We start from the raw sequence: 72,089 nt of genomic DNA on the forward strand, positions 1-72,089 counted from the left end.
TCACATGGGCTACATACACCTAAAATGGGATAAGACTTTAGCTTTAGACATGAAAAAGACATGGAACATGCCTAACAGGATCATCTGTAATTGAAATTACAGGTTGAATATAGCTCACTTATTGAAAAATAGTGGTTTAATCATAATCAGGAATGAAATGAGTTTTTTATCAACTAATTAATAACAATTAATTGACTTTTTAGGCAAAGATGAAAGCAGGCTTGTTTATCATCCTATCTATTTATACTTATGTTCTATGATACCTTCTTCTTTTTCTGTGGGATACTGGTTTGTGAACATGGTTGATTAGATCTTACAAGATCTAAAATTCCCCATACAGGGCAAAAAGTGAAAATAGAACAGCCCACCCAGTGATTTATCATCACTTATCACTTTTTTCAGAACCATGAATTCTTTTTCCTAACCTGCATTGATACTCAGGGGACACACTGGTGAACCTGGGGTTCAAGAAACCTAAGCAAAACTTGTCAGTCTTTCAGTACCTAGTATTGTTAAACCCTTCTATAATATTAAGGTGAATGTCTTCCAAGTCAAGATTGGTCTCATGACCTTGGTACAGTGTGGAGGACTCACTTTATACCAGATCTTCCTACACTCTACTTTATCTGAGAATCCACAACTATATCATCCTACCTGACAAATGCCAAATAATCCTTGGCAAAATTACTAGTAAGCCTCTCTGCCTCTCTATGTAAATGAAGTATCCACAGAACTTAAAACTTCAGCCAATAAAAATTCAACCCAAGAGGAACCTCTTCTCAGTATCCAAGTATTATATAGTTCTTTTCAGCCGTGATAATATCTATGTGCATAAGCTGTTTTGGTGAATATCATCTGAAATAGCTGCATCACTGTCTGTCATCTAAAACACCTGGAACAATAAAGAGCTTTAACATTGAGATATGACTGAGTCTTACAATCCCAACATTCCATGTCTTTGTCTCTGTTTCCCATCTTTGTCTCTCTGTTACTGTCTCTCTGTCACTATCCCTGTCTCTATCTATCTCTCTGTTTCTCTATCTCTCTGTCTGTCTCTCTTTCTCTCTGCATTCACTGACTGATCCCACCTTGTGTGCTTCAGATTCTTGATACACCAAAGAATGGCATGGACTGAGGAACTAGGTCCTTTTCAATCCTTCCTTCTTCAGTATGCAGCAGAATCTAGACACACGGGAAACAGCAAAAAAGATATATGGAATCACAACCTAGACCTCGCAAACAATCAAAGAAATACTCAGGACCTCAGGAACTTCAGTAATATTGTTGTCCAAGTCATTTGATAGGCACACAAAATGCTCAGAGCCATAAAAGAAATCAGAGAGGTCTGAACTAGCTGTAGTCTTTTTCCCTAAAGTTTATTCAAGCTAACAGAGACTGACTTAAATTAGTTATACAATTAACTGTTATGTTTTGCGATGGTTTACTATACAATGACCAAAAAAATAAGTTATATGTCTCTCTATGGACAGTTTAATAAAAATTTTTTTAATACTAAAAGAGATTCAATTCAAGAATTATAATTTTAAAAGCTATACTTTACAGGGATAAGACTTTAAAATCCTAGTACTATAAAAGCTATTATATTATTGAAAATTATTAAAATTAATTAAGACAGCAGATTAATAGTCACTATAAAATGATCCAATTTTTAAAATATAATCCATTTACAAGTACAGGCTTTATTTACCCTCCTCTGTGTGTTTTCAAGGTTATAACTAATACAAGTAACTAAAAACAAGTAAATTATACTGAAAGTCATGTATAATTAACAGATAGCCATCAAATACTGTCTGATAATTTCTGAATATGACATGTAATATGTTTAATTGAAAATGATTCCTATGACCCACTGTCCATTTGATTTTTACTTACCGCTATCATTTATACTTTACAGATCTTTGATGGTGTCAATATCTAAATGTAACTTTAGAAGCAGGTGTTTGATCAATGCACTTTATATATAAAAACAAGGCTATACTTTTCAATAACTATCAGGTCTTATGATGAAAAAAGACAAACTCACAGAGATGCTTGATTTTTTAGAGGTTTGTTTTATATTAAACAATAAACAGGCTTCAGTTGTAATGTTTTCTGTTTTAAGAACCTGATTTGCAAAGACTGATCTCAGTAAACAACCACTCATATATGAGTAATGTTAAACATAAGTGTAATGCTAAAATGTAATGTTTACATAAAGTATAAAGTTTTAAAAATTCTTAGAATTTACAAATGCAAGTAACTGTATGCTAAGATTGCATATTTCAGGGTTTTAACATCCATCAATGGAACCCTGATAATTTACTAATCTAGCCCTGATAAACTATGGTGTTATTAGTTACACACTCAGTAGTTTACATTTCCTCTTGTAGGTGTTTAAATATAAATATATAGATTCTTTCAACATGCTAAAATAATCTCTGCCCAATTTATATGTCCATTCTCCTGGACAGAAACAAAAGAATGTTCAGTGTTTTTAAACAAAACCATAATTTTGCTATGCCTAAAATCTATATATCTACCCTAGCTAATTTACAGATACTACATGGAAGTTTCTTGTACATCAAGAAATTCAATGTGCTTTCCAAAACTTCATAAAACTTGGATTTGTCTCCCAGAGTTTGAATGGACTGCAGATTAGTACTTGGAAAATCAATGGCTTATACTATATTCTTGTGTGGAAAAACTCCGGTTATAAGAATTTGTCTTTAAGTTGGTTAACTTTAACTTTTGTCCCTAGTTTCAATTCCACACAGTAGATAGAAATCAGATAATTTCTCCAAAGATGCTCTGCACCATGCCAGCCCCAGTCAGGCTTCCTAAACCAGAAAACTCCAGAGTTGGTAAAAAAGATGATGTAATCCAGTCTAATTGTTGCAAATGTCCTCAGTCTCTTCAGATATTATAGCAAACCAAATGATTCTGATAAAAGCCACTTTTTTCTTATCACCTCCCCACCATTGGCAAATATTCTAGTATTCATGGAACCTTACAATGGCACCAAAATTCAGAAGGAGAATACATCCCCATTTATTCTCAACAAATAGCTAGAATATTATATACAAAACCAAACCAGACCAAACCAAACCAAACCAAACCAATATAAAATATAACCTCCATGGCAAATGGACAACATAGCTACTTATATTACCAAGATTAAAAAAAAACTTCTTATGATGCTATTGAAACCAGTATAATTTAATACATGCCTTCTTTTATGCATTATAAGTTTTTATCCCCTCACGTTTAAAGAATTCTAAGACTGTATCAAAAATTTTACAGAGACATATACAACAAACTAGGAATTCGAAATCACTCTACCTCCATCTTAGTCTTCAAAGACTAAGATGTAAAGACAATCCTAGTTTATTCTTCTTTATGATTGAACCTTATTCTTCTTTATGATTAAATGATTAAAATCATTTTCAAGGAATTGTCTGTCCCCCAACTTATAGCCTTAACTACAAATGTTTTTATTCTGCTTATTTCAGGAAATGATAACCATGTCTTTCTTTAAAATTTATAACCATCTTGCAACTCTAATTTTATTTCAAAAGTTTTTATGACTATTTTATGATAATCTTGCAATCATGTATTTATTTCAGGAGGTCATTATGAATAAACTTTTACATGTTCTCTTGTACTACCACCTATTATGCTAGCCAAAAATTTTAGTAAGCGTTTTTTATTCCTTCATGTTAGTGACTAAAAAAAGAAGCATTTATCTTCCACACAGAAAATGGTGATCATATTGTATACAACAGAAGGTATATAAAGTTCAATGACAATCATCCTACTTTCATGGTTCATGCATTTGACAATTATATGTTATTTATAGCTTATATCTTTAGACATTCCCATGTATTATTTAAGAGAACAGAGCCCCAGCTGATTCTCAGATGACAATGTACTCTGAAGTATTGTAAATGAAATACAAAAAGATGTATAACAAACAAATACAAAGAAAATATGAGTGTATATATTATTGTACTTGTACTTAGGAACAGTACATTATGAATCAGCAGTGATTGCATCATTTATGTGAATGCATGTCCCAATAATATAACATGCAATAATAGCTATTTTAGTGACATAATGCACAATTATGAAAAAGCTAATAAGAAAATTTTATATTTTATTTCTTTTGAAGGAGTTACTAAAGGCTCTTATTATATAATACTATTTGGACTATAACTTTCTATAATCCTGTTGTCTCATGTCGTCAATATGTTGGATGGATTCTTAGATATTACATGAAAAAACTAATATTTTATGGAAAATATAGCCTAGAAATTAATAGAGTTATAGTTATTAAAATTGTTAATTTGGTGAATTCCAAATTAACACACTTTTTTTTTCCACCAAAGCACTAGAGTAAAAACTAGAGAAGTACCACAGGTCTTTCTGAGAGGTTAGGTTAGAACATTCAGAGAGTTCCAGAAAGTTAAGGATTTTGTCTAAAGTATATTATATTGTAATAATATTATTGAAATATAACATCTGTCAGAAGAAAACGGCATTTGTCCTCTCAATACACACACAATACACACACACACACACACACACACACACGTGTGTGTGTGCTCATGATCAGTTTTATATCTGACCATATGCGGACACATAGACATACAGAAATATATTAGAAAAATTAAATTATTTTTAATTGCTATTTACCTGCTTACCTTTACTAAATTCCTTGATTAAATCAAACATATAATAAATCAGAATTTTGAAAAAAATAAAGTGCAAGCTACATCTAGAATATAAAGTCAAAGTTTACCCTGTATGTGTATCCAAATTCTGAATCAATTTCCATGTAAAATCTTTACTCCACATTTTTGTTCTTAGATGTATTGCTTCCCACAGCAAATATAAACTGCTCACCTGATTCATTCTCTGTGTCAAAACTTCAGCTCAGTGTACACTTCATGATATATTGAAATTTCTGAAAGCCAGCATTAGGAAGAGTGAGGTATCTCAACTGTGAGATATAGGTCAACATATGTGATCTCATCTCCCTAATGAGCTGCAGTTTTTATTACATTTGCAATGACACCATTTGTTTTGGGAGTTAACAACTTTTCAGTAACTTTTTGATCGCTAATTACTAAAGCTCATCATTAAATTCATGTTAGTGTCTACAAAAAGACGTTCCAAAGTGTTTGAAGAAGCTACAAACAATGGCATTTTCATGATCCCTGAAGTATAATCATCTCAAAGTATACTGTGCATATTAAGGTCTACTGTGTAAAAATTTTGCAAAGAAGTTTATGTGACTTATTTTACTCCATCCTTCTCTTACTTAACTCTTCTATAGAAAGTTCAGTCTATTATTAATTATTAGATACCAGCACAGCCCACTGTTATCACAATAGGTCAAATATAGTCAGTCAGAAATTCTAGAATATCTATTGAAGTATTTGTGGTAGTGATTTGCACCAAGTCTTTGTTATCGTCCTTTGAAACTGTTTACAAATTACATTGAATAATGATAAGGAAATATGCTTGCAAAACTTACAAATATCACCATGGCACTCACAAAATCTTTGAACATGATCCTACTCATCATAAACTTTACATGCAAATATCTAGCCTTCACAAAATAAATAAACTGTCTTCTTTAAACAGTAGATAAGCTGTGGCTGCAAGTTTAATATAAATCCTTTTGTGATCCTAGAATATTCACAATTAATCTTGATGAAAAATATATTGAATATTAATCTTTTACCATTTGTAAGAAAAAGGAAAAAGAAAGTGTAGCAAATTAATATTTGAATTCTGGCCAAGAAGAATATTTCTTAGAGGGTTTAATGTCATCAAAGATAATAAAGCAGTAGAGCTCACATCAGACATCTAGCCTTTTGATTCAACTGTATGATCAGTTCCAAGAATTCTCTGAATGTCAGTAATTCAATTTAATAAATTACAAACACAGAAAATTGTTCTGCCCTGGTCAATGTTGCAATGTCTCCTGAATGGATAATGTGTTGATTTGAATAAGCAATACCACCATTGACAAAACAAACAAACAAACATGCCTGAAGTGAAAACTTATGGGTTCTTTGGAAAGTTATTTGCGTTGTAAGGGGTTTTGTAGGGGTAAACATATGAATTAATATTTGGTTGAAGCAAACACAAGGGAAAGGCTAAGGAAGACTTGTGAAAGAATGCTTGGCTTAGGCAGAAACAGCTGAAAGAATGTTCTGTTTTAGCAAACATGCAAAAAGACAAGTGATGAAGGATTTTTCATGAATAACACACATATATTGGTCAGTTTTATATTGTATGATTGAGATTTATTTGTCAGGACTCTATAGAGAGAAAACAGCAAATATCTTCTGATGGTGTGTTGTGGCTTTTTGCTTCTTTTATTGACTCAGGCTTTTTTTTTTCAATGTTGGCAGGTGAGCAAACATACTTGTTGAGGAAGAACAGAAGGTGAGCAAGACCCATGAAGAACACCTGATGTTTAAAGGGGGTATAAGAAGGAAGAACTCCATGGACAACGACAGAGGCTAAACTTGGCTTGTTTATCTGTGTAAAGTTTATTGTTCATGTATCTTTGTTGATATTTGTTTCACTGGGAGACACAGCCAAGAATTTTTCTGAGTGTTCTCGTTGACCCTGGTCCTTCCTGTTGACTTGTGTCAAGGATGAGTCCTAGCTGACTCTGTCAGATAGTATTACTGATATTGATTTGTGTTTTTTGGTCTCAACTCTGCTGAACTGGAATATTGGAATACCTGTGAAATATTTGTAAGTGGATGGAGGTGTCTTTGGTGACATATGAACTGAACTGCTAATTTCTTAACAACACAGATGAGAGTTGCTCAAAAGAACAAATTTTAAATACCGTTATTTCTCTCATTTTTCACTACCTCTGGTGGTTGGTGGGATAAAAGGGGGGTTAAAGTATTTAAGGACCATAATTAAAAACAGGCTTTAAAAATATTAAAGTTAGAGTTGCCAAATTTTTAATGTTGTTTGGAAAGGATTGAATGGGTCCTCTTTGATGGAGAAAGGTTTGCATTAAGGAGGGTATTTATATTAACAGCTTTATATGTGAAAGCATGAATACTCAGAATAACATTTCTGATTCCATGCCTCCTTTTTTTTCTTCTACTTCCCAACCATGATAAACAGTCTATAAGGATATAAGTGTCCAAATGCTCTCTTCCTTCCTAAGGTTGTTTGTATTTTTGCTGTCCTAGTATAACAGCAGAAAAAGTATAGAATGTATAAATTGGTACCACAGAGAGGGACAGATGTGACTGACCATATTTGTTTTTGAAGGAATGTAGGAGAGTTAGAAACTTTGGACCAGAAACGTAGATGAATGTTTTAAGGATATTATAATGAGCTAATGTGCATGCAATCTGGAAAACTGTTATATTGACAGCAAAGTGAACTTTAATAGTTGACTCAAGAGTTTCAAAATTTTTCAGGGATTATAGCAACAACTGTGATAAAAGTCGTTTTGTCATGCTGAGTGAGATAGAAACTTAGCATCACTCTTCTCTGACAAGCTTTCCCCAGCAGCTAACAGAAACAGATGCAGATAATGAGGGCTAAACATTAGACAAAATTCTGGGGCTCTTATGAAATAGTTGGTGAGTAGACTGAAGGTCCTAAAGAAGATAGGAAGTCCACAGGAAAAACAATTGAGTCAAATAACCTGTACACCTGGGAGCTATCAGAAACTGAGGCAAAAACTACTGCCCATACACCTGCTTCACCAAAGACACTTGCACATATGTATTGGATCAAAAGCTTAGTTTCAATGCAGGTTCCACCACCACTTTGGAATGGGCTATCTCTAAAGCTGTAGCCTGACTGTAGAATCAGTGTTCCAACAGGACTGCCTTACATAGATTTAGTGGAAGAGTATTGCCATAATCTTACATAGAATTGACATGATAGACCATAAGAAGCCTAGTAGGGTATCCACACTCGCAAAAGAGAGCAGGAGTGGGAATGAGAAGGGGGAACCTATAAGGGGGTACTTGGAGGGGGCATTATGTGGGATGTAGACAAAAATAGAAGAAAGAAAGAAAGAAAGAAAGAAAGAAAGAAAGAAAGAAAGAAAGAAAGAAGAAAGAAAGAAAGAAAGAAAGAAAGAAAGAAAGAAAGAAAGAAAGAGTAAGAAGAAAATATTAGGAGTCATAGTATGGTTAAGCTATTGAGCATAGGACATATATCTCAATGAAGAAATGAAGAATAAAATAATCAACCCAGCCAGAAACCCGTGATCCTTCTGGTTTGTACCTGTTCCTGGAGCAAAGTCGCTGCTCTGGATGCCCACCTACTCAGCCAAGACCCAAGCTGCAGCTCAAACCTACAGGTATTCTGACAAATCCAGGATAACAAGTGAGACCCCAAACACTGTTCCAATACCTGGCATAACTGGGACCCCTGGACACAGGGACACAGGTACCGAGCCAAGGCACAGACCCATGTTCCTTCTGGTTTACACCTGTGCCTGGAGCAGAGCATTTGCTCTGGATACCCACTCAAATGAACCACCACCAGATGCAGCGTGACAACCAGAAGTTCTGACATAACAAAGAACACGGGAGCAGATGATCACAGAACCACAGGCTCACAGTTACACAGGAGGGACAAGCTTCAAATACAAGCTCCAATTAGAGACAGCTAGACCAGTTAATAACAGAGATAACCAGATGGTGAGAGGCATGCACAAGAGCATAAGTGCATGGCCATGGATTTTGGTAGAAGCACTGGTGGGAAGTAGCCCAGAGACCCTACAAGGGAAGGGTATCTATTCTGCCATGCTCCCAGAATAAAAGCCCCTAACATGTGGCATGGTACTCCATTACCCTGCAATGTTCAGTAACATAGGACATTGCAGGCCCTCTCAGAAAGGTTTACATCAACCTACACAGGTAGAGGGTGTGACTACAGCTTCAGCCCCAAAAGATTTCCATATTCATGAGTTACCTAAAGGCCAGAGGGCATAGCTAATTAAGTGACCCTCTTCTTTCTCTCCCTCCTTATTTAAGTCAGGTCCCCCCTGGCTTAAGTGGAGGGTGCACATCCAGACCATCTATCATCCACCATGTATTCTATAGGACCACCATGGAGTAAGGCTGTTTTTAAATAACAACAAAACAATAGAAAAAAACACATACACATGGTAGCTGATCAACTATTTACTCAATGGTAACTTGGTCAGGGGAGAAATAAAGAAACAAATTAAAGTCATTTTAAAATTTAATGAAAATGAAGGAACAACATATCCAAACTTATGGGACAGAACGAAAACAGTGCTAAGAGGAAAATTCATAGCCCCAAGTGCCTCCATAAAGAAATTGGACAGATAATACACCAGCAGCTTATCAGCACATCTGAAAGCTCTAGAACAAAAAGAAGCAAAAATACCTAAAAGGAGGAGAGGGCAGAAAATAATCTAACTCAGGGCTAAAATTAACGAAGTAGAAATAAAGAAAACTGTACAAAGAACCAAGAATCCTAGGAGCTGGTTCTTTGAGAAAATCAACAAGATACATAAACCCTTAGTCAATCTAACAAGAGGGTACAGAGGCAATATAAAAACCTAACAAAATCAGGAACGAAATTGGAGACATAACAACACAAACTGAGGAAATTCTAAAAATAATCAAACGCTACTAATACAGTTTGTTTATATTCAACAAAACTGGAAAAAAGAATGCAAATTAATTCCTTTTTATGTGTTTATTCAAAGCTCAAGTCAAAATGGATCAAGGACCTCCACATAAACCAGATAAGATGAATCTAATAGAGCAGAAAGTGGGAAAGTGTCAAACAGATAGAGTCACAGGGGAAATTTTCATGAACAGAATGCTCTAAGATAATAACCAACAAATTGGACCTCATAAAATTGAAAAGCTTCTGTAACACAAAGTACACTCTAAATAGGACAAAATGGCAACCCACAAATTGGAAGAAAATCTTTAACAACTCTACATTTGATAGAGGGATATATATATATATATGTATATATATGTATATATATATATATATATTAAAAATTAGGTACAGAGCTAAACAAAGAATTCTCAACTGAGGAATCTCTAATGGTTGAGAAGCACTTAAAGAAAAGTGTAACATCCTTATTCATCAGAAAAATGCAAATTAAAACAACCCTGAAATTTCACCTCACACTAATCAGAATTGCTAAGTTAAAAATTGCAGGTAACATCTGATTCTGGTGAGGTTGTGGAGAAAGAGGAACTCTTCTCCATTGCTGGTGGGACTGCAAGCTGGTAAAACCTCTTTAAAATCAATCTGGCCTTTCCTGAGTAAATCGGAAATAGTTCTTCCTAAAGAACCAGTTATACCACTATTGGGCATATAACCAAAAGATTCTCCTACATATTAAAAGGACACATGCTCCACAATGTTTATGGTAGCCTTATTTATAATATCCAGAAGCTGAAAACAACTCAAATGTTCCTCAATAAAAAATAGATACAAAAAATGTGGTACATTCACACAATAATGTACTATTCAGCTATTAAAAACAATGACTTCATAAAATTATTAGGCAAATGAATGGACCTATAAAATATCACCCTGTGTGAGGTAACCCAGACAGAGAAGAATACACATTGTATGTACTCACTGATAAGTGAATATTAGCCCAAAAGGTCACAACATAATAGAAGAATTTGTAAAGCCAAGATTTAAATTCCAGCAGATTTGGTATTCAGAAAAATTGATTCCTGATTTGCTTATACCAACAATCAATTTTTGGAAAGGCTTTTCTAACTTAGCTACAGGTGTAAGGTAACTTATTTGTGCACATCAAGACAGCCTTTGAAACCAACTTAAACTAGATCAGGGGGTGGATGCTTAGCAACTTTAACCGTTTTTGTCTTTTGAACATGAAACAGAACACCATTCATTCAGACAATGAAACAAAAAACAGACAATTGACACATATGGACACTGGCATGCCAAGGACAAACAATAAACAAGGAAGGCAGAATTATGGGGTTTTCCTCTAAAAGCCAGAGAAAATTGCAAGACATCGCTTGAATTTTCTCCTGTTCCTAGGAGAGCTCTGAAACAGCCTTTTCATTCTTTTTTGCCTACACAGCCCAGAAAGGACAACTGCTTTTCTGAAGCCCTTTCTCTCTCTCATATTCAAGATCTAACTTTTCATCTCTTTCCAATTCTTTCTAACCCTGCTCCTCTTGCCTAAGAGAGCTCTTGGGCTATGGATGGATGCCTATTAGAATACTCCCATCCCAAACTTCACTGACACCTCCTAGATGAGCTTGCATTGGGTCAACACTTACTCAACCTAGACCGTATCCCTGCACTTCCTGCAAACACAGCCATAACCTAACTAGCATCAATGCTGTTTGTTGCTCACTTAGTGCTTGGGATACTCTTCTTCTTCCATTTTCCATGGAGCTCCACCCAAAATAACGTTCCTCAGCTGGTTTTCCATATTCAGGCCCCAAGTTTCAAGTGCCAATCTGTAGCCACCAGCAGCTTCAGTCAACCGGGTTCACCTGAAAGGAAGGCTGGCAATGAAAGGGGAGTGGAGAGCAAGAGAAAACATGGGGCCAAGACAAAGTATTCTGATCAAAGCCTGAAGTTTAATATTCTACTTTCAAATATAAAGGGGAAACCACACCCCCACTATCAGAACTTTTTCTTGCTTCAGCCTGTGTAGGTGAGGGGATAAGGTAACTAAATGCAAGCTCAGCAGGCAGTCTATTCCTCTTAGCTAAGGTAGCAAACTGCAGGTGGCCAAGGTAGGTAGTGCCTCCTGGGTCCTATTGTTTTGGTCTACTGTGGTCCTGCTCAAGGCTGGGGGGAGGGGACACTTATGCCACCACTTGGATCATTTTTATTCAGAAATACTAACAATGCTATATACTAATGAAGACCCCATACTCGGGAGACCCTTCCTCAAGTCTCAGGAAATCATGACCACTCAAAAATCACAAGAAACCATACCTGGATGCAATCAGCAGAGGCTTTATTAGGGAAGTTGGCTGGCCAAGATCAAACCACGAGCTCTCTCAAGAGCAGAGTTTGACCTTGAGTGGCAGGCTAAGGGGTCTTTTAAAGAGGAAAACCCGCAAACCAGGGGAGTGAGGAGGGGGTGAGGGGTTGCCAAGGATACATAACATAAGAATAGCGAAACATTCCAGAGACACCCACCCTGAATGGTTAATAGTCATGGAAATTACTCAGTACACTCATTCTTCTCAAAAATGTGGTTTTACTATATCACTGCCCTACCCTGTCAACTATTTATTAACTAAACTATTTCTCACTAGCTCCAGCTGTAGAACCACAGCCCTGCCATTGTGTTTTTACCACCTGAATGACTTTCATTCTTTACAGCCAGTTCCTGAAACTGGCCTGGCTTGTTTCAGAGAAAAGTTTCCATGTCCCTAAAAGAACTTAAAAAGCATCTATATATGTATATATTCTATAAAAATGATTTTTATAATTTTTCATTCTTCACTACCAGTCAGAGATGTAGAAAATGTGCTCAGATTTCTCATTATTACTGTTATTATTATTATTATTATTATTATTATTATTATTATTATTATTTCTCTTAAAGATCTGAAGACTGGTTCTTAGAGACCCTCCAGATGTCTGACATGATCAAAAGACTCATGAGACAAGGCAACATGATTTTTTTCTTAACATGATATTTTTCCCAGAATCAACTCATGGCTTAACCTAGTAACTTGGTTTGCCTTTTCCCACTTTCTTCCAGTTCTGACCTACTTTGGATTCTGTAAAAGATACTATGTATTCCAGAAAGAATTGTACTTTCTGTAAGTGATATGGTCCCACTTCTTCTAAATTGCTAAGTTTAGCTTGGCCATTGCATTGATGGAATGACATGGTTTTACCCATGGATGTAATATGAATTGTATAAGGAGCTTCAAATATCTAAAGGAAAAAAGAAACTGCACTGTGAGCCATCATGCCAGAAAAGAGGTGACTGCAGGGAATGATCCTACCCAGGTAATGTCTTTGTTTGTGCTTACAAAAGCAGGCAGATTTCTGAGTTTAAGATTAGCTTTAGACAGAAAAAATTTAGATCCAGAACCAGGAATGACAGCAGTTGGAATTTCAGACGGTCCCATCCAACTAGATTATTGTCTGCAGTTAACAAAGGCAGTCAGATCTCTGAATAAATTTGCAGTGTTAAAAATGTGCTTGCTGTCACCTAAGAATCAAGTGGGTGGAGTTATGAGATACTGATTCAGGGAATAATCAAAAGGGAACCTGAGACAATGACTGAATTTATATGTAAATAAAAGGCTGGGATTTTGATCTGGAAGAGATGAGCTATCCAGACAGTTATTAGAATAGCAAAAGAAAGGTCTACACAGAAGAGAGAAATATATATGCAAGAGGAAGGTGTTTTCAGCATCTTCATATGCATACATAATACATATGTATATAGGGGTGTGTGTGTGTGTGTGTGTGTGTGTGTGTGTGTAATAAAATTTTAAAAAGAGGTAAAAACCTTCAAAGCATCAACAAATGAGACTCCAGAAAGTTAGTTTCTGTACAGCAATTGAAATTTTTCTTATGGAGACTAAGAAGCATATAAATGTGAGAAAATCATTTCAATGTTTACCTCAGAGAATGTTTGGCATCTACAATATATAATGAAATATATAAACCAAATCTTAGAAAGACAACATTGCCAATAAATAAATTTTCTAGTTAAACAAACAGATAAGTCTCAAAATAAGACACACAAGGGCAATAATATTGTTTTCCAATATTCAACTTTCTTACATATCAGATAAAACTGAATTAAAACCACATAACTATTTTATTTCATCCCATTAGGAATTGTTAAGGGTAATAAAATGGCAGCACCCCATCTGGCTTGTTGTTACAGAGCCTCTATGTTCCTGACTAGGCTAGGCCTAAGGTCATGAGCAGCAGTGGCCTATTCTCTTTGTTGCTCAGCTCAGGCTGCTGGCTCAGGCAGCCAGAGACACTGGCCGTGCCACCCATGAGATACCAGCATTGGAGATGTCTCTGCAAATCTAGCATGCTGTCTCCACAATGCTGGGCTGAGCCCAGACCATTCTGCAATCCACATGGTACCCAGTAGAAATGTGACTCTAATGTTTAAAGATTATCTAAAGACTTTATACGTTTGATAATGTTCAATTAACAAGATCCTCACACAATTAGAGTTGTGTCCCAATATCTAACCTTATAAGGTTTTAACCAGGACTGCTCTTGATATATGTGTGGTCTTCCATGGCTCCTACATCTCTCTTCCTAGCTCCTCCTCTTCTTTTTCTTCTTTCTCTCCTCTCCTCCCACATTAGCTCCTCCCAAGTTACCGACTTTATTGTAAAATGTAGCCAGCTGGGGGGATATTCTGCTACATATCACCCTTCTTGTTAGAATAAAAAACCTGTCTCTCAAAATATAATTAGAGCACAACTATATCAATTTGTAACAGTAACATACAAGATAGACCTAATACCCAGTCCAATATATTGTCAATAATGAGACTCTTGTCATCTATCTTAACTTAAAAGGCTATAGTTCTGTACCTAGCTTATGTCTTGGCTTTAGAATGAATGTCAGCTGAAAACCATCCTCTCAAATCTGTTCTCTCAAAGTAAATAGCCTGGGGTGGCTATAAGACTATAAGTCTTCAACCCCGTCAGAAATCCAGAATGTCGAATTAACTGAAAATATGGGAAACACAAAGAATAGCTTCCAAAACTTAGCCAATTTATAGAGACTGCTGAACACATATAGTTCCTATACTTCAAAACATTGGAGCATCTGGTCTTCAGCCTTCTGGCCCAGGATCATCTGACAGACCTAGCAATGCAGAATTTTTAGGGCTGATCACTCTGTCTTGGCAGATATAATCAGTTGACTATTCCACAAGTGTGTCCATTTTCTGGACAGTATATTGTCTGTAGGTAAAAAGAGGCAATTTACTTAGTGGCTATCTTGCCACTGCTGGAGTAATTCCAAAGATGCTCCATATCTTCTTAGAATCCAAAACAGGGAAGCTGTTAGGAGCAGACAGGTCTCTAAGCAAATGACTTTAATAAAGAAAAGTTTGTAACATCAATTCTGTGGATTTCTTACATTTTTGAAAACCAACTATTTATGTAAAGCAATCTGGACTGTTATCCATTTAACTCTTCTCAGCTATTTCTAATTAAAATATAGAAAACACCCTAACAATAAACTCAGAGCCATGAATTATGATAGGCCCTTAACTCACTCACAGGTTAACCATCTCAGATCAGTTAAAAGAAAATTAAGGAAGGACTGGGTCTAAGACCTGTACCCACCAATTTTGACTTAATAGAAAAAAATACCAATGAAACCCTTGAATTTGAAATCAAAATAAATTTTGTACCATTTAAAAAATTGTAACATCAGCTTAGCAACAATTATACAGATTTCTACTGATAGGTTATGGCTATGTATTCAATTTAAACTATTTCGCCCTGTTCCAATAAAACCATTACTTTTCCCTTAAAAGACAGCCTAATATTAACCACCTCAGTTCCCACACCCAGGGAATTGGAACACCAACTCTTCATTAACTTTTTAAAGCTGAATTTGGGCATTGAGATACTAGAAAAAAAGGTCAGGGGGAGCATAAATTGATAAGCCTCTGATGTCTGTGTCTTGACTCTATCCAGCTGGAATTCCAGGACATGAGAGGTTTGAGCAGGTCTGCTCAGCTTGCTTGATGAGTAGATACACCAAGGCTGTGTGTTCTGCAATATACAATTCTCAAAACAAATTTTAGAATTGAGATAACTTTTGATTGAATATCTGGAATCTAGTCTTCTGGCGGCCTGCCGCTGTCATGTCTAATCATATAATTCTGGGAGGTAGAAATACCTTAATCATCTCTTCTGAAAACAAACAGACAAAACCTTTTTCCCAAAACATAATATCCTTGGGCCAGTAACTAGAAAAACCTTTATCTTGACCTCTTTCCCAAAGGAAAAATATAACAAGTCTGAAAATCACATTTATCTTGAAAATAAAATCAATTTAAAACAAAAAAAAGTAACTAAATTACTGTATTGCCTATTATAGGCCTTTCATATTTTGCCAATCAGGAAATGAACCCAGAATTCCCATGGGGCCCATGTTAGACGGAGCCTGAGTCTCCTATGAGTCAATATAACTTTATATCATCTGAATACATCTGATTTACAGTATCTTTTTTTCAGCTCTGTGCTTAGAACAGCTTTTTATTTATATCATCTATCTCTTTGGCTTTCTACTCCAGAGCACCTTCTATTTATAAACTGTACTCTTTACTCTAGAGTCAGTGACAAGTTCCCTAGCTTAGTTCTGAACCCCAGGTGAAAATCCCCATGTGATTAGAACAAATCTATTTATAAATCTTTCATAAAAGGAAATAATCCTTATATTGTTACTTTATATTTAAATCAGTAACTGCTCCACAATGGAGGCTTATTTATTTAGGTCTCTTGGCTCAGAGCAGCTAATAATGTATATACCTGTCTGTCTGTGGCTCTGTGTCTAGAACAACAGACAAATTTCCCCTATCTATCTTTGTTCAGAGCCACAGGTGAGATTCCCCATGTGAATTAGACAAAACTGTTTCTAAATCTATCTTAAAAACAAACGCTCTCAATTTTAATTCATGGTTCAAATATCTTTGCCCTAAAAGTAAGCTACTTCCTTCTTTTCCTAACAAAAAGCAACCTATATTTCCCCACAGCAGGGGACCTCAGTGTACAAGCAGTTTCTTTGCTTACAGTTTCCACACTAGGGTTCACATGCTTGTCTCAGTGCTTACTCACTTTCTTTTAAAGAAAAATAAAAATACAAGTTTTACTTTCAGGTGAAATAAACTTAATTTTCTAGGTGAATTAGTGCCGGATGTTGGATGCCAGTTTGTTGAGAGTAATATTTATAATGATGGCACCTGATCTGCCTTGTTACAGGTCACCATGTTCCCAACTAGGCAAGGCCTGAGGCCAAGAGTGGTGATGGGAGCATGCCGATGCTCAACTTTTACTGCAGCTTGTGCCGGCCAAAAGCACTGGCCCTGCCACTCACGAAATGCCAGAGTGGGAAATGACTCTACCAACCTACCACACTCTCTCCACAATGCTTGACTGAGCCCAGACCATTCTGCCATCCACTCAGTACCCGATAGAAATGAGGCTCTAATGCTTAAAGATTATCCAATGGCTTTATATGTTAAGTAATGCTCAATTAACAAAATGCCCACACAATTAGAGGTGTTAACCAATTAACCGACCTAGATATAAGTTGTTGCCCAGGACTGTTCTTGATAAATGTGTGACTCTACATGGCTCCTACATCTCCCATCCTTCTAGCTCCTCCTTTTCCTCTCTTCTCCTCCCACATTAGCTCCTCCCAAGTTATTGAGTTTATTGTAAAATGTAATGGAGGGGGTAAATATTCTGCTACAAGGAATAAATACTTCAAAAAAATGAATGAGAGACAATTGAGAGTATGAAGTTGGAAAAAAAAAAAGGAACACTTATCTGTTCCCAGTAGCCTTAATTAGAAAGTCACTATGAAATACTCTGTAAAAGTTAACAAAAATAATACCAACATATCAGCAGCTTTATTATTTCTGATTATATAAAGAATGTAGTACTTATCCATATACAGAAGTACTTGCTCACTAATAATCCTTGCTAATATATTTCAATTCACAAGCTAGGATTTAGGGCCAGAGCAGATATCTATAAATAAGTGTGTAGATAGCAAAACTGTAGTATATTTATGTACTGGCTTTTATATGCTTGGCCCAGGTCTTGCAAGAGTAGGTGTGGCCTTGCTGGAGGAATAGTGTCACTGGGAGGGGGGTGGACATTGAGACCCTAAGAGTAGCCACTTAGAAAAGAATCTTCTTGTATTTTCCTTCAGAAGAAGATATAAAACTCTAAGCTCCTCCAGTGACATGCATGCCTAGATGCTACCATGCTCCTGTCTTGATGATAATGGACACAACCTCTGAACCTGTAAACTGGCCACATTTAAATATTGTCCAGTACAAAAGTTGCGTTGGTCATCATATCACTTCACAGCAATGAAACCCTAATTAAATAGAAGTTGGCATTAGGGACTGGAGTATTACTATCATAGGCCTAAGCAGGCTTTTTTTTTCTTTTTGAAATGTGGATTTGGAGACTTTGGATTTGCAGACATGCAATGCATAAAGTGGGACTTAATGGGCCATTTAAGTAGGAATAATGAAGACACTGGTGTCACAGTAATGTTAACCATTGAGATAATTCTTATGATATTTTGGTGAAGAATATTGCAGATTTTTATGCTTGACCAATGGTTTTGCAGAGGCACAAGTAAAGAGATTTTACTTCATTGCATCAATAAAAGAAGTGTTATATCAACAAATTTAGACTTTAGATTCACACTAAAGAGGAATGTTCTAATCATGTATAGTAAGCTTCAAAAGAAATTAAGTTCAAAAATGTATAGTTCAAGTAATATAAGAACAAAAAGAAGTAAAATGGAACTGAATTCTCTGTTCAAGGAGATCAATTGATTAAGAGAGTAGAAATCTCAGGACAAGATCCCACCTATCTAAGCCTGTTGTTTATAATTTGGAGTTGAATAAAGAATAGATTGGATTTTTTAATCTGGAACAAACTACAATTCAGAAATGGAGGATACACCTTTAATCCAGATTTTGAAACTAGAAGACAAAGGCTTTTGATCTGGACCTTGAGGCACAGTAGCTACGAAAAGCTTAAGACTGGGCACAGTGGTACACACATTTATCTCAGGAGACAGGGACAAACAAGTCCATGAGTTTAAGGTCTGTCTACAGAGCAAATACAATGACAGCCAACCTTAGAGAATAAAAGACTTAGAAAACTTAAAGCTGGTGATAACATAGTAGATCAAAGAGGAAATGCTCCAGTCCCAGCAAGCTGCAGAACTTAGCAGCATCAGCTATGTGGTTATGGATTTAGAGTCCAAAATGGACGTGAATCTTTGGGCAATTGATGGTGGTTAGCTGGAGCAAAGAAATTATCAGTGTCTAACAAGAGACCAGCATCAGAGAATTAAAATTTGTAAAGTGTGTTCTGAGAGCACAAAGAGGCTATGTTCCAGAAATAACCAATGTTATACCTCATGCTAATAGCTGTACTTGCTAATGTGTAAGAGTCACACAGGTGTTATTGGTTTTGAAGAGATGAAGAATCACGAGAGCAGCTGAAGCTTGGCACTGTGGGAGGACATAGAAAGCCATTGGTGTAGGTGTAGCCTCAGTTGCAGATGACAACCCATGACTGAAGAGGTCTTGGAAAGCATTTTAGTTGTGACACAATTAAGAGAGCCTATGAGGAGCTATAGGTGGAGCATAGTTGCTATAGAAGATCCCAAAGTACTATATTTGCCAGTACCATGGGATGACAACCAAGAACACTAGCAGTGGAGTAGAATCAATCATAGCCTAGAGTGTTACAGAATTCAGTGCTGCAGACTATTATGTATGGATTCCAGATACTAGAACAAGAAGCTGTGAAGTTGAAATAGCCTTGGATACTCCAAGATGTTAGAGATGCCAGATCTGTGGGATAGCTGCTGAAGAAAGCTGCTAACAGAGGATTGAAACAGCCAAAGAGAAAGAATTGGATTACAGTCAACAAAGAGGAAAGCAATTGGAGAGCTGAAGAGAGCTTTGACATCAAATGTGCATATGCTGAATTTGGAGTTTGTCCACCTGGTTTTTGCTCTAGTTTGGTTTAGTATTTCCTCACCATGTCATTTTGGAATGATGATGTATATTCTGTGATTTTTTTTAAAGGTATGTGATCTGCTTTTTGATTTTGACATTATAGGAGATTACAGTTAAATGATTAAAGGAACCTGAAAAGATTTAGAACATTGAACTTTCAACATTTTTGAGACTGCAATAAAATATGGGGACTTTTGAAGTAGGACTAAATGTAACTTGTATTATGATATGTTTATGTATAGTTACAATAGACTCATGTGTTTGAACAATCCTATGGGGCCCAGGAAGTGAATGTTGTGGTTTACATATGCTTGGCACAGGGATTTGCACTATTAGAAGGTATGGTCTTGTAGGAGTAGGTGTAGACTTATTGGAATATGTTTGTCACTGTGGGGGTAAAATTTGAGACCTTCCTACTATCCATATTTGAGAAAGTCTTTTGCTACTTGCCTTTGTAACAAAACATAGAACTCTTAGCTCCTGGACAAGAAGACTCATTGGCAGAGGACTCTGGCTCAATAGAAGAGGTAAAACAGAAACCAAGAGAACATCATACTAAAAATTCAAATCTATCAAAATAAAATCAGAAATCAGCAACTAAGCCTATAATAAACCCAAACCCATATGATTAGAGACCGCTTAAAGAATTGACAATATCTGGTGGAATATTTCACCAAAAAATGAAGAGATATCCTATTATAGCAAATGTAGATATCCCAACAAAATTAAATCACAGGAAAATCAATTTAAATTCAATTTTGTGAAGATGTGAGGGGACTTTAAAGAGGAAATACATGAAACCCTTGAAGAAATAATTCACAAAAATACAGTAGAACATGTGAAGGGAATGAATGACAATGTTAACTAAAAATGGGGATAGTAGAATTAAAGAAAGTGCAAACTGAGGAAATAGGGAAGATGCTAAATCTATGCATGTGAACAGCAACTTCAAATGAACCATCACCAACTAAATACAAAAATCATTTCAAGTATAGAAAATAAAAACCAAGAAATTGAAGCGTAAGTCAAAAAAATGTTAAATCTCTGAAGTTTCTGAAACAAAACAGCAACTAATTCTGGGACATTATGAAAACACATAACCTTAGAATAATAGGAATAGAAGAAGAGGAGGCTCATACATCTTGTCAAGAGAAAATACTTTCAACAAAATCGTAGAAAAAAATTTTCCTAACCTTAAGAAAGAGATGACTACAAAGATACAAGTAGATCACAAACACCAAATACATTGTACTAGGAAAAAAGTTTGATGAACAACAAAATAATTGAAACAAAAAAATGTACAGAAAAATGAAAGAATTTTAAAAGCTACAAAGGCATCCTTGTCTTGTCCCTGATTTTAGTTGGATTGCTTCAAGTATCTCTCCATTTTATTTGCAATTGGTTGTGGGATTACCACAATTAATTGCTTTAACTATGTTTAGGTATGGGCCTTGAATTTCTGATCTCTCCAATGCTTTTGACATGAATCGGTGTTGTATTTTGTTAAATGCTTTTTCTGCATCTAATAAGATGATCATGTGATTTTTTTTCTTGGAGTTTGTTTATATAATGGATGACATTAATGGATTTTTGTATTTTGAACCAATCTTGCATCCCTGGGATGAAGCCTACTTGATCGTAGTGAATGATGGTTTTGATGGACCTTAGATGAAATGCCTTAGACAACAGCCAGGAGAGGGAACTTATAGAGCCCATCTATAGTAGGAAGACAGGGCATCAAGTGAGGGAGGGGGTTGCCATTCCACAGTCAAACTCTGACCAATATTTTTTCCTGTCTAAAAGAACTGTAGGGATGAAAATAGAGAGGAGCCTAAGGAAAAGAAGGTCTAGCAACAGGCCCAAAGTGGGATCCAGCTCAAGGGTAGGTCCCAAGACCTGACACTATTACTGAGGATATAGAGCACTCACAAAAAGAGACCTATCATGACATAACTCCAGAAGACTTAACAAGCAGCTGAAAGAGTCTGATGCAGATATTTGCACCCAACCAATGGACAGAAGCTGCTGATCGCTGTGGTTAAAATGGGGAAAGACTGGAAGAAGATGAGTAGGAGGGCAACCTTGTAGGAGGACCAGCAGTCTCAATTAACATAGGTCCCCCAGATATCTCAAACATTGGACCACCAACCAGGCAGCGTACACTAGCTGATATGAAGCCCTCATCACATATACAGCAGAGGACTGCTGGGTCTGGGTTCAGTCAGTGAAATTTCAAATAAAACCCTCAAGAGACTGGGAGCACCAGAGAGTTTAGAATTCTGTTTGTGTGGGGGTTAGTGGGTGGGAAAATTCCCATGGAGACAGGGGTGTGGGGTAGAGGTATGAGATGTGGAATAGTTAAAGGGTGGACTGGGGAGCAGTGAATAAAATCTGTAGTGTAAACAAATAAATAAATAAATACATATATGTCATAAATACATATACATACATACACACACATACACACACTCACACTGACACAAAGTAAATTGAAGTAAAACTAACATAATATTAAGTTATTTAAAAATGAAACTACATGGTAAAATTACATTTGTAGGTGAAAAACATAAAGTCATAATCAAATACCCAAAGTCAAGTCCCCTTCAAACAAAATACATTAAACCAACTAAATCACAAACAAAAATTCAAGAGCATTTGAGGGAGACATCTAAAATTCATTTTCCCTTACTCATGTGCAAGCACAGTATTCATAAACATTCATAAACACAAAATAGCAATGAAATGAAACTGGGCTAACTTCATGTTTTATACTCAGACATACATTTAAGAAAATGGTTTGTTAATGTCTGAAAATTTGATAGTTAAATATTCATTAATTTTGTGTGCTTTCCAAACCACTCACTAACAACTTCTGTCACTTCTTTAAGAATAGTGTTTCTACTTATTTCTCTTGTGGTGACTCATTATATGCTTCTTTCCTTGTCTGTTATGAGGAGCACAGTATAAGTGAGTGTTGATAGATGATGTATCATGTGAGATTTTTGTGGTAAAGAGAACCCATCTTTTCAACTCTTATCTCAGATCAGCTTGATTATCTTGGTAGGGTGGTATTCTAGTTTCTGTTTCTGTGACAAACCATCCTATCAAAGTAACTTATGGGTGAAATTCTTTATTTGGTTTAGTGTTCCAGGTATAGTACAGCATGACATGAAGGGTAAAGAGCCAGGACCTTGAACACCAAATCCAGAGTAGTAAGCACAGAAACATAACCATCCTAAAAACTCCTGTGCTTTCTTGTTACTGGCAGTTTCCATATAATGTATAGTCTTTCTTCCTCTATTACTTATTACTCATTGTCCTACCCTGTTTGTTACCATGGACTTCGTAGCTGAGACACTTGTCTTGAGCAAGGCTAGGAAATTTCCTCTTCTACACTATTCAGGTTTTTTAAGGTAACTTTAACCTCATCGAGTCACATTAATTCAGGATATCTCGCACTATTCCCATAGAATTACCTTTCAACTTTCAGAAGAATGTATGTGCAGACCTAGTATCATAGGCAGAAGCAAAGAAGATACAGCTAGAAGCTGTCATCTTTTCTATGTGTCCCCTTTTTTTTTTTTTTACAATCTTGGGAAAATCAACACATATGTCATTATACTCTCATAGAATTTTGAAGTACTTGCTAAGACTTAGCTAAATAACATAAAGGTTAAGTCATTTCTCATGTCATGCGTATCCATTCCACAGAGTAAAAATGCCCTGCATCTTATGCACTTGGAAGCCATACTGTCTCTGCCCAAAAGACCATAGAGACAACGGGAACTGTTGGTTAGTGGACTCCTTCCTTTTTAAAATATATAACTGCTATATTATTGTTTACTCTTTCTCAGACTTCTGACTACATTAACAGCTAAACTTTCTCAGATATAATCTGCTACCTCATTACCTAAACTCAGTTTCCATCAATCAAATACTCCATCTTTTCTCTTCTTGCTATGTCACTATCCTAAATTATCTGAGTTCTTATAAATTTGCCTAACTCTAATAAAATATTCCACTATACAATCCATCAAAGGCTCATCTTATAAACTGCGCATGTTGTTATCTTATGTTGTAATCTCTTTTGTAAGATTATAACCCACAGGAAACTCACTTGGATCTACCTCTCATGGATCCAATAGACTCCATCCAGATAGGTACATCTGCCTAAAGTTCCCACTTACTACCTCGTCCAGAGGGTGGGATTCCTCTGAGTTTTAAATGTACTTCTTAAGAAAAAAATTTCTTTCTCCCAAACATGCTCAATCTTATTCTCTACATTTTGTCAAGTCCAGGCACATTCAAGGCAGCTCCAGAGAAGCAATCTCCAGATTCTCCATCTTTTTTCACAAATACAGATGCTTCTACTGGACCTGTTCCTTCTGACCTATCCTCAGATGTCCCCTCAGACCCTGGACAGCAGGAAACAGTCAGCTCTCCTAAGACTGGACAAACATCCCCCATACCCATTCTTCTAGGTTCCCTAGAGACACACTGCATCCAATGCTAGCAGGAAGTAGCCAGATATTATTGGGACCCTATTCCTGCTTTGTCATAACCTCTTTCTAACTTTTCATTTTAATTAAACCAAAACTGGGGAATGCTAGCATTCTGTCTAAAGTCCATCCCTACAGTTACCTGGCAACAGCCACATATGCTCCTCCCCACAGTCACATGGCAACAGCTAGGTAGGCCTTGCTGACTATAAAAGAGGCTGCTTGCCCCCTCCTCTTTCTCTTGCTCTCTTGATCTCCTGCTCTCTTGCCTTCTTGCTCCACCTCTGTCCCCTCATCCCTTTTCCCTTCCCTTCCCCCTGTCTCCATGTGCACATGATCAGTGCCTTTACACCTCTCTCTCTCTCTCTCTCTCTCTCTCTCTCACTCTTCTCTCTCCTCTCTCTCTCTCTCTCTCTCTCTCTCTCTCTCTCTCTCTCTCTCTCTCTGCCTCTCTCTGCCTCTACTACCCTCTTAACTTTCCTTCCCATGCCCTGAATAAACTTTATTTAGCATGGGCCTGCTGAGACATCCCCTTCCCGCTTCCCCATACCTCACCACACATTCATAGAACATATGCTATATCTCTTTTATCCTTTTATAAACACATTAACTATGGTGGATGAATCCCTCTAGGCAAAGCAGAAGGGATTACATTTGAGGAAAGATTCCTGTTATGGTTAAGTATATATAAGAATTGTTAGGTATTAGCCTACAGTTTTGAGCAGATTTCTACAGATTAGTAAAGATGTGCTATCTTGTAGTGATGCTATGTAAACAAACAGATGATTTCTTAGTTTTTAAACGATGATCCTATAAGAATGCTTAAATTGTTCTAGAAAAAAAACCCTTTATAATATGACTGTTATTAAAGCCCTTTGAGATGTGAAAACTGCAATGAGCACCCTGCCTGTCTTCAAATGCCATTGTAAAGATTAGATTAGATGAGCAGAACTCCCTCCCCACTTGAGAAAATGCCAGGTGGCTGAGACTTCCTGTTGAGCTCAGGGTCAGAGAATTTCAGAAACACCCTGTCCCAGATAATGACTCAGCCTAGGTAGGGGAGAGCCCCCTTACCTCCCCCTGTACATACCAAAGATATCTTCTCACCAGTGGCTTCCCATGAATGCAAAGGACAATGGGCTCCACCAATGAGGGATAACCAACTCATGCTGTTACCTAAAACCTATAGTCTGAAAAAGTATAAAAAAGTAATTGCCTTTGTTCTTCAGGGTTGCCTCTGCTCTGATTTGGGGACGGCCTCAGCACACTGGATAAATCAATAAACCTCTTGCACATTGCATCGATCTCTGTCTCTGTGTCGTTAGAGAAGGACATCCCAAACATAAGAACTGGTGATCCAGGGTCTTACACTAGGAGATAATTGCTTTTCTGCTAGAAAGCAGACATTTACAATTTAAAGCATATTCCAAGAGTTTGGAAAACCATTACCCAAAGTCTTAAAAGGAAACTAACAATTTATTGTGGGTACAAGGACAAAATATTGTCTGGGTTTATCTACATAAAACTTCAATGATAACTTAGTCACAAAATTTATGGTTGTTAACTTTACATATACATGTGAGGCTAGTGACAGAAAATTAATGTTTGGCTAGATAACTTGTTTTAATAAAAAACACTTGTTTTCTTTCTTAAGAAAAACATTCTCTGTTGTAACTTCTTATTCAATTTATGGTGGGAAGTTTTAAATAATGTCATGATGAAATTTTTTTTCTATGTGATTATGTATACTGAAAAATGAATAAGATGCCTAGGACAAAGAAAGTGGAGAGTGAATTATTGAAGAAGAAATTTTTTTTTGGGGGGGGAGAGAACTTTTAGAAAAGAAGAACTTAAAAATAAAGATTAAAATAATTTCTCAAAGTGTATCTTTTATTTTCTCTCTCTGAGTGACTTTCTGTAACAGACTGGGAGCTGTAGAAACAACAGGTGTGAACCATGAAATTCCTGTGGAGATAAGAACCAAAGATACTTTACTTAACCTCGGGGCTGTTTAACCATGAGTTGCTAAACAAAAGAAATTCTGCAGTATATGTCCTCACAGAAACAGAAAAGCAGGCCAGTGAGTTGCAAAGTTGGAATCCAGAACTTTCAACATCTCACTATTGAAAAACAACCCTAATTTTCCCAAGACCAATTTTTGCCACCAGAGACAATCTTTCTATTCAACTACCTTCATGAGAGAACACCAGAGCTGGCCTCCAGCACTTGGGCTCCTTTTCATTAACACAAGACTGGTGCTTATTAACTTGTCAAGGTCAACTCAACACTGTCCACTAGGACTTCTAATTGATTTCTTGGAAGACAGCCTTGGCAGACTAATGTTTTTTCCCCTGTTAACCCATGGAGTAGCTATTTGATTTTTTTACTGTGCCCAATTTTAGGGCCAATAAATTTGCCGTTTTTTTTTTTTTTTTTTTTTTTTTTTTTTTTTTTGTGGACTGAATTCATGATCAAAGTTTTATTTGATAGTAAATCAACTTTAATTTAAATTTATTATTTTCAATGCAAAACCTAAATTACTTGTCTTATAAAACCTACTTTTGTAAATTGTAAAAGATATTTAAGAAATATAAGTTGTTCGTCATTGCCTTACAAATTATCAAATCCTTTAATGCAGTCAGAACTAAATTACAGTAACAAGGTTTATTTTGTATCCTGTATATGTTTTCCAGATTAAGTTTAAGATGATTAACAAGAAACAAGCCAAGTTTGTTTACTTAGATATACTTTAGATAGATACGTGTTCATTAAACACTTCAAACATCTTTGAACGTGTCAATTAAGTGGTTTTAAAAACAATAAATTAAAAAAAAATCTTTTTGTGATAGATCAGGTCCTGGTAGCATTTTTTTTTCTCCTCCATTGATGATAATGAGCAAATAAGGAAGCTTCACTGTGTCTTTGCTCCAAATGTGCCAAAATTGTCCATTGTGCTACAAATTACCTGTTACCTTGACAGCTGACAGCACAACATCCAAGTTTTTAACAAGCAGAACTCTGGCTGATTCGTTGCCCTATGTTGATTCAAGATGGTAAGACATTCCTACCAAGTTCTTAATTCACAATTAAGACTGTCAGAACTTCTGGGCTCGGATGCCAAATGTATGTTCTCACTGACTGTCCAGGTAGCCAGTAAATCTTTGTCAATTTTATTAGATTCAGAAGCTGCTTGTTTCATACAATCTGCTTACTCAGATTAAACAGATGACTTTTAGTTCTTTGATCCTTTGAAAACTCAAAGAGTGGTAGACTTCAAAAAGGCTTAACATTAATCAATTGAGGTCAGATAATATTGTCATAGTCACACTGAAAATCTTAAATTTCTTTTGGTTGTTGCCTTAGTTGGTGTTTTATTGCTGTGAGCAGACTCTATGACTAAGACAATCTTTTTATAGACCAACATTTTACTGAGGCTGACTTATAAGTTCAGATGTTCAGTCCATTATCATCAAGGTGGTAGTATGACAGCATACTGGCAGGCTTAGGATGGCAGGAGCTTTATCTTGATCTGAAGGCAATTAGTAGAAGATTGACTTCCAGGCAGCTAGGATGGGGTCCTCAAAGCCCACACCTACTGTTTTACACTTTATTCTACAATGCCACAAGTACTCAAACAAGGCCACACATCCTAATAGGGACATTTCCTGTGCTAAGCATATTCAAACTAACACCATTGTCTTCTAAGTATGAACTTAAGTGGTTCTTTTCATTGTGGACCTTTGACATAAACCCTCTAAGAACATTGAACTCAACCAGATAGGACATATAGTAGTGTAGAGTGAAAAATTATATATACAGGCTTTTCCTTTATCCTATACCTGAACAAGAATGTTAAGTTCCGGAAAGAGGAACTGAATGTAAGATTTTCACTATCCCAGGACACTTGCTGGATAAATTACATTCCTAAAGCCTCAAGCAGTAGGTCCACCTATGGGTGGGAGAGGCCCAAGACAGGAAGGCATTCCTGACCACAGATAAAAGATGCAAGCCACCTAGGTGGGGCTATAGCAGGAAGAAGTAAAGATAGTTAATCTGAAATAGTTGGTAAATGGCAGGATAGGACACAATAGCATGGTAAAAACCACATTTTTGAGAAGAATGAGTGTGCAGAGTGATTTTCACATGACTCTAGATCATTTGGGCTAGATTCTCTGAAATGTTCCACTGTTCTTGGTTACCCCTCCCTTGGTCTTCCCAGTGCTATGTTCAAAATTTGTAAAACAATCAAACATGTGTAACCGCACGAAAATGCAACCATTCATGTGTAAGCGCGCGAAAATGCCTTCCTTCCCCCACCCCATGCTATAAAAGACCCTTTAAGCCACCACTCTGGGCCAAAACCTTGCTCTTGGAGCTAAAGAGCTTGTAGTTTTGACCACCGGCTAACTTCCCTAATAAAGCCTCTGCTGATTGCATCCAGGTATGGTTTCTTGTGATCTTTGGGTGGTCATGATCTCCTGAGACTTGAGGAAGGATCTCCCGAGTATGGGAGTCTTCAGTAGGAGAATGCTTTTGTTGTGTTCTTGGATTTGGTTTGTGAGAATTTCATTGAGCATTTTTGCATTTACTCATAAGTGAAATTGACCTGAAGTTCTCTCTATTGACTCTTTGTGAGGTTTCAGTATCAGTAACTATAGCTTTATAGAATAAATTCTGTTGTGTTCCTTCTGTCTATATGTTGTGGAATAATTTAAAGATTATTGGTTTTAGGATTTATATCAAACTCTGGTGTAATTCTGCACTAAATCTATCTGGCCCTGGGCATTTTGTTGGATGGAAAGTTTACAATGACTGTTTCTATTTTGTTGTGAGTTTTGGGACCACTTGATCTTTATTTAACTTTGGTATGTAGTATCAGTATAGAAAATTATTCATTTAAACTAGATTATCCAGTTCTGTCATATATGGGCTTTTTAGAAAGATCTGATTATTTGTTTTAATTTCTGCCATTTCTGTTGTTATCTCTCTCCTTTCTTTTTTTTTTTTTTTTTTTGTTTCCAAAACTGGTTTATTCACATGGCGAATTGTGGATGGATCTGGATGCATACCCCCTCAAACCCAGGATCGACCTGAGTTAAAAAAGGGGAGGGGAGAAGGGGGAGGGGCTGGGGAGGAATGTTTAATTGGCTCCACCTCTGGCTTTCAGGTATATAAATCTCTTTAGGGCCTGTTGGCGCCCTCCACCTGTGTACATGACTGAAGGGTGGAGGTGAAATGGAGATTAGACCTTGTGTTAGGCCAAACAGGTGGAGATACATGAACATCTGCTTCCCTGTCTCCCCCCTCTATCTCTCTTTCATCACCTAGCTTCTCCTCTCCTTCTTCTTCTCCTCTTCTTACTCCTTTTCTTCCTCTCAGTACTCCTCCCACCTTAGCTCCTCCTACACATCACCCTTCCTGTTAAAAGGAAACTTTTCTCTCAAAATACAATTAGAGCATAATTATGCCTATTTGTACCAGTGAGGTACAAGATAGTCCTAATACCCAGTCCATCCTTTTGTTGACTAACCAGCACCTCTGTCATCTATCCTACTAAAACACTTAGTTCTGAACCTGGCTTTTTCCTTGGCTTTAGGATGAATGTCAGCTGATGACCATACACTCAGATCTTTTCTCTCAAAGTAAATAGCTATAAGTTTTCAACCCCATCAGAAATCCAGAATGACTGAGTTGACTATAATTGTGGGAAGCACAAAGCATAGCTTCTAAAACTTAGCCAATTTATAGAGACCTCTGAACACCTGGACACTCGCTCTACTTCAAAACGTTGGAGCATCTGTTGTTCTGCCTTCTGGCCCAGGATCATCTGACAGACCTTAGTGCTGCAGAATTATTAAGGGCTGATTACTCTGTCTAGGCAGATATAATCAGTCGACTATTCTGCAAGTGTGTCCTTTTCTGGACAGTAATTTGTCTGTAGAAGGAAAGTGGCAATTCTTGCCTAGTGGCTGTCTCACCACAACTGGAGTAACTCCAAGGATGCTCAATTTCTTCTTAGAATTTAACATAGGAAGCTGTCCGGAGCAGACAGGTCTCTAATGAAAATGAACATTAATACTGAAATGTTTGTCATGTCAATTCTAAGGATTTCTGATGTTTTGAAAACCAGCTATCCATGTAAGGTAATCTGGACTGTTGCCTGTTAACTCCACTCAGCTATTTCTAAATAAAACATAGAGAACACCCTTATAATAAACTCCAAGTCATGAATTTGCTATAGTCCCTTAACTCACAGGCTGACCATCTCAAATCAGTTAAAAAAGTTAAAGAAGGACTAGGTCTAAGCTTTGTATTCCTATGTGTGTTATACTGGTACAATGCCTATGAGAGTAACAATATTCATCTCACTCTTATATCACTAAGAAGCTCATGCCAATGAAAACCTTAAAATTTGTAAACAAAGTAAATTGGTGCCATTTAAGAATTTATATCTTCATCTTGATATTAATTATACAGATTTCTACTAATAGGTTATGGCTATGCAATAAACCCTAGCTAATCCTCTCTATTCCGACAAAACCACTACTTTTCCCTAGAGAGACAGCCCAACATTTACCACCTTAGTCCCCATGCCCAGGGAATAGGGGCGCTGACTCATCATTAGCTTCTTCAAGCTGATTATGGGCGTTGAGATATTAGAAGAGGAGTGGGGGGGGAGAGCAAGTTGACAATCCTCTGATGCTGTGTCTTCGCTGCCTCCAGATGGAATTCACGGACCTCAGAGGTTTGAGCAGGTCTGCCCAGCTTGCTTGTTGAGTAGATACACCAAGGCTGATCATTCTGCAATATACAATTCTCAAAACAAATTTTAGTATCAAGACAGTTTTTTTTTTTTAAAGAGGGCTGACATTTTATTAAGAATGTTGGTTCTAACCGCTTTTCTATTTTTCCCCTCTTTTATTGGATATAATATTTACATTTCAAATTTTATCCCCTTACCATATTTCCCCCACCACCAGGAACCCCTTATCCCATCCCCCCTCCTCCTGCCTCTATGAAGGTGTTACCCACCTACCCCCAGCCTCCCTCCCCACCCTCAGATTCCCCCCCCTCAGTGCTCAGCCTTCAGGGTACCAATGATCTTGTCTCCCACCTATGCCCAACAGGGCCATCCTCCCCTACATATACAGCTGGAGTCATGTGTCTCTCCCTATGTGCACCTGGGCTGGTGGTTTAGACCCTGGGGAGCTCTGGCTGGTTGGTATTCTTGCTCTCCTCACAGGGCCACCAGCCCATATGGTTCACGGTTCCCTCAATTTACTCTCTAACTCCTCCATTGGGAACTTTGATCAGATTAATGGATAGCTGTGGGTATCTGTCTCTGGGTATGTCCGACTCTGAGAGACCTCTAAGGAGACAGCCTTATCAGGCTGCTGTCAGCTTTCCCATCCTGACATCCCTATCAGCGTCTATTTTTGGTGACTGCCTATGGAATGAATACCCAGACACAATGGTCTCCCTACAACCCCCCTTATGATTCTGACCCACACTTTGTCTCCATATTTGCTCCCTTGGTTATTTAGTTACTCCTTCTAAGAAAGACCTAGGCATCCTCACTTGTTCTTTCTTCTTCATGAGCTTCGTGTCTTCTGGTAGTTGAATCTTTGTTGTTTCAAACTTTTGGGCTAATCTCCGCTTATCAGTGAGTAAATACCATGTGTGTTCTTTTGTGATTGGGTTACCTCACTCAGGATGATATTTTGTAGATCCATCCACTTACCTAAGAATTTCTCGAATTCATTATTTTTAATAGCTGAGTAATATTCCATTGTGTAAATGTACCACATTTTTTGTATCCATTCCTCTGTTGAAGGGCATCTGGGTTCTTTCCAGCTTCTGGCTATTATAAATAGGGCTGCTATGAACATAGTGGAGCATATGTCTTTGTTATTTGTTGAGGCATTTTCTGGGTATATACCCAGAAGTGGTATAGCTGGGTCCTCAGGTAGTGCTATGTCCAATTTTCTGAGGAACCGCCAGACTGACTTCCAAAGTGGTTGTACCAGCTTGCAACCCCACCAACAATGCAGGAGTGTTCCTCTTTCTTCACATCCTCGCCAGCATCTACTATCACCTGAGTTTTTGATCTTAGCCATTCTGACTGGTGTGAGGTGGTATCTCAGTGTTGTTTTGATTTGCATTTCCCTGATGACTAAGGATGTTGAGCATTTCTTAAGGTGCTTCTCGGCCATTCGAGTTTCCTCAGTTGAGAATTCTTTGTTTAGCTCTGTACCCCATTTTTTAATGGGGTTATTTTGTTGTTTGGCGTCTAATTTCTTGAGTTCTTTGTAAATATTAGATATTAGCCCCCTATCAGATGTAGGATTGGTAATGATCTTTTCCCAATCTGTTGGTTGCCGTTTTGTCTTGTTGACAGTGTCCTTTGCCTTACAGAAGCTTTGCAATTTGATGAGGTCCCATTTGTCGATTCTTGATCTTAGAGCATAAGCCATTGGTGTTCTGTTCAGGAACTTTTCCCCTGTGCCTAGGTATTCGAGGGTCTTCCCCAACTTCTCTTCTAATATTTTCAGTGTACCTGGCTTTATGTGAAGGTCCTTTATCCACTTGGAGTTGAGCTTTGTGCAAGGAGATAAGAATGGATTAATTTGCATTCTTCTACATGTTGACCTCCAGTTGAGCCAGCACCACTTGTTGAAAATGCTGTCCTTTTTCCACTGGATGAATTTAGCTCCCTTGTCAAATATCAAGTGACCATAGGTATGCGGGTTCATTTCTGGGTCTTCAATTCTGTTCCATTGATCGTCCTTTCTGTCTCTGTACCAATACCAAGCAGTTTTTATCACTACTGCTCTGTAGTACAGTTTGAGGTCCGGAATGGTGATTCCCCCAGAGGTTCTTTTATTGTGGAGAATAGTTCTCGCTATCCTAGGTTTTTTGTTATTCCAAATGAATTTGTAAATTGCTTCTTCTATCTCTATGAAGAATTGATTTGGAATTTTGATGGGTATTGCATTGAATCTGTAGATTGCTTTTGGCAGGATAGCCATTTTTACTAAATTAATCTTGCCAATCCAGGAGCATGGGAGATCTTTCCATCTTCTGAGATGTTCTTCAATTTCTTTCTTGAGAGACTTGAAGTTCTTGTCATACAGATCTTTCACTTGCTTTGTTAGATTCACTCCAAGATAATTTATTTTATTCGTGGCTATTGTGAAGGGTGTCATTTCCCTGATTTCTTTCTCTGCCTGTTTATCCTTTGAGTAGAGGAAGGCTACTGATTTGTTTGAGTTGATTTTATATCCAGCCACATTGCTAAAGTTGTTTATCAGGTTTAGGAGTTCTCTGGTGGAAGTTTTAGGTTCACTTAAGTATACTATCATGTCATCCGCAAATAGTGAAATTTTGACTTCTTCCTTTCCTATTTGTATCCCTTTGACTTCCTTTTGTTGTCTAATTGCTCTAGCTAAGACTTCCAGTACTATATTGAATAGGTAAGGTGAGAGTGGGCAGCCTTGCCTAGTCCCTGATCTTAGTGGGATTGCTTCAAGTTTCTCTCCATTTAGTTTGATGTTGGCTACTGGCTTGCTGTATATTGCTTTTACTATGTTTAGATATGGGCCTTGTATTCCTGATCTTTCCAAGACTTTTAACATGAAGGGATGTTGAATTTTGTCAAATGCTTTCTCAGCATCTAGTGATATGACCATGTGGTTTTTCTCTCTGAGTTTATTTATGTAGTGGATTACATTGATGGATTTCCGAATATTGAACCATCCCTGCATTCCTGGGATAAAGCCTACTTGATCTTGATGGATAATTGTTTTGATGTGTTTTTGGATTCGGTTTGCGAGAATTTTATTGAATATTTTTGCATCAATATTCATAAGAGAGATTGGTCTGTAGTTCTCTTTCTTTGTTGGGTCTTTCTGTGGTTTAGGTATGAGTGTAATGGTAGCTTCATAGAATGAATTGGGTAGTGTTCCTTTTGTTTCTATTCGATGGAATAACTTGAAGAGGATTGGTATTAGGTCTTCCTTGAAGGTCTGAAAGAATTCTGCACTGAAACCATCTGGCCCCGGACATTTTTTGGAGGGAAGATTTTTAATGACTGTGTCTATTTCTTTAGGCGTTATGGGACTGTTTAGGTGGTTTATCTGCTCCTCGTTTAACTTTGGTACCTGGTATCTATCTAGAAAATTGTCCATTTCCTCCAGATTTTCCAATTTTGTTGAGTATAGGCCTTTGTAGTAGGATCTGATAATTTTTTTTAATTTCCTCTGTTTCTGTTGTTATGTCTCCCTTTTCACTTCTGATTTTATTAATTTGAATGCTGTCTCTGCGCCCTTTGGTTAGTCTGGCTAAGGGTTTGTCTATCTTGTTGATTTTCTCAAAGAACCAGCTCCTGGTTTTGTTGATATTTTGTATAGTTCTTTTTGTTTCGACTTGGTTGATTTCAGCCCTGAGTTTGATTATTTCCTGCCGTCTACTCCTCTTGGGTATACTAGCTTCTTTTTGTTCTAATGCTTTCAGGTTTGCTGTCAAGTTGTTGATGTATGCTCTTTCCACTTTCTTTTTGTGAGCACTTAGAGCTATGATTTTTCCTCTTAGTACTGCTTTCAATGAGTCCCACATGTTTTGATATGATGTGTCCTCATTTTCATTTAAATCTAAAAAGTCTTTAATTTCTTTCTTAATTTCTTCCTTGACCAAGTTGTCATTGAGTAGAGCATTGTTCAGTTGCCAAGTGTATGTCGGTTTTCTGATGTTTTTGTCCATGTCAAAGACAAGTCTTAATCCATGGTGGTCTGATAAGGTGCTGGGGATTATTTCAATCTTTTTGTATCTGTTGAGGCCTGTTTTGTGACCAATTATATGGTCTATTTTCGAGAAGGTACCATGAGGTGCTGAGAAGAAGGTGTATTCTTTTGTTTTAGGGTGAAATGTTCTATAGATGTCAGTTAAGTCCAATTGGTTCATAACTTCTGTTAGTTTCATTGTGTCTCGATTTAGTTTCTGTTTCCATGACCTGTCCATAGCTGAGAGTGGGGTGTTGAAATCTCCCACTATTATTGTGTAGGGTGCAATGTATGCTTTAAGTTTTAGTAAAGTGTCTTTTATGTATGTGGGTGCCCTTACATTTGGGGCATAGATGTTGAGAATTGCAAGTTCCTCTTGGTACATTTTTCCTTTCATGAATATGAAGTGTCCTTCTTTATCTTTTTTGATTACTTCTGGTTGAAAACTGATTTTATTTGATATTAGAATCGCTACTCCAGCTTGTTTCTTGGGACCATTTGCTTGGTAGACTGTTTTCCAACCTTTTACTCTGAGGTAGTGTCTGTCCTTTCCACAGAGGTGTGTTTCCTGAATGCAGCAAAATGTTGGGTCCTGTTTACGTATCCAGTCTGATAGTCTATGTCTTTTTACTGGAGAATTGAGTCCATTGATATTAAGAGATATTAAGGAAAAATGAGTGTTGTTTCCTGTTATTTTTGTTATTGGCAGTGGGGATATGTTTGTGTAGCTACCTTCTTTTACGGTTTTTGGAAGATTACTTTCCTGCTTTTTCCAGGTTGTAGTTTCCCTCCTTGTGATGGAGTTTTCCACCAATTATCCTTTGAAGTGCTGGGTTTGTGTTGAGATACTGTGTAAATTTGGATTTGTCATGGAATATTTTGGTTTCTCCATCAATAATGATTGACAGTTTTGCTGGGTATAGTAGTCTGGGCTGACATTTATGTTCTTTTAGGGTCTGTATGATATCAGTCCAGGATCTTCTGGCTTTTATGGTCTCTGGTGAGAAGTCTGGTGTAATTCTTATAGGTCTGCCTTTATATGTTACTTTGCCTTTTTCCCTTACTGCTTTTAGTATTTTTTCTTTGTTTTGTACATTTGATGTTTTGACTATTATGTGGCGGGAAGTATTTCTTTTCTGGTCTAAACTATTTGGAGTTCTGTAGGCTTCTTGTATATTTATGGACATCTCTTTCTTTAGGTTAGGGAAGTTTTCCTCTATAATTTTGTTGAGAATATTTACTGGTCCTTTAAGTTAGGAGTCTTCCCCCTCATCTATTCCTATTATCCTTAGGTTTGGCCTTCTCATTGTGTCTTGGATTTCTTGTATATTTTGGGTTAGTAGCTTTTTGTATTTTGCATTTTCTTTGACAGTTGTGTCTATGTTTTCCATGGTATCTTCTGCACATGAGATTCTCTCTTCCATCTCTTGTATTCTGTTGGTAATACTTGTATCTATGACTCCTGATCGTTTTTTTAAGTTTTCTATCTCCAGGGTGTTCTCCCTTTGTGATTTCTTTATTGTTTCTACTTCCGTTTTTAGATCCTGCATGGTTTTGTTTAATTCCTTCTCCTGTTTGGTTGCATTTTCTTGTAATTCCTTAAGGGATTTTTGTGTTTCCTCTCTAAGGGTTTCTATCTGTTCTTTGAGAGTGTTATTTATGTCTTTCTTAAAGTCCTCTATCATCATCATGAGAAGTGATTTTAATTCTGAATCCTGCTTTTCTGGTGTGATGGGGTGTTCAGGGCTTGCTATGATGGGGGAACTGGGTTCTGATGATGCCATGTAACTTTGGTTTCTGTTGCTTACGTTCTTGCGCCTGCCTTTTGCCATCTGGTTAATTCTAGTGCTACCTGTACTTCTGTCTCTGATTGAAGCCTGTCTTTCCAGTTGTCTCGCTTTTGTTTGGTCTTCTAGGAGTCCAGATGTCTTTGTGGTTTTTTTCCAGCTGCCCTGATTACAGTGGTATCTCTAGGATGCCTCAGGATATGGTGCCTCCAAGGTAGCAGTCCAGCTAGATGTCTGCTGTTCTGGGTGCAGTGTCTCCTCTTGGATATCTCAGGGTATGTTGTCTGACACTCTGAGTTCAGTTGTTCCTCTGTGGCTCTGGGTTGAGCGGACCTTCCAGTATGTCTCAGGTGGAATCCGGGGTCCACACAACTGCAGACCTGGTAGAGGTCTGGTCTGGGACTCAGACCCTGCAGGCCTCAGACCGGAGGGGCGGCGAGCAGCAGAAGGAGCGTGCTAGTGCTGGCTATGGGTTCTATGGATCCCCCAGAATGTGTCTGGGGGACTCCTGGGTGCACTTATCCGCAGGCCTCAGGCTGCAAGTGGGGCGAGCAGGGGAAGGGGCGTGCTAGCGCTGGCTATGGGTTCTATGGATCCCCCAGAATGTGTCTGGGGGGCTCCTGGGTGCACTTACCCGCAGGCCTCAGACTGCAGGGGGGCGAGCGGTGGACGGGGCGTGCTAGCGCTGGCTATGGGTTCTATGGATCCCCCAGAATGTGTCTGGGGGTTCCTGGGTGCACTTACCCGCAGGCCTCAGACTGCAGGAGGGGCAAGCGGTGGACGGGGCGTGCTAGCGCTGGCTATGGGTTCTATGGATCCCCCAGAATGTGTCTGGGGGGCTCCTGGGTGCACTTACCCGCAGGCCTCAGACTGGAGGAGGGGCGAGCGGCAGAAGGGGCGTGCTAGCACTGGCTATGGGTTCTATGGATCCCCCAGAATGTGTCTGGGGGGTTCCTGGACGCACTTACCCACAGGCCTCAGACTGCAGGAGGGGCGAGCGGCGGACAGGGTGTGCTAGCGCTATCTCTCTCCTTTCATGTCTGATTTTTGTTAATTTGGATACTTTCTGTGTCTTTTAGTTAGTTTGGCTAAGAGTATATCTATTATTGGTCAAAGTTTTGAAATACAAATTAATTGGACATTGTAAATATAATACTTAGCCTGATAGTTCTCATGTTTGATTTTATTGTATATAGCTTACTGACATAAGAGATAGCACCATTTATTGGGCTAAAATCTGGAGATGTTGGGATAAATTATGCCCATATAGTAACATATAGTATCAACTGGCTATGAAGATGTGTCTCTGTATTTACAGTTGTTTATTACTGCTCTTGCAGTGCCAAGTGCTGGCAGGATATACGGTATTGTCATTTCTACACAATTTTTGATTTTTTCTATGTGAATGTTTATAACTTTCTCAACTTCCCAAAAAGATGATTCTCTGAATTTTCATTTTTAAAGGCACACTTCAGTGGGTATTGTCACATAACCTTCAATCTGGCAAAAAGGGAACACTACATGGCAGAGGTCTGTTGCTGATTAGTTTATTATGAGTAAATTGTGCAGTATGGCTTTTGATAAATAAAGATCTGACAGGTATATTTGTGGCAGGAAGATGGTAGCATTGCAGGGATACTGAAAAGGAGATGCATAATAACTGGAGGACAACAACAGGGCAAGGATAGTTAGCCACATGATGGGGACTCAGTGGGAAAGAATTTTGGCTTAAAAGGGTAGACAGGAGACTGCACTGGTAAAAATGCCAGCAACCTTATATCTTAAAGATATCTATGTGCCTTTACTATTAAACTCTAAGTTTGGACCTCTCAAAATCCCTGCAATATATTATTTTTATAATGGTAATACCTTTAATAATTTCTTTTTGTCCCTTTACATTTTCACTTAGTTGGCATCCTCTGATAGAACCTGTGGGAAACCATCCTAAGTCGTTTTCACCTGAAAATATTCTTGCTTCATATTTTTTTGTCAATTTTTCCCAAGTGGAGTTCAGCCCTAATCTTTTGCTCCTTGCAGTCTTGGGTGAAGTCATAGGCGTTGACTAGAGAAGAGTATAAACAAACGTATTTTCCAGCTTATTTTCACCTAAATAGAGGTCATCAGCTGCTGAGCCTAAGGGAAGAAATTGTTTTGAAATAATTAATGTCACAGGGTCACTCATCAACAAAGTTCAAGACACGAGGTCATAAAAACAGAAACTGAACATATATGTACTGGATACCGTATAATCTGCAGCAAGTAGACCCATGTAATAACAGAATGTTCTCCTTGATTTTTATCCCATGGGTCTTGAATATTCCCAAATTTTCCTCTAACTTTATCACAACCAATATCAGTGAATGCTATTACATAAAGAGAGAATATTTTCACCATGAAGGAGATGTGGTGATTGGTGCTTTTTTTCCTATTCATACTTATTACACTAAAATGAAAGTCCCACATTCATTTCTACCATACTATTATTTGGACAATTATGTACAGTAAGTATATTTATTCATCTTTCAGATTTCAAAATTTTTATTAACTTATGTACATAGTCATTTAAACATATCTATTTTCTCTATACATACATATATATGTATCTATCTATATCTATACATAATATATGCTTACAACAATTTTAAAGATTCTAAAATCTATTCTTCAATATTATTTTTATTTTGATTTGCTTGTCTCTCTCAGGGGAAATGACTGTATTCATTTTAGGTTCCTCATTTGAGTGATAGATGTAACCTCGTATTTGACATCCCTGATATGACATAATGTCTGAAGAGTTTTCATCTTATTATTTCAAGGATGACTTAATCTAAGCCTGACCACGTTAGTCATAGCATTTATGATGTCCGATGTGCTCTTGAGCTAGGAACTGATGTCATTGTACGCATTGAGTCCTTTGTTGTGAGGCTTGAATGAAGAAGCTGTCTTTTGTTACATGCAGCTGAACTCATACTTAGTGTCTCACAATTAGAATTTGTGAATATGTCTATTTTCCATGGATATTTCCTCTATCCCTCCTTTTCTCTTTAGGTGTTTGTTTGCCAATATTTTTTTTATTCTCAAACAGCTTTCCTGCATTTACCTATTTAGGACATCTGTTTGCAGTAGTTATTCACATTTTTTATAGATGTGTTCACTAAGACAGTGAATATAAAGTAACTGTCATTTGCTATTTCTTAACTTGTTTTACATATTCCAGATTAGTAAATGGTAACAAACAGGTATTATTGAATGAGAGAAAAATATTTGCATGTTTCTTATAAAAGGTTATAGGATTTCTTTATCCAAATAAGACCTTTTTATCCCATTAAGTATTCTTATGTCTGTACTTATCCAGTAAGAACCTAAAATAGAAAAATAACACTTGCAAATTCTCCCCTGAATGCATAAGGAAATGTATTGGGAGTTAAGGAGTAGAAAGTGAACAAAATATAGAGGTGTGAAGGTGAAATATGCTCAGTTGATGATAATATGTATTGAGTAAAATGTCAGTGAGATATTAGTCATTACTTGAAAAAAGTAGAGGAGAAAAAAATTTTAGATATAAAAGCATTTTGAATATTTTCTTACCTTTATAAATTTATTTTGAAAAGTTGACACATAACAGATATGACTAATCAGAATTTGCAATTTAGATAAAATGTTCCTTTTTATGGAATCATATTTTTCTCTCAAGTAACATGACAAAATTTCTCATATGTGAGACAGATTTGCAACTTCAGATGGTGGGTAGAACCTCTTCTCTTTCATCATAATTAATTCTCCTTAGAATCCCACATTTCCTCTGGAAATTACTCTCACGATTCAGGCACCAATGTCCATTGACATATGCTTCTCTATATTGTGCAGCATCAAGCCCTTTGCTCCAAAGGTTATACTTTCACTTAGATGATTATCTAGTGACTGGCTTCTTCATTAAAAATAAGAGGATCATTTCCTGGTAAGAATATTTAAGTTGTCATAGATTCAGAAAGATATAAGTTCATGAAAGAAATGCAGTGATTTTTAGTATAAATAATTGACAATATTATTTCATTTAGTTCATTGACTAAGTGTAATATATTTTGATATTGAGTTGATGAGAACGGCAAATATGCCAAAACTGAAAACCATCTTTTCTTTCTAAGTTTACTCTCTATTTACCTGTTTGGAATTTTTTACACATTGCAAAGCTGTGATTTTTTTTGTATTGATTTTTTATTTTTTATACACGTTATGAGCTTAAGTGAATTCCATATTATTACTAAAGTTTCATGAGAATAATTGGGTTGTCATTATATTCAGAAACATCCTTTTCATGTTCATAATTTCTAAGCGGATCTTTTCTAGGTTATCATAATCGAATGGGTACCAAGTGAGTATTTGTTGTATAGAATGCTCATGACTAATGTAAAATAATTTTAATAAAATTGTGCTTATTCCATAGTCATATTAATTGTACGGCTATTTAACATGTAGAGACATACTTTTGATGCAGCTCACATTTCCAAGTGAAAATACGTCTCTGGGAACACATTTTCTTATCTCACAATGAGTGTGCTGAGATTACACTTAGGAAACCTGAACCAGTCTCAAAATCTTGTACTAGGTAAGCCATTTTATTGGCTCATATTTTTAATCTTTTCATTGATTTATCTTGTATTTTTCCATATCAAACTTACAATTCCCTTTCAGCATTTCTCAGAGTGAGCTATTTTCTTTCACATCTCTTTGTGATGCTGAAAGTTTATCTATTTTATTTAAGGCTAAGTTTCCAATCATAAGGCCACTTGTCCATCCTGGGTATGAGCTCATATCATGCTTACACATACCCCATGGCTTTTATCATCCTCACCTTCATTTTTCACTAGGCAAATGCTCTAGTTTAAAGCATGACTTCCCTCTTGATTTTTTTAGGTAAACTCTACTGAAATAGTGTTTAGTATTTAAAGACCTTTTCAATTTGTATAATTTTAATTGTATATATTTTTTTCAGAGTTGGACATTTGGTAGGGGAAAATCAACTGGTGTAATCTTTCTTATAGAAGAATATTGCAGTTTGTGCAGACTACTTTATAGCATTTCTTAGTTACCTATAGTTTTTGTTGTTGCTGAGGTAGTGGTGGTCAGTGTGTATGTGTGTCTCTGTGTATGTGTGTGTGTGTGTGTGTGTGTGTGTGTGTGTGTGCATATGAGTGTTCTATCAAGTCCTGGGTATTACTAAAAGAATAATCAGCGAATTAAGAAAGAGACAGTATGTTCCTAAGTTTTTTGCATAGAGCAAATGGAAGGGGAAAATGCTGCCATTATATTATAATATAAAGGGAAGAGATAATGAAAATAGCTGTCATCTTCAAAATCATACCATATGCTTTCAAAATTGGGCATCCACAGTGAGTGATCAAATATTTATTACATTTTCTTTATATTATAACTGTGTGATCAGAGATTTTGAGCTCCTCTGTTGCCTTTAGTATGAAATGCATTATAATGTTTTTAATTTAATTACTTACATTTTTGAAATTGTCAAAATTAACATGTATCTTTAAATTTATTGATTGATTTATTTGAATGTATAATATTTATAGATTAGAAATTATTCATCATTTCTTTTCCAGTGAACAATATTATTTTATTTATTTTTACCTGTCTGATTATTATTATTTTTATTGGGTATTATATTTACATTTCAGATTTTATCCACTTACCCCACTTCCTCTCACCACCCAGAAACCTCCTATCCCATCCCCCCTCCTCATGCTTCTATGAGGCTGTGCCCCCACCCCCACTACCCCCTCCCCACCATCACATTCCCCTCCCCACTCTGTGTTCCTTTTTCATGGGACCAAGAATCTTCTCTCCTACCTATGCCCGACAAGGCCATCCTCCCTTACATATACCGCTGGAGTCACGAGCCCCTCCCTATGTGCTCCCAGGCTGGTGGTTTAGACCCTGGGGAGGGGGGGCTCTGATTTGTTGGTATTGTTGCTCTCCTCATGGGGTCATAAACCCTTTCTGCTCCTTCAGTCTTCTCTCTAACTTCTCCATTGGGAAACCCCTGATCATATCAGTGGTTAGCTGTGAGCATCGTCCTCTGAATGTGTCAGTCTCTGGCAGACCTCTAAGGAGACAGCTATATCATGTTCTTGACAGCATGCACTTCCAGCCATTCACATCAGTGTCTAGCTTAGGTGGCTGTACATGGGATAGATACCCAGGTGGAATGGTCTCCAGATGGCCCCTTCTTCAGTTTCTATCCCATGTTTTGTTTCCATATTTGCTCCCTTGAGTATTTTTGTTACTCATTCAAAGTAGAACTGAGGTGTCCCCTCTTGGTCTTTATTCTTCATGAGCTTCATGTGGTCTGTGAGATGAGTCTTCACTATTCCAAGCTTTTGGGCTAACATCTGCTTATCAGTGAGTAAATACCATGGGTGTTCTTTTGTGATTGGGTTAACTCATTCAGGATGATAATTATTTTTAAAAATTGAATTTACTAAATTTTTTGATAATATATTTTTACTACCAAATAATTGTTTATAAAATTGTCAAATGCAAATGAACATAATTTCAAAACACAAACCTACGGTAAAATACCATTAGAGTAAATCTAAAATATATTTCAAAGTAGATAGCATAAGTAATGATTATATACCTTAGCTGCCAGGTAATTTATCTATTGTTTCTTCTCATATTAATATTATTCAGATTATTTTTCTTTTTATTTATGTGTGTATGTTTGCGTTTGTATGAGAGTGTGTGTGTGTAAAAGTATAATACTTTAATGCTGGTACCTAATGAGTCCAGAACTGATATTGGATCTTCTAGATTAGTTTAGGATGGTTTCTAGGTGCCTAAAATGATTTCTGGGAACCAAACTTGGATTCTCTAGACAAAGAACTCTCTTGATTGCTGAGTCAATTCTCATTACTGCATATTATTTCCTTGCGAATTTTAGCCATAATATATTTAGCAGGTAATCAATATATTGATCATATTCTTCAAAGCCTGCACCTAGTACTATATTTACCTGTCATGACTTTATCCCTCTATACACTCATCTTTAATTTTAATATTGTCTCTTTAATCAATCCCATTTTGTGTTGAAAAAGTACTCTAGAGCATAGGGCTAACACAGAATATGAGTTTACTAGCATGGATCAGAATATTAAAGAAACCTGACATTTCTTCCAGCAGTTATCAAGTTCCAATATTGTTGTGTTTTGAGTAGAATGGCCTCATACACTCATGTGTTTGAATGATTAGACCAAACTGAGTGGCACATTTAGAATGAGTGATCTTGTTCAAGTAGATGTGTCCTGAGAGGAAGTGTTTCACTGTTTGTGAGGGGGTTAAAGGTTGAAGAAGCTCAAGTCTAGCATTTGTCTTTACTTGTGCTGCAAGGGAATGAAAATGTGGAGCTATCATATCCTTCTATTATACCACATTTCTGGGTATTGCCATGCTTCTGACAATGATGAAATAGAAAAAAAAAACTCTGAAACTGTTAATGTTTTCCTTTTCTATGTGTTGCCATGGTCTTTGTGTCTCTTCGCATCGTTTAAATACAGTAGCACAAAAGTTGAAATCTTGGATTGGGTTATTTCTATGATAAGCAATTCTTTTTGTTTGGAGCAATATTGACTTAGGAACTTTGTTTTAGGAAAGCAGTGAAATGCTTTAGGAGTTGCATAACATAGAAAAAAAGTATTGATGGAGTTTGACTTGAATTTTGGATTCTTGAGTCAAGTGCTTTTAAAGCAGGCAAATAGTATGTAACCTAAATACTATTCATGATATATATATATATATATATATATATATATATATATATCATGAAATATATATATATATATATATATATCATGAAATATATATATATGTGTGTGTGTGTGTGTTTATGTATGTGTGTATATATGTGTATGTGTGTATATATGTGTATGTGTGTATATGTATATATGTGTATATGTGTATATGTGTATATGTGAATATGTATATATGTATATATGTATATATGTATATATGTATATATGTGTATATGTATATATGTGTATATATATTTGGCTTTTTGGCCTAGTCCAAAAGTCAGCCTGAATCTAAAGTGAAGAGATAAATGTTAAATCCTTTGGCAGACAAAGTCTCAACACAGCTTAATATTGAGTCCGTTGAGTGGTTATTAGTGTTCTCTGTTAAGAATATTTTTAATGAAAAGGAGACAGCTGAGGAAAAAAATTTAAAAATGTAAATATTATGGAGAAAATCAGATTAAGAACTGAAATAGAGCTAAAACCTTTGTTCATATTGATTAAAGGAAACTCTAATGCTAAATGGAATATAGGGAATGGAGACCTCAGATCAAGATTTTGTTCAGGAAGGCCTCCAACATTTTTTTTCTTTTAGCAAAGTGTCATGCAAAAACATTATTTTTTAAATTTTATTTACATATAACTATGATTGGCTTACATAATACCTTTGGAAAGACAACAAAACAACAGCCATATCAAATTAAATAGAGAGATACTTGAAGTAATCCCACTATAATCAGGAACAAGTCACGACTACTGATTTTCTGCTTATTAATTCAATATAGTACTCAAAGTTCTAGCTAGAGCAATGAAACAACAAAAGGAGTTACAAATTGTCAATTACAATTATGAAGAAAACAGAGAGAGTTTTATCTTCCATACTTTCAACATGTGGTTCAAATCTATACAAGAACAAGACTTTACTATATCCCAAGATTTGCAAAATCCAGTCAAAGGGTATTGCAAAATCATAGTAGAATTCAAACTGCAACCCAATAAAAGCTTTCATGTCTTTCTTTCTGAAAAATATTGTATATTTTATCTATTGAAATTATAACATAATAAATCATATTGATGTGTGCTAAAAATAAAAAAAAGATCTAGGTGGGAAAAGAGAGGGAAGGGGAAAAAAGGAACATGATCAAATATTGGAGTGGAGGAAACAGGAGAGGAGCCCTTAGGTCCAGCAGAAAGAATTAAAATATACAACCATGAGGAGTGGGAGGTCCAAGGATTCTCTAGAATGTAATAGAGAACCAGGTGGTTGAAAACTCTTGGCTCAAAGGGAAGGACCTTAGATAAAATGCCTAAGGGAGAGAGAACTTGTAGTCTCTACATCCAGTAGAAAAAGAGGGCTTCAAGTGGATGGATCGTATTGCCATTTTACAGTTAAAAACACTGACCTAGAACTGTTCCTGTCTAAAGAACTGCAGGGACAAAAATGGAGAAGACATTGAGGGAGAGAAGGTTCAGTGACTGTACTATCTTGGGATCCATTTTACAGGGAAGATTCAAGGCCTAATACTATTACTGATGTTATGGTATGCTTGCAGACAGGCTGTCCTCTAAGAGGCCCAACAATCAGCTGACCAAGACTGAAGCTGATGGTTACACCAAACCAATGAACTAAAGTTTGTGAACCCTATGGATGAAGCAGGCTGACCCCATAGGAATACCATCAGTCTCAATTAACCCAGACCCCTGAGATCTCTCAAAAACTGAGCCACCAACTATATAGCATACAATAACTAGTATGAGGCCCCCAACATATATACAGCAGTTGACTGCTTGGTCTGGCCTCAGTGAGAGAAGATGTGCTTTATCCTTGAGAGACTTGAGACCTCAAAAAATAAAGAGGCCAGCTGGGGGAAGGGGGCTGAGGAATTGTGGGTGTGGACATCCTGTTGAGGACATGGAAAGGTGGAATAGGATGTGGAACTATGGGAATGCAGACTGGAAGCAGGTAATGACTAGATTAAAAAATTTTAAAGTAATAAAAAATAATTTGGAAATAAAAGTGCTATGGAGATACATTTAAAAACTAAGTATAACTTATTTAAAATGAATCTTCAGTTCTGTGATTAGCATTGTAAATACACTTGTAACTAAATTCTAAGGAGAAATAATAAAAAAATTAATATAAAACTCAGAATTGCATGTGGTTTTTCATACCTTTAATTCCAGCTAGTTTGAGGCTGGGACACACTAATTAGACAGTAAAGAAAATCAACAAGAAATCTGGTGACAGTTTAGTTTTATGAAGGAGCTATATCTCCCAGACATAGCAAGCAGCAGAAACCAGCAGTTTCAGCAATGTCATTCTAGCATTATAGTCAAGGATAGAAGCAAGACGTTATGGAATCTTTCTCTGTCATTCATGAAAGCTCATAATGCCAAGAGTATATCAGAAATGTATGTGCATGGCTACCTAGAAGAACCATTATGTGAATCTCTAAAGGAAAAGATTCCATTGCCCAGGATACCCCATGATGTTGAAAATGCTAGATCAATAGAATACCTGCCAAGTAGAGCTCTTAACAGTTAATGGGAAAACTCCAAATCAAAAGTATTTTATAGTCAACAGTGATACAAGGAATTGAAGACCTGAAGAACATTTTGATCTCTGGCATGGGGATGAATATCATGGGCTTTGCCCAGCATGTTTATTGCCTTGCTTTGGTACAGTATTTTCTCACAGTGCTTCCTTTACTCAAATTTAAAATGGTAATGTATATTCTGTTCTATTATATGTTGGAAGTATGTGATCTGCTTTTTTTATTTGGATTTTACAGGGGACTACAGATGCATGAATCTCAGAAGAGATTTTGAACATTGGATTTTAAACAAATATGAGGATGATTTAGACTATGGGAATTTTGAAGTAGGACTACCCTCATTTTGTGACATGCATATGAAGCCTTAGGAATGAAATGGACTGTTTTGTATAGAAATGGCACTATACACTATGCTGTTTAAAAGTTTTGCACATAATGAGTGTTATTGTTAAAATTTGCAGCCTTTGTGCAATGTGTGTGGAGTTGGTGTCTAAATGTGTCACTGTGAGGGCAGGCTTAGAGGTTTAAGAAGCTCAAGTCTTGCCACACTGTATCAGATTCTACTTTTGGTGCCTATGGATTAAGATGTAGAATGTTCTCATTTTGAAAACCATTCTTGCCTGTATACTGCCATTATTCCCACTATGATGATAATAGACAAAAATCTATGAAACTGTAAGCTAGTCCCATTTAAGTGTTTTTTTTTTTTTTATGAGAGGAGTGGTATTCACTGTGTCTCCTCACAACAACAAAATCTTAAGAAAGGTAGTACCCTCCCAGATAAGGATTGTATGATGTACCTACCTCCATTTTTTCATTCTAGTGTTGAGGTAAACTTGAACATTGGCAAGTTATTTTGTGTTGTTATATTTATTGTGTGATCATAAATGAAAATACCTTGTTGTATTGAAAAATCATTGTTTCCTTGAGATTTATTCACAGGCAATGTTCTTAGAACTTGTTTACAAATTCTAATAGTCAGAATTCTTAAAATATTTTTTTTTGTTCTGGAGCTATGTTCTTTAGCCAGAGGGGTAAGAAAAATTTACGCAATGGAATTTTAATGAAGCATTTTTTCTGAACAGTATACTTTGGGATTGTAATGAAGTACTTCAGAAAAGGCATTTTATACAAGTTATTAATATACAGTTGAACAAGATATGGCACAAAAAGTAGAACATTCCAAGTACAAGTCCCTGTGATGCTATGGAGGGCAAGAAAAAGAAAAAGCAGAGTTTTTAGAAGTTTAATCTATACAGAAAAATAAAGAAATCCTGCAGCTAGATGTGTTGATGCAAGCCTTTATTTCCAGTACTTAACAGAGAGAGGTGGGTGGGTATGTATGACTTCAAGACCTGTCTGCTATACACATTGCCATCCAGTAAAGTCATAGACTTTGTCTTGTTGAATCAAGAGAGCAAGCAGTTGATCACTAAATGAATGAAAGCCATGAATAAATAAAGTAAAAAAAAAAAAACTCTTTCTAAATAAAGAGTATTGCTAGGACTAACTCTGGAATATGTCTTGTCTTGCATGCATACTTATTGACTTCCATACAACAGTACATACAAAGAGGTGCACATGTATACAATGGTACTCACAGCCTCATAAATATACAGAAAGACACATAATACAACAGCCATTGTGGTACATTCTTTTTAATCTCATCAACTCAGAAGCATATGCAGAATTTTGTCTGTAACTTTTGTGCTAGTATGTTATCTAGTAACAAATTTCAGGCTACCACTTATTGAATGAACTAACCTTAGAATATAATTTAATTATGATATTGTTTTTAAAATCTAATTTGTTTGATGATATAATAGTTTGTTATCATAATTGAAGTCCCAGAAAAGCTAACATCCAGATATAGACAGGTCTTATATTCTAGAATGAAATGAGTGCCAATTTATAGACAAAATTTATATCATCTACCCATAAAAGAGAAATAAAATAAAAACTATATTTAATGAGTGGTAATACTAATTGAATTTTCATAGTCCTAATAAATTTACCCAATCTACTAACATCTATATTCATGGTGAAGATGTTAAATTACATATTAATAGAAACAAAGACGAACTATGAAATTTAATGTACTATATATGCGATGTATGTGATCTATATGATTTTCTTCTTATTTTATGCAATTTACACAGGTACAATTTTAAGAACTATCAGTATATTTTGTCACTTGTATTTGCCATTGAGGAGATCAATAAGAATCTTAATCTTTTACCAAACATATCACTTGGATTTGATTTCTACAATGTCAGATTCACTGAGAAAAACATTCTAATGAATACCTGTATTTGGCTCACAGCTCATGGGCAGGAATACATTATACCTAATTATAACTGTGAAAAGAAGCATTTTACTGCTGCACTTACAGGAACATCATGGGCAACATCTGCCCAAATTGGGATGTTGCTTCAACTCTTTAAATTTCCACAGGTAAGAAAATATTGAATATGGGAACCAGGAACTGGTTATCCTTTACTGCTATAATGACTATCTCTAAAGCTAAAGGAGAGATTATCAAATTATTCAATATAAAAACAAGTACCCAAGGAAATAGTGATCAATTCATATTCCTCTTGATTGCAAGAGAAAGGATGCAGAGGTACATTAATCCAGGATGGTTCTTAAAACTAATAGGCTTGGCAAGTATTTCTATAAACTGCCTTAAGTGCAATTTTTCTTTAAAATTGGGACAAAACTGTATTTGTTACTGATGTCATATTTTGCTTCAGGAATAAAATTGTGTTTGATGGTAAATTTCTTTTTTTTCAACTTGGTTTAGCTTTCTTTTGGACCTTATGATCCTCTCTTGAGTGATCGAAGTCAGTATTCTTCTCTCTATCAGATGGCTCCCAAGGACACATCTCTTACACTTGGCATTGTCTCTTTGATTGTTCATTTTAGGTGGTCCTGGGTTGGTCTCATCCTCCCAGATGACCACAAAGGAAATAAAATTTTATCAGATTTTAGAGATGAGACAGAGAGAAAAAGAGTCTGCATAGCTTTTGTGAAAATGATCCCAGTCATCTGGACTTCACATTTTAACAAATTCTGGGAAAATATGGATGACACAAATGTTACAATTATTTATGGTGATATTGATTCTCTAGAAGGTCTAATGAGAAATATTGCACAAAGGTTATTGACATGGAAAGTCTGGGTCATGAACGTTGAACCTCATGTTACTGACTATTCTGATTATTTCTTGTTAGACTCGTTCCATGGGAGCTTAATTTTCTCTCATTATCATAGAGAGAGTTTTGAGTTTACCAGTTTCATTCAAACAGTTAATCCTTACAAATACCCAGAAGATATTTATCTTCCTAAGATGTGGCATTTGTTCTTCAAGTGTTCATTTTCTGATATTGATTGCCATCTTTTATACAACTGTCAAGCCAATGCTTCTTTGGATTTATTACCTCGTCACATATTTGACATGGCCATTAGTGAAGAGAGCAACATAATATACAAGGCCATTTATGCTGTGGCTCACAGTCTCCATGAGATAAGTCTTCAACAAGTACAAAAGCAAGCATATAAAAATGGGGAAAGGATCACATTCTTCCCCTGGCAGGTAATATTCTTTCTATTGTACTTGTATTGTCAGCACTCTGAGATGAGATTTTCAATGACACTAACTTGGGTATTATAAATTTCTGTTTATGTTGTCCAGAATTACATAAATTTTGTGTTTCTCACCTTACCTCAATATCAAGTCAATTTCCAGTGATTTTCTCTAAAAAATGGATTACAAGATACAAGTAGAAAATTTGCTTAGTCAACACTAAGTTTATGTCATCGTTAGTTAGCTATACAACCTTGTCATAGTAATAGTTGCAATAAGAAAATAAATATATTTTATTTATATTATTTAAAAATAATTTTAAAAGTTTACATTTACATGAAATGATGCAGTGGTTTTATACCTATGCAATGCCTTTTAATTACCATTTATTTATTACCCTCATTTATTCTGCAAGTAATTATGTCTTGCTAGGTTTCAAAAAGTTAAGACTTGCATGAATAAAAGGTCACTGATTTATTATATGACCTTGAGTCAAAGATTTCTTTTGAAGCTGAGTGTTCATTCAGAAGCAGAATCGTATCTCACACACTCAAGCTCTCATTTACTTCACATCACTGGAAGCTGCATTAATGTTGAGCTTCATATCAGAAATTGAGATCTCTAAGACTCCTTCGAAAGCATATAATGGACACATTTCAATATAATTTCATGAATCTCTTTCAGCTTAATAGATTCTTGAAGGACACTGAAGTGAGAGACAACATGAGTTTATATAGGAGACAGAAATTAAATGAAGAATATGACATTCTTAACATTTGGAATTTACCAAAGGGTCTTGGCCTAAAGGTGAAAATAGGATCCTTTTCTTCAAATGCTCCCAGGAGCCAACAGTTGTCCTTATCTGAGCAGATGGTACAATGGCCAGAAGGATTTTCAGAGGTGAGTTATATATTAAATGAATCATTGAGCTTATGTTAATAATAAAAATTTCCAATATAATGTCACCTGACTGTATGAGTTCCCTTTACTCTTCTGTTATCACTACAATATAACATAGAACTACTATTAGTATACTGGGCTTTCAATTTCACTGTATCAGATTAATGGAAGTATTTAGTGTTAAATTTGTTCCCCAATATTCACTTCTATGAGTGCTCCAAGTCTTCACTTGTCACGCATACAGACACTGCATAGAAAAAAAAATGCCATCCCCAAAATGACTCATGTATCAATGTGTATTAGACAATCTCTCAGTTGTGATCAATATTATAAAACAATATCAATGTTATTTCTAAAGCGTGATCAAACACCAAAGCAAAAGTATTTTTTTAAGACACAGTATGTTTGTTTATGGTATCAGATGTAAGAAAGTCCACCATGGATAGAGCATGACAACAAGGGGTAGTCATGGAGTGAGGCACAATTACCAGAAACATAATGATTCTCTCCACACACATTTTTACTAAACTAAATGGGAAACCTGGGCCTGAGGAAATGATTATAATGTATCAACTCCCACATCAAGTAACATAATTCCTCCAGCAAGTCTGGATATCCTAAAGATTCAATAACTTTCCAAATAGGGCCAGCTATAAAACTCAAATTCTTTAGCCAATGTACAACATTTAATTCAAAATATGATGCAATAGCTCTGTTTACGTCCCTTAACACTCTGTATATAAGCAGGAATTCCGTTGTGAATCTATGGATCTATGATCAGTTATGCTTTGTTATGTAAGACTCTGGAAAAGAAAAACTTTTGGTATGTACATGTGTAAGCTATTGACGTATCTGTCTCCTACAAATACATATGTACCTGAAATAGCTTATGAAACAGTTTGAGGATTCAGTGCATTTTATTTCTAAATGCAAGAATTGCAACTGTATGGGGCTGCTAATGATATAATATCCTCTGAAAGCAGACTGCAATGAATATTGTAGGCTTTTTCTATCTCCTATATTTTTTAAAGAAACATTAGCCAATAAATAGTGAGACTAAGAATTTAAGTGACCCTTTCAACTTATCTAAGTTTATTTATATATTCCTTCCTAGAAATACACATATATTTGATCTCATGATCATTCTTAATCCTTTACAATTGACTGCCAATATTCACAACCATGGTGAATATACAGATGCTGAAACCACTAGTCAAAAAGAATGGACATATTCTATGTTTGGAATGACCCAAGGCCTTCTATATCATGTTCCCAATTAGCTACCTTTATCAAACTTGACCTTAACGCAATATTATTATGAATTCACTAAACCTGTGATGATTCTCAGAAGAATTTTAAATACATTTGCATTCTCAGGGGAACAAACTAGGAAATTTTGGCTAATATTCCAAAATTATATTTATTAATATCATTCATTAAGCCCTTAGCATTAGAGAACATTTATTTTCATTCTTCCCAGATCCCTCAGTCTGTGTGCAGTGTGAGTTGTAGACCTGGATTCAGGAAAGTACCCCTGGAAGGCAAGGCTGTCTGCTGCTACAATTGTACTCCTTGTTCAGACAATGAGATTTCTAATGATACAGGTAAATATATGTTTTAAAGAAAACCTTTCCATTTCTCCACAGGCTTCCATGATATACTTACAAATGAAAATGATCTGAATAGAAGTTAGATATAAATCTTTTTGCATTTTGTTTTAGAATATAAATGTCAAAATTTGTCACCATCGCCTTGAAGTGATCTACCAGAGCCATGAAAAATAATACTTGATTTACGTAGTCAATAATATTGACTACGTCAGAAAAGAAATATTTTCCGTGTACTTCAGAGTAGGTTTCATTTCACTGCACCATTTTACTGTGAATATATATTAATAACGTATCAAATATTCTTTTGTTCAGATGTATTTCAATAATTTTAAAAGTCACATACAAGGATCATACCTATTTCATCTTCATAGTTATTATTCCCTGCTCATTTTATCAAAATATTTTTACTTGTTTGATAATTTGGTACAATGTGTTTTGGTCATATTTACTCCTCCCATTACTTCATTCTACACAAATCTGTGTAACAAATCTATCTAATACAGTCTGTGTTACTCATCTACTGTAGTGTATGTGTATCTCACTTGAGGGTTGTCTACCATTTTAGGTGATGCATAGTGAGAAATTATTGACTGTCTTCCCCAAAGCTATTAACTGCCAACATCTAATTTTCTCAGAATGTGTCTTCATGCCTATCTATGCTTGAATATGCAGATACCTAATGCGTTGCCTCCTGTGCTAAGAATTGATAGTTTCAACTGCCCAATCAGTTCAGAAAACACTTTTTTCATGTAGTTATCTGCACAATGAAGTTCTTGCTAGTTTGCTCCCTTCTCTTGAATAAGATTTTTACAGAAGCCTTTATTTTGTAAGTGAACTCTTTATGAATGATTAGGGGTTGTAATCTCTTATGCGGAGATGTGTCACTCAGGGCAAGTTTTCAGGACTTACTCATCCCTCATTTCAATCTAGTTTCTCTCTCATTGCTACCTCCTGCCTTCAAATCAAGACTTATCTAGTGTTCCAGTGTTATTATTGCCTAACTGTGTCTATGCTTCCTACTTGATATAAATTGACTAACATTCTAAATCTACAAGCAAAACATCAATTAAATAATTTTTAGAAGCTATGCTTCATGCTTTCTGTTCACAACAACATAATAGTAACTAAGACAGAACAATCACACAACTCTTTAAATAGTTTTGAAATTTTTACTTAGAAAATACATGGCTAATATTCATCAATATGCAATGAACAGGTGTTTATTGTCATTGATATTTTTAGTGTTATTAGGAAAATTTCTTTTTCTATTTTATATTGCTTTATATGGATACTATAGATTGGATCTTTAAATAAAATCAATCAATTGGTGACACTATTTGAAATGTGAGAGTAAAACTTTTGCTAGGATCTGGGTAGTGTGCCTTTTTTTCACTTTAAGAACACATGTGAGAAGATTACAACTGTCATACACCTTGCTTACAACACTAGGATTAATGATCCACTTCTGATATTACTGAATCAATAGATGAGCAATTTGCTCTGATAAGACAATACTTCAGTATTATTGTTTTTAGGAATATATATCTAGGACATCATTTAATGTTATAGATGTGAAAACATGTATAAACATGTTTGAGAATATATTCATGTATGTATTTGTACACACATACATATATAAAGAGAGAAAGACAGGCAGAAATAGAAATAGAAAGTAGTGTGTGTGTGTGTTGTTATGTGTGTGTGTAAGCAGAAAGTGACAAAAAGAGATATAGAGGCAGAGAAAAATTTTAAGACCCAGAGAATGTAATGTTATATCAATAAAAAAGAACAACTATATAATAGAATCAACACTCTCATAGCTGAATTTCAACTATGAATTATTTTAAATAAGACAAACTACATGACATTGTCATGGAACCATAAAGTCCATACTGATTTTTTTTATTTTACACTTTAATTACATTATAACAAGGAGCAATATTTTAATGATAAGAACACATTAATTGAGTAAGAGTTTACAAAGATTTACTGTCAGTTTCAATGTGATAAAAGTAATGTATCATGGTAGAGAAAATAATTTGAATTGATGAACTGTACATAATTTGAGTGCTTAGAGTGGAAGCTGTTAGCTGAATTCTTCTCTAACACAACTTGTTAGAAGTTTTTCATGTCCTAATTTTCAGTCATTTAAAAGATTTTCATTCACCTGAAGAAAACTTGATTCCCTCTAGAAGATTCTTATTCCTTTTGAAAGATGCACTCTCAACTAATTACTGTGATTGTAGCTGCATTCTAGATAGTAGGATGTTATGCAATCTGAAGGTTTGTGTTGAATTTACAGTTGTCTATTGAATAGGTGAGAAACTAATAATGATGCTTTCATGCAAACTACATAGTCAACATTTGAAATGTGTGCACATTTTTTTCCCACTAGTGCTTATATTATGTAAAATTTTGACATCTTTTTTTATGATAATACTGACATGGGGCTATGGACTATGCTGGACTTTAGTTGACAGAGTACACAAATATTTTCATTCACAAGAGACAGGCTGAAGACAACCTGGTGTCTATGAATCCATTATAAAGATAGGTTGCTAAATGATTTAAAAGAACGTCTACAAGACATTTACCATACAAGTTATTTATAGTTGTAGAATATATTGCCATATCTGAAATTTCTTTTGAGCTATAAGGCATGATTTGGGATGTCATTTTACTGCTTTAAAGATATTTTGTCTATGCAACAATAGCTCTATCCAGTTAATACCTAATTCATATTTGCATGCAGTTTATCTTCTATTTGTATTTTTATTGGATATTTTAATTATTTACATTTCAGATGTTATCCCCTTTACCAATTTCCCTTCCCTAGAAAACCCCTATTCCATCCCCCTCCTCCTTTTTGCTTTTATACAATTTTAATTACATGCAAGTATTAAGGTGAGTTGTATTTTAAAAATCTCTGTAGCTAAAATAAAACAAAGGTAGTGTATATAGTTTCATGATCATCTTCAATGCCATGTCTTCTGTTTTCCATATCACCAAGACCACCAAGTTAGAAAAAGTTTTGAAAACTTCAATAATTTTTAATATTATTTGTCTGACACAACTTTAAACTCTCAACAAACATTAGGAAAAATTTAAGAGTCAGAATATAGTAAAAAACATTTTGAAAGTTACATCACATATTAAACTCCCAAATATTTCCTAAAGTTTCATATGTTGAAAATATTAGGACAATAAAATTCAATCATGACACTTAACATGACTAAAGGTAGATATGTAGTATTTGAATACAAAGCACTATTCTATTTTATCGTTCCCAATATTAAATCAATTTGGATAAATAATTAATAATTATATGTTCTAGAAATTGTAACTCACATCAAATCTCTCTCAGTTATATAAAAATTAGGAGATTGTAAATTTGTGTTTGAATTCCCAAGCATATATCCCCTTTACTATAATTTTTTTTATGATGTATAGCTCCATGTAATTCAAACATTATTTGCAACTGTAACCTTCAATCAGTTTGAACACTCTGAAACGTAGAGATGTACCATATTATAGAATATATTATGGAAAGTATAAATTTTACATAAAATAGGTAATATGAAACATTATGTTATATTCCACAAAAGAAAAAAAATGTTCAGTGTTTCTTTTTTTATCTTATTTTATTTATTTACACTCCAGATTTTATTCCCCTCCTGGTCTACTCTCCCACTGTTCCACATTCCATAGCACCTCCCCAAATCCCTGTCTTCAAGATGTCCTCACCACCCATCTCCTACCCAACCAGACTTCTAAACTCCGTTGGGCCTCCAGTCTCTTGAAGGTTAGAAGCATCTTTCCTGACTGAACTCATACCCAGCAGTCCTCTGCTGTATATGTGTTGGGAGCCTCATATCAGCTGGTATATGCTGCCTGGTTGGTGATTCAGTCTTTGAAAGATCTCAGGGTCCAGGTTAATTGAGACTACTGGTCCTCTTACAAAGTCACCCTCCTCCTCAGCTTCTTCTAGTTTTTCTGTAATTCAACCACAGGGGTCAGAAGTTTCTGTTCATTGGTTAAGTGCAAATATCTGCTTCTGACTCCTCCAGCTTCTTGTTGGGTCTTTTGGAGGTCAGTCATGGTAGGTTACTTTTTTGGAGAGCTCCATAGCTTTAGTAATAGTGTCAGGCCTTGGGGCCTTCCCTTTAGCTGGGTCCCACTTTGGGCCTATTGCTGGACCTTCTTTTCCGCAGGCTCCTCTCCATTTCCATCCCCAAAGTTCTTTCATACAGGAACAATTATTGGTCAGAATTTTGGCTGTGGGATGGCATCCCCATTCCTCACTAGGTGTCCTAATTGAGTTTTGAGTATTATTAGTTCAGAAAATTGAAAAGTAGGTATTAATTTATTTCAAAATCCTATAAAACATATTTTATCACATTCCTGCCTGGAAAGGATACCAGAAGTATTTCATCTTTTTGCTTCCTTAACATTTTGTTTTCTCTTTAAAAATGTTTTGCTCCAATTTGGGATACCCAAATACACTTAAATGCGAGGCCTGTAACAAAGAAATCTCTACCTTCAGGTGGTCACAATATTAAAGAATGTTAATCCTTCCTTTCTTACCAAAAGAAAAAAATTACAAAATCTCCCCAAGTGAGAGTGTAACTTTATGACAATCTTACTTTCATGATGATAATCCATAAGACCCAAGCTTGCACCAATCATATAAATGATGTCACATTCATGAATTTATATATAGAATTTTCATGATAAGTCTGGGTATCACTGTTTATATATAGTCTTCTGAGGCTTCTGATTATTGTGCAGTTTCTACACTCTCTTCATTAAATACCACCTTTTTATGATGTGTGTATATGTAGGTAAGTACATCGGTATGTATTCATGCATGCCACCAAGTAAGTTTGTGATCATATCATGTGTCTGCAAAATAAAAGCTGTTTACTTACCAAGACCAAATATTACATGGGGTCTATTTAATAACTGTACTGTACAGCAATATACAGGCAAAGAAATGCCAATTTGAAAGTATTGCTAATTGCCTACTGTAAATATAGTTATACTATCTGTTTTAAGAGGAGATATTAATTCATTATTATTGAGGTAAAATTAAAAGTCTGGTGATCAGTTAACAATTTACAAAATATGAAATTATTTGAGAATAAGGATAATGTAATACTAAAATATGGGTGCATATATTTGTTTTTAATTATAAAATTTAGAAAATTATTAGAGAAGAATATTACAAAATTGTTATCTAAAGTTCTTCAACAATTCTAGTAATTTTCTATGCATGTGAAAAGAAATGCTTCCCACAAATGTTATGAACACATTTTATTGTGTACTTACTGAAACTGTACTAATGTAGTAATCCACTAAATTCTAGCATATAATGAACACAATTTAAAAACACAAAGAATTTTCAAACTTACATATGGAAGAAGCATTTTTCAAAAACATGTGCAAAAATACTTTCTCTGATATAGATTTTACCTGCCTAAATTATAAAGGATATATAATTTTGAAATTATGTCTGTCTCAAGGAAAGATTTATCCAAAGTAACTATTCTATTCTAGTATTTCTCCAAAATAACTATTTTATTCTAGTTACTTCCAAATTTTATACATTAGTTCCATAAAGTGCAGAGAAATTTTGCAAGTAAATATATTAGATATATTAGGCTATTTCAATTAAAGTCTTTTAAAGAAGATGTATTTTTAGGGAAGTAACTAGAACTTGATAGCTACATGAAAGGAAACATCCTATTTCTTTAGAATTGTAAACCTTAAAATTCAACCTATTTCCCCACTGAATCTGTCCCCAACCACACACACACTATATAAGTACTGAACAGAATCACTGGTTTTTAAAATATAAAATGAAATGATAGAGATATAGAACATGTTAAGTTGGGAATGAAAAGGGAAGGCAAGAAGTCAGATGGCTGGATAGAAAGAAGGATTGGTTTAAAACCTACTATATTTGAACACAAGTACTGAAATAAATACATAAGAAGAATGTGGGCTCTATGAATAGGAAAATATTCACAACAGATTGCTTATTACACTGTTGCTGAGAAAAATAAAGTAGGGTGACATCAATGACATTCCATGAAATTAGAAATATCTCAGAAAAAGAAATGCTTACCTCAGCCTGAACACATGTTCTCACAATAACCTACATTTCTGACCAGATATGGATCAGTGTGTTAAGTGTCCAGAGACTCATTATGCAAATACTGATAAGAACCACTGCTTCCCGAAAACTGTAAGCTTTCTGGACTATGAAGACCCGTTAGGGATGGCTCTCACAAGTATAGCTCTATGCTTATCTGCACTCACAGCCTTTGTTATTGGTGTCTTTGTGAAACACAGAAACACTCCCATTGTCAAGGCCAATAATCGAACTCTCAGTTACATTTTGCTTGTCACACTCACATTCTGTTTCCTCTGCTCATTAAACTTCATTGGTCAGCCCAACACAGCCACGTGTGTACTGCAACAGACCACATTTGGCATAGCATTCACTATAGCTCTTGCCACTGTGTTGGCCAAAGCTATTACTGTGATCACTGCATTCAAGGCCACTTTTCCAGGGAGAATGATAAGGTGGCTAATGATATCCAGGGCACCAAACTACATTATTCCTATCTGCACACTGATCCAAATTGCTCTTTGTGGAATCTGGATGGCAACCTCTCCTCCATTCATTGACCAAGATGCTCATACTGAACATGGACACATCATCATTTTTTGCAACAAGGGCTCAGCTTTTGCCTTCCATTGTGTCCTGGGATCCCTCTGTGTCCTGGCACTAGGGAGTTATGCCATGGCCTTCTTGTCTAGAAATCTGCCTAATGCATTCAATGAATCCAAATTCTTGTCATTCAGCATGCTAGTGTTCTTCTGTGTCTGGGTCACCTTTCTTCCTGTTTACCATAGCACTAAGGGTAAAATAATGGTGGCTATGGAAGCATTCTCTATCTTGGCTTCCAGTGCAGCACTCCTTGGTTTCATATTTGCTACTAAATGTTACATTATCTTGTTGAGACCAGAAAAGAATTCATCCAATTATATCAGAGACAAAACACATTATAGAAGAAATAAGTCTGATAAAATATAGTTTCAAAAATACATTTAGCTTCTATGTTAACAATTTCAAAAAATATTTTTAATTTATTCCTTATATCATTCTAAACATTTATTAGACAATTATGATAGGGATTCAATTCTGTTCTGTGTTCTTTCTTTAACCAATTGCATTATAATGTTATATTATCAGAGCCATTTATTTCATTTTTTCTATGTCTGAATACTACATATACTTCCAGTGACTCAACTGTGCTGATTGTAAGGATTAGTGGCATGATACCTGGATCTGTTTAAATTTTGTTATCTTTATTTAATATAACCTCTTCATTTTTCCTTTTATTTTATTAATTTGCTTATAAATTTGATGTCTATTCTTTTCTTTGTCTGAATTAGTGACATATTAATTTGGAAAGTTTCTACAAAGAAAATTGCTTAATGCCCATTAATAAAGCATAATTAAACTTTCATTTTTAAGTAGTTTGAAGTTTTATTAAATATTCAATGTGTAATGCAAAACATATCAAAATGACTAACTTGATATTTCTAAAGATCTTACAATATTTATTTAATTTATTATTCTTTGTATGTGGTTATGTACTGGTAAGAAAAACACCATATATGACTTAAATGTAATAATGTTTAATATAATTTAACTTTAGTATTTTTCATACAGTGTGCATAGTAATTTAGTATTTACAATTATATAGAAATGTATTTTATTACTGAAATTGAACTGAGCCAACCAGAACAATGGTATTAGTATTACACACAGCCCAAGTTGATAGTATGGCAAACTATGGCACATGTCCAGGTATTTGAAAAGTAGCTGACTACCCCAAATTCCATTTCAGTTTAGTTCTTACATCATATATGCAGTCATCTGCTCAGTGGTGCCTCAATTATCATTTTTTTCTGAAAAGCTTGCACATGCAATAGACAACATATCAGTATTCTGCAATAACCATTTTACTTGCAGTTTGGAATAAATAAAAATTTCATCAGTTTTTCAAAAAAAATGTCTCAAGATATTTAGTGAATTTATAATTCTTTTTATGGCTTTACATACTAGTATGAAAAAACACAACATATCATTTAAATGTAATCATTTTAATGTAATAGAATTCTAGTACTTTTCATAATGCATGCATAGTAACTTAGTATTTAGGGTTATATACAAATGTATTTTATTACTCAAACTGAAGTGAGTCAACCAGAACAATGATGTTAGTGTGAGTTACACACAGCCCAAATTGATAGTATGGCGAACTGTGTCACATGTCCAGGTGTTTTAAAAATAGCTGACTACTCCAAAGTCTATTTAAATTTAGTTCATACATCTTTTACATAGTCATCTGCTCAGTGGTGCCTCAAATGCTCTGAGTTTAAGTATTGGTGGCATCACACATGTGTCACATTGAGTATTTTTATACTACTTGGTATAAATACTGCCATCAATGCTAAAAGCTCATGAGACATTAAACATACCCAAAGAATTACAGACATCTAAGAGAAGCTCATAAAGCCAAAAATGGTCATTAATATATCTAATTTCCCTTGCGGAAAACACATTCTGCTGAACAAAATAAATAAAAATAAACAATTTTATTGATTACTATTTTTATTACCACCTGTATACCATTCATTTCATTTTATTTTGATAATTTCATTTGGGTTTACTTAGTTATCTATGGTTTCATTATTATCTATTCTTTCATTTTGGCTTGATGGCTTACGTAGCAATGTTGAGCTACTAAGTATATAAAAAGTGTGATTTAGGAAGTTGACTCTAGTGGCCCTTGAATACATTCCAGCAGATAATGCATAAGATAAGTATATGAGTACACCAACTCAAGGCCCTGAATCTGGTTAGACTGATTGGTAGTTGAGCCAATGCCTCACCATCAGGGTGAGCCCAGCAGCACTTCCCTGGCTGAATCACCCAATGCCACAGCCAGCAACTGGCCAAAACTGCCCACCTACTTTCATACCTAAAGGACTGTCTTATCCATAATACCTGAAAAAAAACCTCATTTTACTTTGCTGCCTAGGCAATGTGCATGGTCTTCTCCCTCAACCCATGTATCCAGTTATAAGCAGGGAGAGTTCTCTTGCTCTCATGACCTTAGGCCCATGCCCTTGCCTGCCATAGGAGATGAGAAGTAAGTTGCATTTGGATATCTATCCATTATCCACATTACTGCAAGCAGACAAGTTGCAGGGCCAGCTCTCCTATGTGCACATCCTCAGAGCCAACTTACCCTTGCCTTAACCAAAATATCGTCTCTATTATGCTGGTTAGGTGAGGTACAGAAACTTAATCCTGAGCTCTGAAGACTGTGAGATGCAGGACTCTTTATACTGCTCTCATGAGTGCATCAATTGCTCGCCAGCTTTCTGAACTTAGTGAATGTATTTTCTTATCTTTATTTGTTTATTTGTTTGTTTGTTTGTTTTTACTTGAGTTAAAATATGTTTTATGTTAGTTATTTAACTACTGATTTGGAAAAATATAGCATAATCCATGACATTTTTAATTAGGGTTATTCCCACTTTTCATTTAATATATTTTATTGAGTTAGTTATTTAATCTTTACATCCTGATTGTAGAATCCTCTTCATCCTCTTCTCACAGTCCCTCCCTCTCACTTCCTCTCCTCTACTGACTTCTCCCCTCCTCTTCAGGAAAGAGGAGGACAGCCATGAATATCAACAAACTTTGGAATATCCATTTTCAGTATGCTTAGTAACATCTTTATCTATTGAGGCTAAACAAGGCAGCCCAATTAAGGGAAAGTAATCCAATGGCAGGCAATGTATATGAATTTCCTTTTTAAATAGTGATAATTCCCATCACAATTACAAAGAAATTGGTAAAAAACGTTGTTTGCATCTCAGAGATTCCTCACTTCCTTTTCTCATTCTGACTTTGTAATTATACAATATGTGCTAACATTTTTGCATTCTCTGCAGTCCTGAACCATAATGGTGAGCAGTAGACATTACTTGCTTAAAGTGCCTGTTCTGTAAATTGTTCTTTCAATTTTTTGATTCAATGTTATTTATTTTACCAAGAAAAGAGTAGAATGGAATGGAACATGTGGGAAGACATACAATGAAAGCCATGGAGGTATTCTGTCAGTTGAGGTCCTGATTGCAAAAGATTGGGATATTGTGTTACATTCATAGAACCATATAAGCATCTAGGGAGAGATTTATTTCTACATAGTTGTCCTCTGGGCTCCATTAGTGACTTGTACACCCACATACAAAAACATATTATAGATGATTTCACAGAAATAAATTTAATTGTGATTCAATCAGACTTTAGGCCAAGACTTTGAACATTTTGACTCAACAATTGCACTAATACCCATCACTACCAATCAGGGAATTAGTATATATTCTAGGTTTTCTTTCTTTCCTTAAAGATATGGTCACTGATTCTTAGGCATTCACTAGATATCTCACATGAATATAAGTCTCATGCAAGAAGCCAACATCATGTTTTTCTCCAGGGATTTCACTCTCAAAGATATTCAAAGAATTACATAAAACCTGTATTTGCCACTGCCATTTTCTTTCAGTACTACTCTGCTTTGGATCCTATAGAGAATATTAAGAATTCTGAAAGGAATCCTACTTCCTGTCAGTGATGTGTGCTTTCTTCTCCTAAATTTTGTTTGTGTTTCTAAAATACTTTACCTCTTTCTTGAAAGAGTCATCTAAAGGATCTATATGACCCAGAGTTCCAAATAGAGAGTTTTACCCACTCCTAACTGTCCAAGAATTACTGTGTTAGTGTCCATAATTTTTCTTTCTCTCACCATACTCTGATGTATTTATCAGATATCCAGCTGATCAGACTTCTGACAACCTGCCACTCTTTGGCAAATTTTTAAATTTCAAAACACTTCAGTGCTGTACCTCATGTGCTATGGATTGCTAAATATCTCAAGATTAAAACACAGACCATCAATGTCAATTCTAAAAATTCATATTAACAGCTACAGTTCCAATTTTAAAGAAATCAAGAACTGGTTAAAAGCTTTTCATTTCATCTTAGTAGGTATGACTACATCAATGAAATGAATGAGAACACATAGAGACTAGGCTGTTGGAATAAAAGAATATTTATCACTTCTAATGACCTTAATAATTAGAGAACCACTATGGACCACTATGGCCACTATGATAAAAGTACACAAAAATGTTAAAGCAGTATCAACAACTTCTTATCCATGTACTTCTTATTTAATTATAGAAATACTTACTTATTCATGTTCACTGCTACACTATTTTTATCAATACAACTAGCAATTATGTCCAGAGCATATATCCAAAAAAGTAAATAAATAAATAAACAAATAATGAAGATGCAGCAAAACTATTATATATTTACACACTCGGATTTTTTAAAGTGGTAAAAAGAAATTAAATCATCTTATCCTAAGGATTCCATATGCCAGTTCAAATCTCAGCCTGCTTCTCTGAAGGTCATTTTAGCCACACAGACCTCATGTAATATCCTTCTCTCTGACAAATAACTTTCCTTAAATTACACACAATAGGCCTAAAATATACAGTATCACCTGCAATTCATATTTTGCCCCATAACTTTGACAGAAGACCTCTGCATACCAAAAGGCCACACTGGATATAAGGATCCCAGAGGCAAAGTTGGCACTCAAATCCCCAGAGATTATTTGTGTTTTAAAAACCCCAGTGGAGACATACTACTGGACTTTAAGACTTGCTAATTACAGGACACTCAGGCCAGAAAAGAAGAGAAGAAACAGAAAACAAGGAAAACACATAAAGAAAGAATGAAAGAAAGAAAAGTAAACCACCGTTAATCATCACCTGAAACTGTAGTAACACTAAACTCAGATGGTTAGAGACCCATTTCAAAGCAAAATTAGCAATATTCAAGGCATTATTTTACCAAAGTGCCTATCTATCCTACTACATCAAGCAATGAATATAACAACACACCTAATGAATAATAAAATAAACTTCAATTCAACTGTGTGAAGATAATTGTGGGGAGTCGGCAGAAGGTGGCTATCATCCTTGCAGCCATCTTGAGCCATATACCATGACAACAGACTTGATTACAATAGCCTAAAACAGCTGAGCACACTCTGATAACATCTTGCTTTAGATACCCAGGATTTTCCCTTGAGTGTGTGAGACTTAAAGGTGTGTGACTTAAGGGTGTGACTTGGAGATCAGATTTAGAGACAAGACCTAAGGGCATGATTAAAGGCATGACTTAGAGGCGTGGCTTAGAAGTGAGACATATGAAAGGCAAGAGGCAGACAGGAGAGTTCAGAACAATTTGGAGTAACAGAGAATCAGACACTTCAGAGAGTACAACTTGGAACTAGGAATTAGGTTAGAGAGAAAAACTTGGAGTTAGTTATTAGACATTAGGCACTTGACACTGGGAAGAAGAAACTTGGAACTTGGAGGCACTAGGGACTAGGAACTAGGGACTAGGAACTCAAGACTTGGGACTTGGAGAGAAGAAGAGAGACTGAAGAATAAATGGGATTGAATCACACTTTGTCTGGTCGCCATTCCTTGAGTCTGTCCTCACTCTCTCTCTTGCTGAACCCTGACCCACAGACAGGAGCTGCTTGGGGCAGTGTGGGCTAACAAGTTAGTCCCCAAGGCTTTTGGCAGTGCGGGTTCAAACACTGACAGAGTGTACCAGACATTTTGGCCCCCAAGCATGGGCTAGAGCAATTCTCAACATTTTTGATGCCCAAGTGTGGGGCAGCTTGGGCCGCAACAAGACTGGAGCATGGGAACTTTGATTGAGTTTGTTCCACGCAACAGTGGGTGGTGCTGGGCTATGAAAGCTCAGTGGGGTGCCCCAGAGTCGGGAGTGTACTTAGCCTGATTCTGAGTGCAGCACAGGGCTCTCAAGTGGACCCAGAGGTCAGTGTCTCCATTTGGGGCCCCCAGACAGCACTTGTCAGTGGGCACAGCAGAACGGAGACTGTGGGTGCTCAGGTACAGCTGGCCTGCATGCCGATAGAGATGAGGGGGAAAGAGAAAGGGCTCTGGAGATACACCACAGGAAGTGCTTGCTTGTTCTACTCGCTTGGCTTGAACAGCACTTCCAGTGGCTGGAATACAGAGAAGTCCTCCACAACAACAGCACAATGGCAAGCTCTAATGACATCAGAAAGTCCGGGATTCCAAGAGCTTTATTGACATGATGGATGATAGATGTTCTGGATGTACACCCCCTACTTAGGCCAGGGTGGGCCTGACTTAAATAGGGAGGGAGGGGACTGGGAAAGAAAGAATACTTGATTAGCTACACCCTCTGGCCATTAGAAAACTCATTAATTATTCAAATCGCTTGAGGCCAAAACCTATAGTCATGCCCTCTACCTGTGTAAGGGCAATGTAAAGGGTTTTCTGAGGGTGGGAAATGATGAAAGGAGATAACACCTGAAATGTAGATAAAGTACCCAATAATTAAAAAAAGAAAAAGAAAAACAAACAACCAAACAAATAATGGAACTGGCTATGGCAGTTGAACTTTTGAGACTCTTTAGCAACAATTTAAGATTACCCATATTACGGGGATTTCTTATAATTGTCAAGGACAAGAGACTGTGTAATGGGCCTATGGAACTTTAAAACAATACCTTCATAAAATAAAAAGGGGGAGATATACCCCTGTACACCACAAATTTATTTAAATTGTATTCTTTTTATTTTTTATTTTGAAGTTTGTTTTTTTTTTTAAATTTGGATGCCAAGGATCTTTCCATTGATTGTCTATGGTGCTCTTCAACTAGGCATAATTATGCATAGGTGAAAGATAAGGATCTACTTATTGGCATAAGGCATGATCCTGATCAGGTATTAAATATGGGGAAGAGGGCATGTTTGTGTTTTTTTTCTGCAGGTTGCTAAAGAAACATGGTGGCTGCCAGAGCGATGAATGAGGCATGCCAGGAAAAGAATGATGCTGACCTGTGACCTTGATAAGTGCCTTGACAATGGTGACTGGGAAGCTGTATTAGACATGAGTCCCTGACCCACCATTGCTTACCTATACCTCTGATGGAAAAAGCTGCCTTGCCTCAAGTTCTTAGACCTTGAAGAACAGAGAATCAAAAAGAGAAGTTAGAATGACCCTTGTATTGTTATTAAATGTGGCCTGTTATAAAGACTCAATCATTGACTAGCCTAGAAATCAATATTTAAAATTACAGTCTTCATTTTGGAAGTCTAGTTCTGGACATGTTCAGAGACATATATGGAAATTAGCTGCAGTTCTCTATGATGTTATGTCAGCAAGAGATAAAGTGGGGACAAGATCTGTATTTCAAATAGGTGTTAGCACATGTGTTAAGGCTCTTTTAATTGTCAAGGTAAAATTACTTGTGTTTCTTCTACATTATTTAATGTAGGTTGCACTGAATCAAAACCTTCTAATTTGTGTTCGTGTTTTGAAATCCAGCATGTCAGTTATGGAGGTCTATCAACCAGCTTTTGTTTTAGTACCTTGAGTATCATAGAACCTTGGTATTCTAAAAATAGCTTGCAAGTACTGGAAGAAATGATTCAGACATTAAGCAGAAGCAAGAGGGTAGCAGGCTTAATTATTGCTGGTATAACAGCTTTAATTACATAAATAGCTAGCACCACTGCTTCTACAATTGCTGTGACACCAGAAGTTAAGACAGCTAATTTTGTTAATCATTTAGCAAGAAAAAAATCACTAATGTATTGAATATACCAGAAGATCTAGATAGGCAATAAAAAAACTAAATTGATGCTATCCATGCTATTCAAAGTACTGGAAGGAGGTTCAGAATTTAAGGGTAAGGAGCCATTTTGAGTATAATGCCAAATACCATTGGATTCATGTTAGTTCTACAATTTACAGTGGTATTCAACATAATTAGGAAGAAGTTTAATGACACATGAAATGTATTTGACATAATTCTAATACCTCTCTGGAAGTTTTAATGATAGAAGAATGCTGCTCTGGTGAGTGTTGATGCTGAAGAAACTACTGATTTATTTACCCATGACTTGAGGTCAGTATTTCTACTTTTGTCAAGCTTCAAGAATGGCATATATAGATTTATCATGCTAGCCCTTTTTATCCTGGTAATACTTTTATTCCTTCCCACTGTTAAAGCTTTTCTTCAACACCATCAATATGTTGGCAGTCAAGTATATGGCTTGAACCTGAAAATGGACCTCCAGACAGAGTTATTAAATTAACAGGCTGGCAAGCCAAGGACAGGTAAGATTCTGCACAGAGCCTTACCAACCTAAGACAGAAGTGCATTGCTTTTGGTAATGCAAATTCCATGATGGGTAAGGAAGGCATTCTTGTCAGAATGACCTAAGACAGGCTCAGTCTTGTTAATGAAATAAAAACTGGGAGAGGCAGAGAGTCTTTGGGGCTGCTTCACAAGAATCTGACATGGGCAAGGACAAGGAAATGGGCTGCTTGGCAGGAATATGACATTGGCCAAGACAAAGAAATAGGCTTCAGGCAGGAATTTGACATCAGGCTAGAACAAAGAAGTCATTTCAGGTAGGAATCTAAATCTTAGGCTAGAACAAAGAAGTAATCTCATTCAGGAATATAAATTTTAGGCTAGAACAAGAAAATAAGCTTCAGACATGAAAATGACCTTGAGCTAGTACAGGAAAGTAGGCTCAGATACTTTGGTCATCCTGGTAAGACCTTAGAAACAATAGTTGTGGGAGTGTTCATGTAAATGGGCTTAATGCTTTGCTTTTTTTTGACTATTTGTGTTTATTGTATTGGTTGTTGTTGGGCCTTGGACGAGGTAACTCCATTTAACCTGTTACCTTCAGTCACGTAGGGCACAGGTAGAAGGTGTGACTAACAAGTCTCCACCTCCAGAGATTTAAATATTAATGAATTATCAAAAGGCCAGGGGCATAGCTAATTAAGTTATTCCCTCCCCTTTCTCCCTTCTCTATAAGACTGGTCTCCCCTGGCTTTTGGAGGGGGAAGCGCGTACCAGTTACGCCCATTCACCATGTCATGAACAATAAAAGCTTTGGAAAACCGGACTCCACGTGTCCATGGTCTCTCTGCCTGATTCCCAGCTTTTGGAACCCTGGAACCTTGCTGATGCAACTGCTGGCCCGCCCACCGACAGCTGCGTGAATGTGGGATCCTCCACTGGCTGCACAGGAAGCCCTGATGCCGGACCGCCCTGAGACTCTGTCGCCCGGACTCCCTTCCCCCCGCCCATGAGATTTCTTCCCCACAGCTTGTACCTTGACTATTTGCATCTATTGTATTGCTAGACCCTCAACCTAGAATTGGACTTAGTACATGCATGTAATCAAAATGGTATAAAAGCATAAAGGGGAAATGAGAATGGGAATAGGGGGTTCTAGGTAGGGGAAATGTGGTAAGGGAATGACATCTGTATTGTAAATAAATAAAATATCCAATAGAAAAAAGAAAAACTGACTGATATTACTGACAATGCTACTCTAAAATTACCTCTTTGTAACCCAATTAACAGGGACAAAGCAACTCCAAAGAATATAAAGAAACTTTAAAGGTTACAGGAGACAGGTATTTTGACAAATTACTAAAAATAATAAGAGACCGAAGTTGAAATTAAAATTAGATGAAATTGATATTTGAAGGCCTAGTGGATATTAGGGGAGATATAACTATCATGACACAAGATTCCTGGAATTCAACTTGGCCAGTTGAAAAGGTATTTATACTACTGCTAAGGATTGAGACATTGTCTCAGGTATAATATGGACGAAAATTGATTAAATGCATAAGATCAGAAGGTTATATATTGAGATAAAAGTACTATGTAGCAGGGATAGACATGAAATTTTATAGAAAAGATTTATTGTAACACTGAGCAACATAGATTAACATTCCTTTAACATCAGTAACAAGACATACAATAGGAGATTTTTCTAATAATGATTGAAAAAAAAGTAAAGCAAACAAGCAAACAAACCTATTACCAGTGTCCTCAGCAGAGGTGTTGGCTCTCCAAATTTATAAAGGGGCCAAACTCCTACTGTATCAAAATGGTCAACTAGTGAAGATAATTGTGTAGAAAAATGGCATTTAAATAAAAAAATGTTACAGGGCCTTGAATGGTTGGTCAAAGAGCAGCAGGAGTCTTAAATATTGAAGACTCCAACTGTCGGGCCTTGGATGAGGTAACTCCATTTAACCTTCACCATCAGTCACGTAACACACAGGTAGAGGGCATGATTAGCAGGTCTCCACCTCCAGAGATTAAAATATTAATAAGTTATCTAAAGGCCAGGGGCATAGCTAATTAAGTTATTCTTTTCCCTCTTCCCCCTCCCTATAAAAAGCCAGGGGAGCCTGGCTTTTGGGGGGCGTGCTCCATCTACACCCACTCACTATGCCATTAACAATAAAAGCTTTGGAAAACCAGACTCCACGTGTTGCCTGGGCCTGCTGCCGCCAGGTTCCCAGCCTTTGGAATCCTGAACCTTCCTGATACTGCAGCCGCCAGCCCACAATGGCTGTGTGAATGTGGGACCTTCCTGCACTGGTGGTGTGGGAAGCCCTCTGGGACCCTGCTGTCAGACCTCCATGGGACCCTGCTGCCGGACTTCCCTCATGAATTTATTTTCCCACATCCAACAGTCCTTACAATTCTCCTATACTTGCCATTAAAAAAAAAAAGTCCAGAAAATGGAAGATGTTAGCTGACTTAAGAGCTATAAGTAAGGTAATTCAGTATATGGGTCTTCTGGATTGTAAAGTATCCTTAACTTCTATATTGCCTAAATTATGTTATATTATAATGATTAATTTTTTAAAATTGCTTCTTTACCATACTCCTATAAAAATTGGATAAATAATTTTTTTCACTGTGCCCATATGTAATAATAAACAGCCTGCAAAATGATAAAATGGAAAGTTTTGGCAAAAGTAATTTTAAACAACCTTACCTTGTGTCACTAATTTGTAAAAGAGTCATTAGAAATAGTTCATAAATAGTTTTCATAGTTTTTTTTTTAGTTTTTATAATTTATATTTTATCATTATATGTAAGATATATTACTGGCTAACTCTAATACAAATACCTTACAAAAATATTTGTTGGAAAAAATAAATTTTACCTTGTTGGAGATTATAAGTTTTCCTAAAAATATAAAAAGAGTAGATTTATGAACTATTTAGAATAGAAAATTGGTCATCAGAAAATTCAACAAAATAAAGTACAGATCAGATAATATTAGTTACATACTGTTAATGATTTTCAAAATTTACTTGGAAATATTAATTGGCTATGGCTTACCATTAGATGAACTAAAGATACGTTAAGTAATTTCTTTCATACTATGTAATGGGATTTTAACATAAATGGTCCAAGAAAATTATCAGCTGAAAATACCATTTGCAAAGCAAAGAGTGGTTATTCAGCAGAATTTTTCAGTTAGGGGAATGGAGACATCAAGTGGACTCAAAGGCCTAGGTTTTAGCATCAAATAAGATGATTCCAGGAAAGCAAATTTTCATTTTACCTTGATTGGGAAGCTCTATGTCTAGGTGTGGACTGATTCTTCCCAGGGTGGTTTGGTTGCTTATTAATTCTACATACCTACTTTTGCTTCAGGCCAGATGACAAGGCATTCTTGGATTGGCTGCACATGGATATGGTTGCCTGA

At 36.1% G+C, this 72,089-nt stretch overlaps 1 protein-coding gene across 1 annotated transcript; it reads left to right on the forward strand.

Annotated features, from left to right (window-relative positions):
- The first annotated feature begins 39,136 nt into the window (after positions 1–39,136).
- LOC143440685 (vomeronasal type-2 receptor 116-like) lies at positions 39,137–60,411 on the forward strand. Its single transcript, XM_076927465.1, has 6 exons — positions 39,137–39,357; positions 49,373–49,667; positions 50,017–50,808; positions 51,484–51,699; positions 53,180–53,303; positions 59,483–60,411. The coding sequence occupies exons 1-6, from the start codon at positions 39,137–39,139 to the stop codon at positions 60,409–60,411; spliced, it is 2,577 nt and encodes an 858-aa protein (XP_076783580.1).
- The last annotated feature ends 11,678 nt before the right edge of the window (positions 60,412–72,089 follow it).

Source organism: Arvicanthis niloticus, chromosome 30 (genome assembly GCF_011762505.2).
Source record: "Arvicanthis niloticus isolate mArvNil1 chromosome 30, mArvNil1.pat.X, whole genome shotgun sequence".
Lineage (NCBI taxonomy): Eukaryota > Metazoa > Chordata > Mammalia > Rodentia > Muridae > Arvicanthis > Arvicanthis niloticus.

Excerpts from the sequence above, each read along its gene's own strand:
- LOC143440685 (XM_076927465.1), top strand. The coding sequence starts at position 39,137 with ATGTTCTCCTTGATTTTTATCCCATGGGTCTTGAATATTCCCAAATTT. Across the intron at positions 39,358-49,372 it reads TATTTGGACAATTATGTACA|GTACAATTTTAAGAACTATC; the intron begins GTAAGTATATTT and ends CAATTTACACAG. Across the intron at positions 51,700-53,179 it reads GGCCAGAAGGATTTTCAGAG|ATCCCTCAGTCTGTGTGCAG; the intron begins GTGAGTTATATA and ends CATTCTTCCCAG.